At 40.3% G+C, this 60,948-nt stretch overlaps 1 protein-coding gene across 1 annotated transcript; it reads right to left on the bottom strand.

The window, feature by feature from the left end:
• Positions 1-18,211: 18,211 nt before the first annotated feature.
• Positions 18,212-56,235, bottom strand: opn5 (opsin 5). Its single transcript, XM_073493538.1, has 6 exons — positions 56,112-56,235; positions 36,577-36,696; positions 26,258-26,428; positions 25,668-26,002; positions 25,287-25,531; positions 18,212-18,278 (listed from the first exon to the last, which is right to left on the bottom strand). The coding sequence occupies exons 1-6, from the start codon at positions 56,233-56,235 to the stop codon at positions 18,212-18,214; spliced, it is 1,062 nt and encodes a 353-aa protein (XP_073349639.1).
• Between the last annotated feature and the right edge of the window lie 4,713 nt (positions 56,236-60,948).

Here is a 60,948-nt window from a genome sequence, read left to right as displayed (position 1 = left end):
CTATAAAAGCAAACTTGATGGGAGAATGTGTGCACCTGTACACAAACTCTGACCCATGCGTACGAACATTCTGGAGGCAAGGGGAACTGGCAACACAAACATGAGATGCTGAATTGAAGCAGATTGTAGAAATTAAACTTGAGAGGCATTATTTTGTGCATAATAATACATCTATCAATTGATTTCACGTCATATCAAACGTTATTTATAGATCCACATTATCATAAACATTCAAACCAGCGGTGTCATTTGACCTTGTGCATGTAGTGAAGATAAACTATCCCATAAACACCTTTTAAAGGAACTTGGGGCAGGATCAAGAAATAAAACTCAATAGTGACACGACGGTCGTTGCGGCCGTTAGGGTAACTGCAGCCATCAGCCAAGCCGGTGCGGGAGCGTGCATGAACTCTTCACAGCAGTGCAGCTGATGCCTTATCCCCTACACACACGAAGCAGCCGGGAAGCCGGCTCGCTGTGTGTAGCGACACACAAGCGCGGCGATTTACCGTTACGGTTGATGCAGTCTGACAGGCACAGGCGAAAGCAAAGACGGCATATTGGGGGACAGAAATATTGTCTCTGATAGGGATTGCTGTGTGTAAGCGGCTAATGTTACTACACAGACACAAACAAACCATTAGCCTGTGGCTAAAACCAGCTGCTAACGTCACCTCCCGGATAACAGGTTTCTAACTATTCGGTTTCAGACTAAAGGACCGTTAAAAATGCGCAGTCTGTAACTATTCAGTGTTACACAGCGGTGGACTAAGTCACATGTTTGCAGCTAACGCTACTTTGCACGTTAGGTCACTCCGAGTCCTCGGTGATCTCATATGATTTTCAAATCAAGCTCTAAACATGACCTGTAATGTTTTCTTACCTGGTTACTAGGAAATGAGCCATGTCAGCATCTGTTTTCAGTCCCAATTCAAGTTGAAGCTGCCTCCATGAGCCGAACGCGTATCCGATGTTTATTCAGGTGTCAGCCCGGCTTTGGTCGTAATTTCGTTTCAACTCACGACATGCCGCTGATAAAACCTTTGTTTTCTTCTTAGTGTGACTTTTTAGTGGACTTTGTGTGGTGGTGGGTCGTTTGCTGGCCGTAGCAGAATCCATTACTACCCAAACACTAGTTTGGGTCCACCACGCTTGTCTTCTTCCCGTATCCAAGGACACGCATTCAGCGTCATCTGACATCACGTCCGCAAGACTGCGCGGGAAATTCGGGCCCGAATTGCAGTACATTATGCAGCACACAGCCTGTTCAAGGCAATGGAGAGATACGTGGGTGGGCTCATTCTTTTTGATTTTGAACGCTTTATCACCCATTAGCATTAAAAAACTTAAAATGCATGTTTATTTTTTCACAAATCCTGCCCCAAGTTCCTTTAAATGTAAAAGATATCAGCCAACTCAAATGTGAAATCATATTTCCTTAGAGCTGGCTCACTATCACATTCCCCACAGTTGAGAGGGCTGAACTGTCTGATAACAAAATTATCATCATCGGTTGTAGAAATCCAAGATTACATCAGATAATATGATGTACAATACTGTCCACATATAACACAAGTATGATTTTAGTTTTCATAGTTGAGTAGTTGTGTGTAAAATCGCTGAAGTGAACACCACCGACACACAGAGCGCACTGGAGACAACACTGTGGCTGCCACACACACACTGCCTTCTCCAGCCAGCTCACCCGGTACATCCTCACCACCTGCACATATGGATTGTATATGTTACAGATGTCGATAGGGCATGAAATGGAGATGGTTCACGGATGTGTTTTCCTGCATTTATATTTTATTTATTTTATATATATGGGGACGGCCTTCCATTCCGAAACACCTCCATAGCGAAACACCGCTGTTCCGAATCCGACTTTCAAGTTCCAATTACTTCCCAATAGGGTTAGGGTTAGGGTCAGGGGAAAAGGCGGGGTGTAACCTATAAATATATATATATATATATATATATATATATATATATATATATATATATATATATATATATATACACACACACACACACACACACATATATATATACATATATATATATATACACACACATATATATATATATATATATATATTGCTCCTGCAGAAGACAGTAATACACAGTAATTGCCTTCTGGTCTTTTCTTCACCTCAGTTCCCCCGGTAATGCAAGGCAGCACTGTGTTATCAGTCCATTCTTTCTTTTTTTTCCCCTCAATACACATACAAATACATTAATTTAACATTACAATACATTCTCAGTGCACTGTGTACATTACTAGCACAGAGCTATTGGAATTGATAGGAAAACATTTAACCTTTTTTTAACCTCAAAACCATGAGAAACAATACACAAAAGGGGAAAACAGTGACCCCTGGTAGGCAAAATAAAATGGTGCGTGGGTGAAGGTCACTTAACAGAGGCAAGGAAAATAATGGCAAAGAAAAGCACACGCCTGCAGAAGACAGTAATACACATTCATTGCCTTCTGGTCTTTTCTGCACCTCGGTTCCTAAACAGGCAAAATAACAGAGTTTAACGCTAGGAAATGGATGCTGAGATCGCTGCAGCGCCTCTTTGTTTACAAGACACAGGGCGGCCTTCCACGTTACAAATGGCGCCCAAAAAAGTTAGATGAGAACATCTACAAAACGTATTATCAATGGTCAGAACAGCACAAAACACCTAATATGTAATAGTTTTAACAGTAACCAATATACAGTAAAGTTTACAACATAATTCAAATTCCCAAAGAAAACGATAAAATAGCGCAGCAGCATTTTTCCACACAACTTACCCCCAGCAATGCAAGACAGCACTGTGAGGGTCAGTCAGGCTACGGAAGCTTAGGAGGTACAGAAAAGATGATGTAAGGAAATAGGAAATATTAATGAAAATAATGGTAAATAAAAATATATATAATAACATATAAATGATCAAAGCCTGCAAATAAAGGCAGTAACAGCTCTCACACGTTTCACTCCATGTCCTCATAACGAGCTCTAGTCATAATGCAGACACCAGAATAAAATCAAAATATATATATTTTAAATGTTCTTTAAACGATATCCCAGGGTGGTGGATACCAGTAATGCTGCAAAATGGATGCACTGGCACTACTGAGGACCACGCAAATGGAAGGATCAGGAGGGAGAGGGTAATCAGAGACCACTGAGATTTACTGGCCCATGATGATGATGACCGGCTAATAAGCCAATTTAGATTCCCTAGAGCTGTGCTCTTGGATCTGTGTGTTGAGCTGGGTCCAGCATTAGACAGGCCAACCAGAGGCAACCATGCCATCCTTGTATAATTTCAAGTACTGACTGCTCTGGAGTTTCTGGCAACTGGCTCAAACGAGCAGGAAGAAGCCGACAGGTATGTTTGATATCATGCATACAAATTCACCTTTCTGTTTGAAGCCCACCATGGAAATAATACAATTCTGTTCAATTGTGTCCTTAGGTCGGGGATATTGCAGCCCACCCTGAGTGCGATTCTGCCTGCCCTCTTGAATGGCATTATTCATTTGACTAGTCGATACATTAGATTTCCCTACTCTGTGGGAGAACAGGCCAACAATAAAAGGCAATTTGCAGCGATGTCCGGTTTCCAAAATGTAATGGGCGCAATTGACTGCACTCATATTGCTATCAGGGCTCCATATGACAATGGATTTGTCTACGTAAACCAAAAACATGTGCATTCTATAAATAAAAGTCATATGTAACTCCAACATGCTCCTAATGAATTTGGTGGCATGATGGCCTGGCTCTACACATGACTCTTTCATCCTGGCACACAGCAGTGTGGGGAACCAACTGCAGGCAGGCGCTGTGCGTGATGTCTGGCTTCTTGGTAAGTTACCAAACACGTTGTAAAGCTCTTAACAAGTCAAACATGTATAATGACTCTTTCAATATGACCTGCAGGTGACAGTGGTTACCTCCTCAGGTGCTGGCTCCACACCCCATTCCCAGACCCCCAGAATGCAGAGGAAATGCGCTACAGTATAATGGTGCTCATGGCCATGTGCGCTCAGTGTGCCATCGGCCTACTCATACGCCGATGGCGGTGTTTAGATGCCTAAGGTGGCAGACTTTTGTACCACCCTGCCAAAGTGTGTAAAATTGTCAGGTCATGTGGTGTTCTACAGAACAAGGCACAGAGGCTTAGCCTTCCTCTTCACCCTAACCCCCTCACCCCCAGCATGAGGACCCTGACCCACAGTGAGAGCGGTGTGAGGCAATCCTCTTTTTCGCCTCCACCTTAAGGTCTGACCATTTCTTCTTAATTTCAGGCATGGTCCTCTCTGACTTGACTCACAGCAGCAGCAATGTGTTGCCACTCACTGCTTTTTCTTTTATTTCTAACCCCGCTGCTGTGGCCACCAAACAATATGTCTCTTCTCACCTCCACTTTACCAACAAGCACTTCAACTTCTATTTTGTCTTTTTCTCAGTAGTCACCATGATTCAACTATTAAAAACCACTGATCAGCAGGCTCATTTATATTCATCAGCATTCATGAGGTGACCATTGACCATTTATGGTTGAATGTAGGTGTGTAGAGGGCGGGATATGAGGGCGGTTCCATGTGTGCACATTTCAAGGTGGATTGTGATTTATAAAGGAAACATTGACAGCAGGTGTGCACATTTTTATAAATCTGAGGGGTCTTTTTGCCGCACGCCATTCTCGGCTTTTGGGCACGTACACTTTAATTATGGATCCTACGCAATGTTTTATAAATGAGACCCCTGGGAAGAACTCAGATAACAGGCCTGAGCTAATCAAACACATATAAGACAGGTGTGGGAGGAAAATTAAGGCTGGTGAGGAGCACAAGAAAAAGGGCAAAAAATACCACAAAAACCTTATAAACACACAGAACATGCATAAAGTGAAACTGAAATGACAGAACCATTAGCACAGATTCAACATGTTTCTTAAGTTGTGAATCCAGCAAAATGTTATAATGAATAAGGAAACACTTTCTGGTCAGTCACCTTTCCATTATATGAATATATTTATGAAGTACTGGCGCCAGGAGGTAACGATATTGAGTAGAATATAATCAAGCTGACGACTGTCAGTTTGGTAAAGTGGGATATGTCTTCTTTCCTAAACAACAACATTCAATAAGAACCAGTTTCCAACAAGCATATCTAAAGACATTGAAACACCTCGAGCTCTTCTGATCTGTATCACTAGACAGTGAGAATTTCCCAGGGCCAGCCCTTGGCATAGGCAGTATAGGCGAATGCTAAGGGCGCCGTCATCCACGGGGGGCGCCGCAAACAGGGGGAGAATAATAATAATAATAATAATAATAATAATACTATTTTTTACCAGCGCTATTACTAATATTATTTCGAAATATTATATAAGCCCACAGCAACATAACTTCATAGCAAAGCCTATTAAATAATGGAGAGGCCTTTTTTCTGGGTTCCTGGCTGGCTCGTTGCACTGTACCTGCCCTCTGTGAGGGTGGGGGGCGGGGTTGAGAGGCAAGCTGCCTGAATCTGACTGGACCATGACCCAAGAGAGACATTTATTGATACTGTACGGAACCACTATGTCCAAAAGACTGAAACCATCCGGCGCCCAGGGAAGGAAAAGAAGGAAAGAAGAGGAAGAAACACTTGAAAAAGAAAGAGGTACAGTAACGTCAATGTGATGAAGTGAATGAAACTAATATGCATCGTAGTTACCGTTGTTGGAGCAGAGTGTTAGCTTGCTAGCTTACTTCAGACGATAGTAGCATTGTTTAATGATCAGTAAATAGCTGAGTCGACGTAAGTTAATGTTACTCCACCTTAAATTCATCAGGGACATTTGGAAAGTTAACGTCAGGCCTGTTCAGGTGTTATTTTAACCTGTTGGCTGTGTTTTCCTGCTTGTATGTCAGTTAAAATGCTCTGAATTTTCCATCCACTTTATAAGTAACAGGGTAGTTGTAAGACTTTGGTTTATTGTGTCACAGTTTATGTTTGTTAAAGTTTACATCAGTGTTAAAGTGCAGTTAAAGTGTATTACTGTTAAAACACCATACCTTAGCTTTCCCATATCATTCATAGGCTATATATATATATATATATATATATATATATACACACATATATAGCATGTGTGTGTGTGTATGGTTAGACTGGTTAGACTGAATTGCATTGCAATGAAGATAAAGTTGAATGAATCTCATCGTATTTTCATTATTAGTCTAAATTAGTCTTATGTATAGCACACACCAAGCATCTGTTTTTTATTAAAATGTAACATCCAGTGGTCACATATACTTCTCTTCTCTCTTCAGATGCACTTTTAAAATATTTCACCACCACCGCCAGTGACACAGCATCAGGTGCTCCTGTCCTCTACCTCAGCATAGCAGAGTGACACAGCATCAGGTGCTCCTGTCCTCTACCTCAGCACAGCAGAGTGACACAGCATCAGGACTAAAGGCTGCACCAGTAGACCTGCTGACTGGCCATCTCTTCTAACTGACAAAGTAAGAAAGGAGTTAGTTCACAAAGGACCATTCAAATAAAAAAAAGTTACACATTTCCCAAAAACAAAGATGGGAGAAAGTGTCCACATGACTTTTTTACCAGAGTCTTAGTCAGTGGGGAAAAAATCAAAAGAAGCTGGCTGATGTACTCAAAAAAGAATGATAGCTTGCACTGCTTCTGCTGCAAAAGGTTTCCTCCCAAAGGATACAGACTGTTTTTATTTTGTATGTAAATAGAATATTCTTTAATATGCTTGTGCAATACCTTATTTATATTGTATTTTTAATTTATCACTTGTTTCTTTCTTCAGTTTTTATTTGGTGTGATATTTTTGACTTAAAAGAAATAAAATCATCTTGAATACATACATGTAGTTTCTGTGTGAGTGTATGAAAACTGATTGTGGAATTGACTGCAATGCAAGGGGGCGCCAGCCAAAATCTTGCCTGGGGCACCAAATTGGTCAGAGCCGGCACTGGAATTTCCTCTGACGTCAAAGGTCACAATGTTGCTTTTGATTTAGTGGAAATTCAGCAATTGACATTTACATTTCAGCAACTTTTCTACCACAATCAAAAATGAAAATTCATTATCTTCTCAACCTCATGGTCAGGTGAAGTTTCATAGTTCACAGAACATTTCTGGAGCTGAGCAGCAAAACAGCGTTGTAACATTGTCCTAAACAACTGAAATAATGTTAAAGAAAAACCTGAAAAATTATTGTAAAATGGCTCCATACAGCTCCTCCAGCATACTCGGAGTCTACTTAAGATCTCAGATTATTTGGAAAGACATTGACACCCTTGTTTTTTTTGCCTTTCATGGCTTTATTTGATAAGACAGCTTGATAGATGATAGGAAGTGGGGATGAGAGAGAGAGATGACATGCAGCAGAGGGCCATGGGTCAGACTTGGACCATGGGCCACTGCAGTGAGGATAGGGCCCCTGTACATGGGTTGCATACTTTACCAACTGTGTTACTGGGTCGCCCATTGACACCCTACTTAAAGCCAAAATCACTGTAGCTGCTCAGCTGAAAGCACATAATGAGTAGGTCCACGAGTGAAATTTTGGATGGGCTTCTGAAGACTTGGATTTCACCAAATGAGCTGTATGGAGCCATTTAATGTTTCTGTTTGTTTGTTTGTTCTAAATAATTACATGACATAGACCACAGTAAGTTACTGTAAGGGTACATTCAGATCAAATCCGGTGGTGCGCTGAAACTCTGCAGGCTCGTGCAGCGATTTGGGAGTGTCACTCCATGGTCCGTGTGTGTGACGTGTCGGGAATCCCCGCTGATCAGTTTGCCAAAAGACTAATCTGCTATGTTGTTGTGCTACTGGCATGCTGGTCCTACTAGTGATCATTTGTCCTCATCGACTGATTAAAAATAAAAGTAAACAACCAGGATGAGGCAGATCATTACTGTGTGTTTTAAACCACACAAAACCAAACCAAGTGATCACAAACATCAGCTACACAGAGAAACGTCTGTTGTGTTCCCTCTGTAGTATTTATCCATGCTAAATAACATGTCCTGCTACTGACCCGTTCTGCTCTGTTTAGGATCTCCAGTCATGCCTCTGCAACAGTATGTAACCCACTAGGTACTATAGAGTTTTGGACTAGAGACTAGGTTCGTAGAGGAGGGTTTAACGAGGAAGTCACCGACACAATAAATAAATGGAGCCACGAAGTATGTTGGACGTAACTTGACTGTATTAAACTGCATAAAAATAAAAAATAAAATAAAAATAAAATTCAGTGCAATGACATCTGATTGGTCAATATTTCACAGTCTTCTTTTAACATAGAACCAAATAAAAGTGTCCAAATGGAAACGTAATGTTCCTTTAATGTCCTTGAATGTCAGCGCGCTTCAATCAAATGTGTGTAAGTCAAGTCAGGGGGAAGTTGAAAGAGTCAGGGGTTCAGGAGTCAGGTGTGTGTGTGGTGGTCCTACCACAGACACACTCAGTTAAGGTGAAGAAGGGGCTGGATGTCCTCTTCAGGCTCAGGTTCTGGTTCTCTACTCCTTTGGGTAAGGAGAGTTTCACTAGCTCGCCATCTCCATCAACCAGGAGAATCCAGATCCACATCTAAAGGTTTCTGAAGGTTCTCAAAAAACCTAGCCTGTATAAAGACAGGGCTATCACTACACAGAATCATCAAACTTCTCTTATGGCCATATTCAATACATAAATCTCAACACACTACTGGAACACAATAGTGATTAAATGAATTAAATTTTTAACTGTACAGTTATTTTTTTTTTTTTCTCAAGGTAAGTATTTCCACACATTTTTACACAATTTTAATCAACACTAATTATTTTAACTATTTAACCATGAATTATGATAATTTTAACTCATTTTCCCACATGAAATATTGTTCATTTTAATCCTTTAACCATTTCACACATCAGAACATCAATTCAGGGCTTCAGAGTTTCTGCTTTTCTGATAAATGAACGTGTTTAGCAGTATTTAACAAGGCACAATGAATACACACACACAGGAAAATAAATAGCACACCTCATTTGTTTTCATCAGATTATCAGAGCAAAATATGCAGCTTTAACTCTTAAAACACAGTAAACAGTAGCGGCAAGTCACGTTCATGTGTCAACAAGTGTTCTGCCCTCTCACGTGCTGAATCACGATGTGGCTACTACGGTTAGCATGCGCTAGCGCTAGTTAGCTCGAGCAACTCACCAAGTCTCTGCCGAAAACAATAACTCACGGGTCCTCGACCACCTCTCTGCTTCAGGTAGGTACACTTTCCAAGGTTATTCTGTGTTGATAAGTGAGTTAACAACCGCCGTTTTCGTGACTTCTTATTGACTTTCTCTTGCATGTGTCTCATCTGCTCGTACTGCTGCTCTGACTCTCTGCTTTGACTTCGCACCGCACTAACTCTCGCTCTCTCACTCCGCACTGTAACTCTCGCGAAAAGAGGGTGGGACTACTTTCTCTTACAAATCATGCGTCTACTTTTTATAATGCAACAATTAAGGACTGAGTGTGTGCAAAATTAATATTATTGACAGAATAATAAACTAAAGAGGGTTAATTAATAAAAAATAATATTTTAAGGGAAACAACAATAGTATCTGTTATCTACTGGGTTACAAGTAGGTGAAGCATGCCGGTCCTACAGTGACCGTTGGCATCCACAGATATGTTTATAACTGGTGTACAATGCCAAACTAAGATAACTTTTTTGTCGCAGCCGGCTGTGAGATGGATAAATAACACTACAGGTAAGAGGGAAATATGCTTTTGATTTTCAGGTGAACTGTCCCTTAATAAAATACAAAACAAAAGTACAAAAGTATACGCACTTAGTTACTTTCCACCATGGCTTTTACCTCAGTGATATTAAAGTAGTCCTCTCTGTAATCAGAATGCAGTATATTAACAGAGATTATACTGTATTTGTGTTTATGTCGTCTGAATATCTAAATCAATATCAGTGAAAACATGCTCATATTTGTATACTTAGTTTCCTGCCACTGAAATGCTCCACATATTCAGAGAATTGTCTGATGTTTCGATTCAGCCACTAGGTGCTGCAGCAGGACAGGACAGAGACTGACCACAAGCTTAAAGTCCATCCTAAAGCCAAATCCACTCAGGATCTGTCAGTCCCAAGTGACATCAGGCGCTGGCTCATCCTGTTCTGTCCACATTCCTCAGTTCAGCGTTACAGCAGCTTGACCTATTTCCTTAACAGAATTTTCAATTTCTAAACAGCATTACTTGTTGGTGTCACGGGGCAGATGGTAATGGGAGAATTACATTTAATTAGCCTGCCAAGGTTCAGTCCTTGGTGGCCTAGAGGCCTATCGGGTACTGCTTGATCCCTAGTCAAGCAGTAATCCCTGGTTTCCATCAGGCGCGTGTCTATGACATTATGTGTGCGCCGCTATTTTCCTCCATCCTTCACGCGAATGCATATCCCACCGAGAGCGTTACAGAAGCTAAGCTTGCTGCTGGCTGCTTCTATAGACCTCTTGAGATTTTGCTTATTTTGTCACATTCTCCTTGATTTCACCATGGGTGACTGAGTAGGCTATGTACTTAAATGTACTTAAATGTTCATTGTAGTGAACTGAAACATGATCCCGAAACGGTAAATGGCGTTTTATTTTGAAAATTGACCGAGTGCACTATGCTGTTCCTGTGTGTGACTTCCTACCCAGCACGATCTGCTCTGTTGATGCGACTGCGCCGGCGACCTTATCGCGGCCGTGGCGGTCCCAGTGGAAACTATGGGTAAGACTGGTTTAGGAAGAGCTTTCTTTTAACTGGGAGGCTTTTCAGTCCTCACAGAGAGCAGTCTCTTGAGTGTTTTAGCTACTGAAAACACAGGAGATTAAGAACTTGTTATCAGTGCTGCTGTATTGCAAGTCAAGGCCATCCTTAAAATTATTCATACCAAAAATAGAATGTAGAGGCACAAGATAGAAATATTTTGGATGTGGTTTCTACCAAAAGTATTTCTTAGAAGTCTGGGCCTTTTCCCAGCTCAATGGCCACATTATTAGAATTTCGTCATGACACCCAAACTTCATGGCCATAAATGACTGTTGAACATGTGAGCCATGGCTTAACTGTTTTTCCCGTTAATTTTAACACGTTTCCTGAAACTACAGCTCAAATTCTCAGAACACTAAACACAAAACTGAGAACAGTTCAGCATCTTGTCAAAAAACATATAATCATATAAATTATGTATTTTTTAAACAAACTTATGTAAAAATTTAACCCACGTGCAAAAGACCCAGTAATGATCAACCATGATTATTTTAAACAAGAAAATTCATTCATTCATTTGTTTTCAACAGAATTCACACTTTTCTTTGTGAGACAGTCTCAAAAACCACCAACCTCAGGCAGAGAGAAATGCCCCTCCCATGAATTTCTGACCTGATCTAAACCTGACAACTCCCAACACCTCAGACGAAGAGGATCTCTCCTCCTCTCACATCCTGTTACGTTCTAATCCATACATTGATTTCTGAATCTAAAACTGTTTAATTCCCACAGGAATGATTCAGTGAAGAGTGAAGCAATACAAAACTTTTGCATTAACTCTTGATGCTGTGGTCAGTCAGGCTCTGGATCTTCGGCACTGCTGTATATTTCCTACTCTTTCCCTTCTTACCACTCACATTGTCAATAAACCACATATTATGATGTTTTCTGCATTTTTGTCATTTGGTTCCGCTGGTCAGCAGTTGTCCTTTGTTGTTAGGGTTCAGAATTAGCCTGGAGGAAGGTTTAAGCTTAAAAAGAAGTCATTTTTTATTTTTGTGAATCTGTCTGCATCAGAGAAAATCAAATGAGGCCAGTCTTTCACGCTGCACACTGGAGTCTGTGAAACTGGTCCTCGCTGCAGGGACTTGCACTCATGCAGCCACATGAGCATGAGCGAGGTCCAAAACTGATGTTGGTGATAAGACCTGACTCACACAGCCTGTTGTGGTCGAGGTCGGGGCTACGTGCAGGCCGGTCATGTTCTTTCATACCGAATTTGTAAAAACCTTCTCTGTTTAGATCAACTGTTGCTCCAGAGCTGGAAGCACTCAAAAATAAGATATTGAGTGCTGCAGTGTTTCCTTCACTAAAACTAAAGGGGTGAGAACAAACCATGAAAAATAACCCAGGTCAAAATTACACACGTGTGGGCAGCTGTGTCAACATATAATGTATTGCTAGTTGGTTCCTGTCACTCCACAGGAGTTCATGATTAACCAAGCACAAACATTAGCTTTACCTCAAACTGTTCTGACTTGTTTTGAAATTCAGATAAAACATTAAACCAACAAGATAAAAATGTTTTTCGTATTGAATCCTTCTTTTCATGAGGTCAGTTTTACTGATCCAATTGATCATCATGCGTTCTGGTGTATGTATAACGTTTGCCAAATTAACAAGAAGGCCCAAATTTAGTATTTGATGTCGTCAGTTTATGAAGCTCTTCCTAACTCAATAACTCACAAAACTGAGCATTTTTTTAGGGTAGTCTGGAGAAAGTGAGTTTGTTTGTTTTTCTCAGAGATTCACTTGACTGGATTGCTGGTGCTACTGTTGCGACAAATTCAGAATGGAAAGCAGATCAGTGTTAAAGCTGGTAAGTCAGTTGATTCACAGGTTTTTGACTCAAGAGAGCAGCTGTGTGATAAGAAGTGAAGAGTGTGAAAGATAAAAAGAAACACATTTCATCTGAATATATGTGCATTGTTGCACCTTTATTTGCACTTTCATACATTACATCAGTGTGAATTAGGTTAAATGAATAATGGCATGCCTTTTCATAATAATTACAAAACAGACTTAACACTGTTCAGCTGTATCGCTGAATACGACAATGAAAAACAACAGTAATTTACACTTTAAATTTTCATAACAGGATTTATGTGCAACACATTGTTGGCACAAACGTAACCCTGTGCATCTGCATCGACCAACAGACTAGAAACAGACCCAACTACCTCTAACCAATTCCTGAGATTCAGTTTGACGCCAAACAAGGACATCATTGCAGTCTCCACCATCTCACAACGGGCTGCTTCACCCTCGCTTCAGCATTTCAAATATAACTCCTGTAATGTAGTGTTATCTTAAGGCTTAAATATACAAGGTACGCAGTACAGTGTGCCTTCTAGAAAAGTAAATGTCAGTTTCCTTTTTGTAGCAGTGTCTTACAGGCCTGACTGAAATCACATGACCATCAGAATCAGAAGCAAATATACAAAAAAGTCCTTTAAAAATAAAATATTTTATCAAATAGTCCATTAATAATTGTTGACAAAGAATGCCAGCAGCAGGTCATGCGGGTCCAAGTAGATTAGAAATATTAGAAAAATGCATAACGTGCAGAAATAAAGCAAAAATGAGTTGGTGTCGCAGTGGTGTTTTAAGTTTAGTGGAACTGGATTTCTGTGTGCAGAGAACATGGAGATGTTTGATTTTACAGCATCTTCAGTGGCAGAAATAACATAAACACCAGAACATTATAATGTAATGTAATTTTGTTAAATTATAGATGGTAAAATGTTGCTTTTATGTCACATTATATCATAATAATACAAAGCAAGCCACTATTTTATACTGTATGTATAAATTGTGGCCTTATCTGAACCATTGTGGCTGTTGTAATGATAGGTAGTAACATTTGTATTATTTTATGAATGAATGAGCTGCTAAATGTCTCATTGGCTCTTACAATGATACTTTTTCCTCAATCATTCTGAATTGAAGAAACATTTTTGTATTTTTTTACTAAGCTGCCACATTTGGAGAAGAATGGATGGACAGTAGCAGACCGGTCTTTCCCTGGTTGTGACACGTTTAGACAATTTATCATGACATAGAATATTTGTAAGTGAAAATCACAGACCAAAGCACATTGACGACCTATGGTGAATTGGTATATATGGTGAAATTGGTATAAATCTGTAACATGTTAAAATGTTCTCTTGAAGCGTCACCATCTGACCACAGACTAATTGAAATTGGGAACATTTTTGGACTCATACCAGGTCCAAAAATGTGAACATCGTGTCTTTTTTTATAGCTTTTTTTTCCTTTTATTAAATACAACCAACATCTGCCAAATGTCTTTCCAATATATATAATATTTGGGTAAATAAAAAGAGAGAAGCAGGCATGTTTGTTACAATACAACAGTTGCTTCTAAAGAACTGTGTCTCCTTGTGGATACATTTAGATTAGAGGGATAGGTGGCACTAAAGGATGGCTAGAGAATCCACAAACTGTCCGACTTACTCAAGATGCAGTCATAATAGAGGTCAGTCAGGTGTTAAAGACAGTAGGGCATGTCCAAACACTTATGCTTCAGCATCAGAGTGCTGACACATGCAGGAAAACAAGAGGCTCTATGTGCCATGGTTACAAAAGACTCAGCAAGACAAACAAGGTTCAACAGGAAAGGAAAGGCGTCATCGCCTCACAAGAGAAAGCCTGCCAGAAAATGCCACAAACAGTTGGGAGAGAAGTGTCATAATGTAGGGCAACAACTGAAGAATTCTAGAAACAGAGATCTGCACTTTACTACCGTGTGTTACTGTTACTATGACTGATTGCTTTGGCATTGTCAAATATAATATTTGAGGTAGGTTCAAATATTTTCTGGTGATTGATTTCACTACTAAAACTGACATACCACCATTCTACCCTTATATTTAACTGTGGTGGGACAATTTCATTTAATAGTGCACACCATATGTGTTCAGGTGTTTCAAATACTGAAGGCATGAAGATGTGGGCACAAAAACATATTACTTTTCTCTTCTTCGTCATATTTGTATTCGTTTCAAAGTAGGATTGAGCAATGTGGATAATATATTTATTTTTGTGGTATGTATTTTTACACCACCATATCAATATATACCAGGAAATAGTAAATCTTCTTGTACATTATTTTAGATAAAATAACCATATGGAAAATCATGTTTAGTTAATGCAATAAACTTGAGACATATGCATAACAAGGGAAGTCCCCTAGTAGAAACATTCTTAATGGTTGAAAATTATTGCATTGGTTTTACCATTAGCAAAGAAAAAATCTTAAACCCACTAGCTATAGAGAATAGCGGGGATGACGTGTTTTTGTCGGCTAAATCAACGTAAGCATTGCCCTGGTTCCCTCAAAAAAGCCTTTGGGATTTTCTAATTGGATTTTGGATCATTCCGAAAAAATAATCTCTATTCGATGTTCGATGTCTCCGACAACTTCTGCAGTCTTATTTAGCCACCGCAAAAATGCTCATTCCCAGGGTTAGGTCTTATTCCTGTGGCATTCTGTAGAATTACTTAAATACTGCAATATTCAACTTCCACTGGCAATTTATGCCATTTATATCATGTTAACTAGGGATAAGTGGCAACTAATCTTATCTGTTTATGTTCAGCCACCAGAATGACCTGTATCCATATCCGTACTCCGAGTAGGCAAGGTGCAAATTGATGCAAGATGATCAGCTGTCGCTATAGTTTTGCCTCAGAATTGAGCTTCAGATCAATGTTTTCTATCTTATAGGTTTTTATAAACCTGAATGAATAACTTCAGTCAGCTACCCAGTGAGCATCTTCCTTCATCACGAGTATGGATGATTGACACATGCTCTTGCTACTCATTCTTGTAGAGAACATAATCTGTACACTATACGTGCTGGATACTCATTTCAATCAAGTGCTCGCTCAAACTTAATGTTATTCATAACCATAATCTTGCAAATCAGTGTGTAGTTGGTGTCTAGAATAATTACACAACTAAATCTGATCAAAAAAATATTGAGTGAAGAAACTTATAGAACTCAATGTGGATTCATACCCTCAGGTCTTCACTCGACATTAACTTTACCTGCTGAAGTATCTCAGGCATTATGATCACACCAGAACATTTCATCAGACACAATTAACACAAATGAACCTGAGCTTCTTTGTTCTATCTGCTGATTTGATCAGGCACAACGCTGAACTCATTTATCAGGCACTGTGCCATCACTCCTCTTTGCCTCCACAGTAGACATGTGAGCAGTGACCTTTGATTTACCCTGATGCTGCAGGCACCATCTTTCCTCAGTCAGGATTTTTCCCACTCCACCCACTTCATTCCAGCTAATCCTGCTGTTGAACCCTCTGAGCGCTCATGAGCCTCCCTGTATGTCAACAGAGAATCAATCCCCTTCATTAACTTCCTTCCTTTCTCCCACTGGATGACATTTTGAAAAGCTTCACATTAGTGCTCATTTATGATTCATGAAGTGGAGGACCGCAAGAAAAGACACAATTTTCATTGAGCAAAGCCAATTTCTTTTGAATATTGCTTATCTTCATTCCAGTAATGTGCATACATGAACAATAAACATGAATTTAAAGAACATTTTCATGAATGAGACCCCAGGTGTGTACAACAGAGGAAAATGCTTAACCAAGTAGATGTTCAAAAACAAATTCTTAGATGCTTTTTCTTGTGAAACATGCTTATTTGCTTTCTTGAGATCGGGGGACTCAAGTTAGTGCTTTATCATGCAACAGACTCATTTACTTAAACTTAAACTTTATTTATTTATATAGCACCTTTCATACATGTGAAATGCAACACAAAGTGCTTTACAAGTTAAAAGTTTATGTCTTGTTTATTCTACCTGTCAACTAACTGGAATTTCTGACAAGAAAGCGAATAAGCATGTTTCCTAAAATGTAAAACTATTAATACAAGGAAAGGAGATAACTGGTTGCTATATATAATTCAATGTAGATCAAAATGTGTTAGGTGCTCTTGGGAAATGGGGAAAAAAACAGGGTAAATCAACCAAAAAGACAATCCAGGCTCTATGAAATATAAGAAAATGCAACAAACAAGGAAGGAAATATTAAAAAGCCTTTAGTGGCTAAATCTTCAAAAATACACAACATGCTCCGACTACTGCAGGTCTTTGTCAGGGTGAAGCCCTGAAGATATTTGGAGTGCCTGCATTGCCTTTTTGTATGAGGTACTCCATTTCTTTGATGCATCATGAAAACAACACTGCTATCTGGCTGTGGCAAAAAACAGACAACAAACAAACAAACAAACAAACAATAAATAGATTCAAAATGGTCCCTGAATTAATCATAATTGTTCCTGTGCCCGTGGCCACAACTGTAGGTCTGGTATTTAGTGAAAGAGTGACATAAACTTTTCTCTTTTAATGAACATGTGAATCCACTATATGTATATATGTGTGTCACACAAAACTGTTATAAATGCATATTGAATGGTTTTCGCAAGTAAAGTGCAATTATCCTGTGTGTGTGTTTTCTTTTTAACTTCAACCCTTTCTGATAAATGCTGTAAAAAATGTCAACACCCTGTAAATGCAACGTTTAAGTCTCACTCATTATAGTCACATGAAGTCTCCTTGAGTGCAGTTTAACAGCTGATGAGAACATAAGCTGGAGTGAATCAGTGCATTCTGAAACATATCTATACAAGCCACAGGTGTAGGAGTACAAAAGACAACAGCCTGTACAAACAGTAAAAATACAACTTTGACCTGGAACATTACACTCACGCCTGATTGGACATGGCTCACATCAGGATGATTGTTCTATTTTAGAAACATTGTTGAAAATAAATTCAATATCTGGACATTGTGTAGCAATTTAACACTATAGCTCCAGTTGTCACATGACTTTGGTTGGAATCCTCCCATGTTTCAAACCTGAGTGGAGCTGTATTATGAGAACATCACTGTAAGCAGTCAGCTGGTGTCAGGTCGATGTGTGCTGTCTCTTTCATAGCAGTGACAGAAGGTGTGTCTGTAATACTGAAAAACAACAAAGTCGAGACGCTCACACAACATGTCGCTTGTATGTTATAACCACTGTAAAGACAAGGCAACTCCACACATTAAGGAAAACCTTGCTGGGAAAGATGTGTTTCCAAGGAAGAGGAGGTGGAGAGCTGCGGGAGCACACGGAGATCCAGCGTGGGTGCAAGTACAAGCAGCGAGACTCTGCAACCACCAGCAGCAAAGGTGAGCGAATGGTGATGTCAGAGCAGGTGACAGGCAGCGTGTGATTGGATAGGTGTAGGGCACAGAGGGCAGGGAACAAGGCAAACTGTCCAAGTAGAAGAGGTAAGAAGTTCACACAGTCTAAAGTGTCTTTTCTCACATCTCGATATGAGCTTCTTTGGCCGGTGGAGTGTCCCTTAACGAGCCAGAGATGGTGTAGAACCTGCGAGGGAGGAGAAAAAGACATCAGTAAGAAATGTCTGTGTTTAACACTTAAAAACACGTAAATGTACATTTAGCCACATTTAAAAAAAAATAAGTAACTGTTTAAAAGTGAAGCAATTTTAATTAATCTCGTCAGAACATATAAAAAATCCTCACACATGATGATCCACACACATTGGCATGACATTATCACATTAAGTTTGGGCTCATGTCCATAAAACGTACACTTGGGACACATTAAATGTTGGCAAGGAAATAGAGAGCACTCGTACAGCTGGGCTTTCAGCCAGACAATTGAGAATGAGACTGAAAAATCTACTTTCTTACATACTGGACCTCTGAGTAAAAGCACCAATACATTAATGGAAAAACTCTGTTACAACTTAAGGTCCTGCATAAAAAATACCTCAAGCTAAAACACTGAAACGTAAAGTATTGGTTTGTTATTTTTTTGTAAAAAATCTCTCACATCCCGACAGCAATCAAAAAATCAAATACTCTAACAAATAAAAAAAAATCTGCAATCTGTGGCTGTTGCAGGGCTCTAATTAAGCCATCCAAGTATTTCATTAAACCCATATGAAATGATTGGACGGCCCTCTTGCCTGTCTACCTTCGTACACCTTCTGCCTCTGTGAGCACAATTCCAGTGAGCTCATGATAGATCGGAGTCTTCCACAAGAATGGCAGAGAAAATGCAGTTCAAATTTCCCGGTACTAACATGCTAGTTTGACAGCGGTGAGTACTAACAATAGATGTGTTCTTTGTTTACATTCATTATAATCTTATACAAGATTAAGTTGGACATGGTGAGCAAATTCAACGATGTGCTGTGATCACAGGACACAGGAACTGGGTCACCTCTTCTGACTGAGGTACATTCGTCACAGCTATTTTGCTTGTGCTTCTGTGATTGTGCCTTTTCACAAAGTTGTTGATTTATGGATTTATGAGACATTTAGTTAAGAGAGCTTGTTGAATGTAGCAAACTAGCCATTCACACACATCTCTCAGCCGGCTAGCAAGAGCTAAAGGCAGCTGGTGTAGTCAGGAAGTGAAGTTGCTGGTTTCTCCAATCTGACCAACCCCAGCTTTAATTAAAGTGCAGAAGTACTATCACCTACATTTGGTGATGTACATTTGGTGATGTTTGATGTTTGATGTTTGATGTTATCAAAACATCAAACATCAAAACAGCAGGTTAGAGTTAAGGTTAGGTATTTGATGAGTTAAGTATTGATGAAACTTCAGTAACTGGCACTACTTCATTTTAGGTTTTATATGAACTAACAGAATAACATATTCCAGTAGTATCTACAGTGAATCAGAGTTTGCTTACCTTAAACTTCACCCAGTGGCATGATTTATTCTGTTATTAGTCTCTGGTAAAAGGCATGTCTTTGTGTCCTTTACAACACCTATTCCTTGTGATGGCTGTATCTTCAATACATAGCACAGCTTAAAGACAGTTAAATATGCAAAGTTACTTCAATAACTATAAATATGTATTGTGCATCCTCTTCAGCGCCACAGACAGCTGACATTATGGAGCTCTTAAGTGCATGCAAGTGCACTCGCTCTTAAGTGCTTCTTTGGGAAATGTGTGTAGAAATTATGTGTAAAATGTTCAAAAGGACGGACCAGTCCAATCAGCGATGATTCATGTCGCCCAAGGGTACCTACCTTTTCCGGTTTGGTTAATGTCGTTGTGTTTTCTGATTTGTTGTTGTGTTTTCTGATTTGCCGTTGTGTTTTCTGATTTGTTGTGTTTTCTGATTTGCCGTTGTGTTTTCTCTTTTGTTGTTGTGTTTTCTGATTTGCTGTTGTGTTTTCTGATTTGTTGTTGTGTTTTCTGATTTGTTGTGTTTTCTGATTTGCCGTTGTGTTTTCTGATTTGCTGTTGTGATTTGCACTTCAGGGCCACCGTAGGCATCCATATGATTATAAACAGTCAGCGGGTACATGTTAAGATTAACAGGAGGACACCGGGGGAAAGACGTTGAAAAAAACACACAGACGTCATCATCATGACGTGTACCGTCACGCCTCTTTTGGATCCGCAGCGCCCGCGTACTGTATCAGTTGACACACCGGTGCGGCTTTACGCCAGAGCTGCTTAGTTCTGTGTGAACAAATAGAGGTGGAGAATTGGCGAACCTCCGCTGTGGAGATAATGCGGTGTCTCTGTGTGAAAAGGGCTAATGAGTCTCTTACTTATAGTATTAGAATTCACATTGTAAAATTTGATGCCACTCTGATGTTTTCTTTTTTACTGCTAATTATCCTGTGTGGCCTGCCCTCTTCCAGGTCACCACGGTGGAGAGGAGGTCGTGTGGCTCGGGCACCACTTGGCGATGCTACAGCCTGCTCAGTCGTCTCCTGGATCCACACACTTTACATATATTATATCATTTGTATCAGATATTGTGTCAATGCAACTTGTAAACTGTGATTTTGTTGTTCTGTTCTGTTTTGTTGATCCCTCCTCTGTGGCTCTCCTCTTCTTTATTTTTTTCCAATTATGGCAAGTTTTTCCTCACTCGAATCGAGGGTCTAAGGACAGAGGATGTTGTTTACTGTACAGATTGTAAAGCCCACTGAGGCAATGTGATTGTGATTTTGTTTGTTTTAATGACTAACCCAACGACCACAGCTACCCACTCAGGCATCAATGTGACTATGTGTGACCTCCTGGCATTGTTAGCAAAGCCTTGTCACTGGCAGGGTTTGGACACACAGGCATTACGCTCTATAATTCAGAAAACTTGAGTGAAAATGACCTTGCCTTTGTAAGTGAAAGGCTGAAACCAAACACTGCCTGCATCAACTCCTCTGAGCACACTCCTACATTAAGAGGCTGGACAACAGACAAGTGTTGCCAAGGCAAGAAAGAAAGAAGTGATCGCCATCCTCACAGACACTCCATTCAAGCAGCTAATAAAAAAAGAAGAGAAAAGGCTGAAAAATAGTGCTGAAGGCCTTGAGAACGATCTTGGGTTCAAAGGAAAAGAAAAAATGAAATGAATCAGTCCTGTGAGGATTTCCTTGTGTGCAATGAAGATTTAGCCTCTGTCCCTGCAGAGAAATGAATGAGGTGTGTCTTCTTGGGGTACGCACATTAACTACGCACTTAGGGGCGAGTGAGTGAGTGAGTGAGTGAGTGAGTGAGTTACAGGCCTTGTTTGTCCTAGATCTGCAACACTCTTTGCCTGATTTGCTCGCACATAACCTGCATGAGTAATCGTTATGGTTGAAGAAAATTCTGAGAAATGTATTGCTGTATACTCTTTTTATATTAACCTTGTTTATCTTCATTCGCACGTGTTTATTTTACAATTTATACACAACATAAACTTGGTCTTGTTGAAATGTAATGATAATCTGTTTAAGTAAAGCCACCACTAATTTCTGTCAAGCTGCTGAAAACTCTCCAGGAACTAGAGCACTAGAGGGGCACTTCAAGAAGTGACACTAGACGGGTAACTGCGGCGTCAAACTTAGAAGTGTAGACAACTGAGGCTGCTGTATTAGACGTGAAAATCCACATACTGATTTAAACTCACCTATCTTTACAAATTGTTGTCTATTCATAGCTTTTCAACTAATTCAGCACAACCCTATAATACCATTCATTTCTATTTTAATGAGTAATTTATCATGATCAAGGGTAAAGATCTATAAATACTGCTGCATATTTCTTCAGTTATTCATTCTATTAACTCAATTTGTGACGTAGATGTTGATCTGTTTGGTCCAAATCCATGCTGACAGTAAGTCAACAATTCAACTGTCAATGGCTTGTCAATGAAATTGTGTAACCTCTCAATGAAGAGTTTTTCCAGCCTTAGAAAACTGGGAGAGTAAAGACACAGGCCTGTAATTAGTAAAGTTACATCCTTTCCTCATTTAATTGGAAATTTAACCTTTAGGAAGGATGTTTACAAATGTAAGTTAGTGGCTTTACAATACCATCAGTGATGTTCTTTACTATCATCATATCAATTTCACTCCAGCCAGTACACATTTTGTTATTACACATACTAATGATACTGATAATTTCCTTTTCTTCTACTGCTCGAAGAAAAATCTTGGACTTCTATCCCCATAAACATCAACAACCTCCCCTTCTGTTGACTGCTCCTTGCGATTTTGATCTAAAATTATCAGCCCCTTTAACCACATCCTTCATATTATTTATGGCCTTATCATTTTCAGTTGAGTACAGAGGGTAACTTGAGTTTCTAATAATGCACTCTTTATTTCCCCTTTGCTGTTTTTCTTATCCTCTAAAACTGTATTATAATATTCCTTTTCACATTTCTACATTTCTTATTTTTATGCTTTCATATTAATTTTCCACTTTCTATACTTAATTACTTCTCAATGTAGTCATTGTTTTTAAAAGACATTTTGTGGCCCAAGGACTATCTGTACATTTTAGATCGCTGCTGCATCATTTTCCGACATTTTTGTCATACAAGGATTAGAGTTTTTGTTTTTTTTAAATGTTAAATGTTTAATATGCTTTGTTGGTATCATCTTCTCCATATATTATTTCATTAGGTTCATTTCCAGCCATATTACAGTCTTTGCTGACATTGGGCATATTAGATTGCTGGTAAATAATACATATTCATCACATTCTGTACAGTTAATTGCTTTTATTCACTGTAGTCTGTCATTTCCGCAATTCATTGTATTCTGCTAATTATTACATTCATTGCTCAAGGCTAATTGCTCCTATTCCTCGTATTTGGGTTAGTGGGTTTATATCCATTGTATTCTGGTAAGTCGTGTCATATTCTATATTCTAGCTATGTCATGTAGTCTTCTTCATTGTAATTTGCGCTTGCTTCATATTCATTGTATTCTGCTTATCACTACATATGTATTCTTTGCTTTCTGCCAGTTGTGTTATGATAGGACTCTGTGGTGGCCTGTTTGTGGTCTGTTTCTGTGCTTTTTGTTTCAGCGGTGCTCGGTGAGGCTGGCCGTGGCTTTGCTGCTGGTCGGAGCTGTGCCGGTCCACACACCTGCAGCGCATTGAGTGTAATCAGCACCTGCTCTTATACCCAGACCTTCCCTCTGCAAGGTGCCAGATTATTGTTGCCAGCTCCAGTGTGTGACCAGACCATACCTGTGAACCAGCTCCTCAACCACCCAACCTCCCGCACCTCTGCCACCCCTCACAACCTCTACTGCTTGAGCCAGCCTCCTGCGTAAAGTGCCCCCCGTGAGTCTTCACCAGCACCACCCTGGGAGCCCTCGGCCTGCACTCGAGCTTACTGTCTCATCCTACGTGTGAGTGACTGTACCAAGTTATCATGTTTTATTGATATTTTACACTGCTCCCCAACTTTTTTGAAAACTGGGCTTCTAAAACAGTTTATAGTGTGTTAGATAGACTGACTTTATTGCCAATTTGCCTTTGGCTTCTCCCAAATTACAACGAAAGTACATACACTACAAGTGGCACAGCACACCATTAAAAACAGTCTTATGTACAACATAAGTGAGAATGGGCAGGTACTGTAGAAGCAAATAGGTCTCATAAATATACCAAAGAGCTGAGTAACCCCCAGATTTCACCAGTGTTGTATAGTAACGAAGTAAAAATACTTCACTACTGTACTTAAGTATATTTTGGGATACTTTGTACTTTTCTGGAGTTGATTTTTTTTTTACAACTTTCACTTTTACTTCACTATATTTCCGAGCTTAATTGCATACTTTTACTCCGATATATTTTCAAAGTCCCATTTCGTTACTCGTTACAAAAAAAAAAAAAAAAAAAAAATGAAACAAAACAAAGAAATAAAAGGAAACAGTGTTTTGGCTCCGCCCCACCCTCACTGTCTGACGCAGCGAAGTTAGTGCATGCCCGGGCTTGTTGGCAATTGCCTTAACTACGACATTGACAACACCTGCGAGTCTCGCAGTCAACAATGGAAGAAGAAGAGGAGACGCCAGACACAGCGACAGCGACAACGTCGACTACAAATGAAGGGGAACCACAACCCGACGAGCACCCGTGGCCTTATTTGAGCCGTTTGTTTTCATTTTCCGATGTCAGGGATTCATCGTACCGGATGAAGTGCCTGCTATGCCTTCCAACTTGACCAAGTAAATCATAATAAAAAAAAAAGGAACTTCAGACTGCCTTTGCTTGTTATTTACTTTTACTTGTACTTTTAATTACATTACTTGAGTACATTTATTTTTACAGTACTTGTAATACTTAAGTGCAAGAAATTTCAGATACTTTAAGACTTTAACTCAAGTAATATTTCAGTCAGTGACTTTGACTTTTACCAAAGTCATTTTTTGGAGAGCTACCGATACTTTTACTTGAGTGTGATTGTTAAGTACTTTATACAACACTGGATTTCACTAGGACCGTCTCAGTAGTGTTACGGCTGCGATACGGGCGACAGAGCTGATCATTGCCATTCTAGACCAAGCTCGTGTTTCCACTGGCTGTGCCACGGCATATTTCAGCAGCGTCCCAGTGTCTGCTCCGCGGAGAATACGCACGGAGTCTATCTTTGATGGGAGCGGACAGCACAGAGCAGATCGAGCCAGACAGGAAGTCACACAGCGGAACGGCATAGTGCATCCAGTCAGTTTTCAAATAAAACACTGTGTGCCAACTCAGGCTCCACAGCACAACAAAGTCCGAAAATATTAACAATAAACACACTTAATTAAGACGTATAACGAAACAGTTTAACTACGTAGCCTAATCAATCACAGTAGAAGTACAAAAACCGTGGAGAAATTATGAAATAAACACAGTCTGAGCAGTCAGTAACATTAGTTTAGTTAGGTTATAATGAATATGTTGATGGATCTGGTCAGCTGGTAGCCACACAAGTGGTGCATCAGCCAATGATTTTGAAGCATTAAAGAAACGGCTGGTGCCAACAGTGCTCTGCTCGAAGCGCTGCTATGCGTCAACAGTTTCACAGGAATACAGACTCTTAACATTAACTCCCTCTGTCTTACCTCGACTTTCTGAAGTGCCTGCGCTCCTTCAGGGCCTTAAAACAGGAGTATTTGGCACAGGAATTTTTCAGGTCCAAGACCTGGTAGATGATGGGGTTGTACATGGCTGCGGACTTGGCAAGCAACGTGGGAATGACAGACACGGGGATGGGCACCGAGTCGGGCTCACCAAACGCTGACACCACTGACACCACTGCATAAGGGATCCACGCTATCAAGAAACCTGCACAGATCAGCATTGCCACCTGGGAGAGGATACAAAGAAATATTCAGATCACAGATTTGTCCCTGACATGTTTCTTCTCTGAGCACGACTGAAATGTCTTTTCTCTGCTCCCTTTCTCGAGCAGATGTACTCTTTCTCTCCCATCTCTCACCCACCTTTGTGAGTTTCATCTCGAGGTTGTGGCTGTTTCTGATGCGGGCATCGAAGTGGGAAATCTCCTTTGCGGACGACTTGACCTTGAAGATGATCATGACATAGGAAAAGACGATGATGCCTGTGGGGAGGACCAGACAAAAGAACAGGATGGCCATGACGAAGGTCTGGCCGGAGATGGAGGCCTGCGCTAGCCACCAGTCCAATGTGCAGGAGGTGCCGAAGGGCTCCGGGGCATAGCTCCCCCAGCCGACCAGAGGCATGGTGGCCCAGAAACCTGCATACACCCACACAAAGGCCAGGCACAGGAAGGCGTGGTGGCGCTTTAGCCATGTGCCTAGGAATGAAGTATGATAGACTAGTGGTGAGAGAGACAAAAGACTTTAAATGTTACTTTCTTGAATGGAGTGTATATATAAGTATATACAATATATGATATTCTAGGAATGGATCTTGGTCTGCATCGTGGAAAGTTACTGATTTTTGCTCAAATCAAAACTCACTCCACAGTCAGTGGCCTAATTTATCTGTATAGGTGAAAAATTAATGACTGTATGGAGTTTCAATGACATTAAAGGAGCTCCTGACTTACCGTATCTAAGATGGCAGATCTTGAGGTACCGGTCCAGACTGACCACAGTCATCGTGATGAGGCTCCCGCAGCCAAAAAAGAAGCCAGCCCAGCCGTAGAAACGACAACCCTCCCAGCCGAACAACCAGCGGTGGGAGAAACTAGATACAACGAAAAATGGCTTTCCTGTCACTGCAAGACAACCGAATGGAAAAGAGAAAGTGGGGTAGGAGAAAAAGAGGAAGGGAGAGGGGAAAATAAACAGTAAAAAGAGAAAGGGGTGAAATATAAAATTAGTGTCAAATTCTTAAGTTTAGGTTTTTTCAGAAAACTCAAATTTCCTAAGCAGGAAACACTGTCAGAAATCATATAACATCAGCTACATGAAAGTGGCTATTGAGTCACACCAGACAGAAGAAAAGAGAATAAACTACAATTTATAACACTACTAATATCTATTATAAGTTTAAAATGTACTATTGAACTGGTAAACTAATTGCTTTGTACAACACATATGCATATTTTCTACCTCTCAGAACCTCAACAACCATTTTTACACCACAGATTACACACACAATTGACATTTACTTTGCTATGGCATTTGGCAGCCAGTAAGCCAGCTTTGCATCACGTCAATGTTGTTATGCAAATGAACAATCACCTTCTCTCCATTTTGCCTGCCAAACCCAGAAGCCCCCCACTCTTCTGCCATCAAAGTGTGCAGTGCATTCTGGTTGTTGTAGGTTTTCTACCTTTTTGAGCAAAAGGAGTACCACAGCCCTTTCTCTCTGGTCATGTAGCACTGATTTCAACAGCCCAGTATTAGGCAAGGGCCATCTTTCCAGCAGTGTCATCCCTCTTTTAGAATGAGTAAATACATTTTTTGTATCATTCAAGTGTCATTTATAGAAGTATAACCAGCCCTTAGAAGACAGCACACATTAATACAAGCTATATGCAGAATAGTGCATATATTACATAAAGTAAAAAAGAAAAGAAAATCAACATCACAAAAAACGTTCAGGGATGGCCCAAGACACACACAGAGCCCAAGGTGCTGACCTGGCCCCCAAACTCCCAGATCTCAATACCATCAAGCACTCTTGGGACATGCCAGAGCAATTCACCACCTCGCTTTATAAAGATCATGTAAAATTTAAATTTTAAGAGAGTTAAAAGTGTAAAGCATTGCGTGATTTCCTCTTTTTTTATTAGATATTTATTGTGTGTGCTGCGAGCTTCAGCCACACATAAAAGCTAAACTTGGTGCGCTCGCCTTGTGACTAAATGAACAGCAAAAATCCCAGTCAATGTCCTTTAGAGTTGATGACAAAAGCCCCTTTCTCTTTTTCTGATTCAAAAGATTAAAGACAGGAATCCATATGACAGTTCTCGTGACAACTTGTGACAAGTGCCTCATTACTGAAAAGCATAAAAGGAGAGTGACAAAGGAGAGAAAAGCGACCAATTATGCTGATAGCAACACAAAGCAATATGAAGCTTGCTTGAAAGGTAACACTCTTGTGAATGTGTGAATGCTACGGTAGCTTACCCCTTAACTGTTCACGCACAACAAGGGTTGACGAGGTGGACAAAAGGCTCAAGTATACTCCTTTTTAGAAAACCACAGTGACTCACTGATTAATGTGTGTGTTTCAGATGTTGGCCCCTTTTCCTGGAGAGCAGGACAGGCCAAGAGCCATGTGGCATGCCAAGCCCAGGCAGCATAATGGGGATAAAAAGCAAAATCTCCTGAGGCCAGATTGCATGAGACAGGATGGGCCAAACATTTTCTTGGAAACACTGAAAACCCAGAGGGTCATGCACAAATGCTTGCAAACAGTTGCTCACATGATCAATGGCTTAATAGCATTTACACATCTACTCTGAGTCACAGCAGAAAACGGCAAAGACACTTTTTGGCAAAACTTGTGTTTACCCCTTGCTTTGTCTTTCTTGGTAATGACGACTGTTATTCGTGGAAGGGATTCATAAATGGAGAATATTTACAGAGATGTCTTCTGACTTCAGACCCTGTCACAGTTCGCCTCTTCCCAATCTCCACCAATTTAACACATTAAAGTGTGGTTACAGGTTTTGGGGTGTACTACTGTACAGTATATGTGAAAAAGTAGTATAGAACCTTTTGTGGCTCTAGAGGAAGCTACAAGTAATCTGAATTGCCTAAAGTGATGCCAGTCAGTGCTAAGTTGCATTGTGGGTAATATAGTCGACAGGTTTTGAAAAGGAAGAAGAATATGCGTAATAAAAAAGATGATATCTCTGGTTCTGAGGTATCAATTTTGAACATAAGTTTTTGAACTGTCCATAATGAGTCCACTAGTGTTATCGGAGGGCAATGTTAGACACAGTTTCAACACCTAGTGCCTACATTACCCACAATGCACCTTAGCTCCTAAATAACATCATATATGATGATATCTATAGAGTGCTACAGGAATAAATCCTAAAACCCAGAGAATAAGTTAGCATTTTCTGGGCAATGCTGACTCTTGGGTTAGCCTATAAAAACACATCACATTTCACAGTAATCTGGCGGGTGGAGGTCATAATGACTTGCTCCAGACTGAAGCGTTAGATGGACAGGCCGACCAAATCAATCAGCTGATGACCTCATCATCTTTAGGTCCAACGGGGCAAAACTCGTTGCAATAATGGATTATATTCATAATGTTAATGTATGTGGCCTCTCTTGATCCATAGAGTGTCTGTTCTGGATTGTTCTTTGCACTTCCGGACACAATTATGTTATTCTTGGCTATAACTTAGCAGTGTTTTCGTCTTGAAATGGTAAAAAACTGCATTTCATTTGTGAGATATAAGACAGTTTTGGGCACCCTAAGGGATTAGTTTCTTCTAATATATTGTGTGTTACATGATGGTGAGGAGGCGCACATCATGTACTTATAAACCAAACAAAAAGGCTTAATGAAAGAATAGGTCGACCCGTGGGTGGATTAGTGAGGATTAAAGTACTGAGGATGACATCAAGTATTATGCAAGGAGAAAAATAAGTAATTACACAATTTCAGTTGCATAACATCAACATACTTAAGCTAATTTTTAAACTTGAAAAATAGTCCCTAGCACTTTCTATGATGACAGCATCTTTAGTGCATTATGGGGACAGACGTAATGAATCATAATGCATTTACAATGCTTAATGACTACACTCAGAAACATAAACAATGCTTTCTGATGCACTATATCAACAGCCAGAAAACAATATAGACGTGAACTTATAATGAATAATAACTTCAGGTGACTTATGGATGATCTTGACTAGTTGTACGGGTTGACAGATGGGGTTTATACATCATGATCATGGAATATATATAGAGGACTTCACTTAACACCAACCATGATGTTATGATAAATGTTAGGATGATTTTTTTTTTCTTTGTGAATGTATGTTTGTTAGGTTTTTCAAAGAGAAATTACGATGAGCTTACATCATCACCCTATGCTCATTTTCATAAGGGGTTATGGCGGGTGGAGTTAATGACAGAACACACCTTACATCACAGCCCACCATTATTGTAAGTGCACTACCTAACATGTCTGTCCATTAATTTGTTTCTCCCTCTTCATCTCATCCAGGCCAGCACTCTGTGATTAACTTATATTTACGTAACCTGAACCTTTGTTCGTCTGTCATGCATTACATGTTCAAGAGAAAAGAAATTCCCTTCCATGGGGCAAATGCTTTTGTCGTAATCAGTAATTTTCAATAACTTCTATATGCTTATAATTGTAGAATTTCAGGCATGGCTAAGCGTGAGTCACATACATACATACATATCATAAAAAATGTTGAACTATACCTTCCTCTCTGTTTTAATTCAGTGCCCCCAACTGTATCCATCGTCACTAAATATAAATGGACAAGACTATGCTAGAAGCTCTGCATGGCTGTATTTAGGCAATGGTGCGTTGAGCAAATCATTAAAATATCATTATGCTCACAATGGCAATGCTAACATTCTGATGTTAACCAGGTAATGCTACTGTTTGCCATGTTTGTTTAGTTTAGCACGTTAGCATGCAAACTTTTGCTAATTAGCAATAAACACAAAGTACAGCTAAGGTTGATGGGATAGTCATTATTTTATCCAGACATTTCAGTCGGGACCAAAGTGGACCAACTGACCAACCAACACTGCCATTTCTAAAACTTGCTAGTCCTTATCAGAAAAACAATAGGTTGACTGTGAAAGCAGCTTATTACGACCCATATTTACGTTTCTTGCTAAGCAATGACCAAGTCAGCTTAGGGGAAGGGTCAGATGGACAGTCGAATCGAGTTACTCTCACCCAGGAGACTGCCGTTCATGTCCAGTGTGGAACCAGAAGTAAATGGTGAGTCATTTTATCTTACTGAGGTAGTTAAGTCACTTACATAACAATGGTAAGCTCCTAACTGAAGTTATATAAGTAATATGGTTAATTTAATCCAACCACAATGTTTTCCTGAACCTAACCAGTTAATTTTCTTGCCCACACAACCACACTGCAAGAGTACAATGAAGGTCGGGGCAATGATCATGGTGTTTTGGGAGTCACTAGCAGTCCTATGCCTAATACCTAAATGACTAGGTGTGAGGTTGTGTTGCAAAAACCATGCTGCTATGGCTAAAAAAGAACACTTTAAATGCCTGTAACAGCCAGATCTTCTACCCCAAAAGTTATTTGCTCCTGACAGGATTTCTCAAGGATTACTCCAAACTGGCACTGACACTGATTCTCAGTCATCCAGGTCATGGTATATCTGTGCTATATGGAGGCAACTGGACTTGCTTGAGTTTCTTAAAGACATTTCACCTCTCATCCAAGAGGCTTCTTCAGTTCTTCAGTTCAGAAGAAGAAGAATCGCAAGCAAGTCCAGTTGCCTCGGTGTAGCAACTAATAGCTAATGTAGATATACATTAAAATTAGCATCAGTGCCACAGACCAACAAAAAACTGGTCTGAGGTCAAAGGTGCAGTCTGTTTCCTGCTATTTAAAGGATGCATTAGATGTGCCTACACAGTTGGGTTCAGACAATTCATACACTCTGATTTTATGATTTGAGAGGCTGCTTTCAGTTATTGCATTTCCATGCACACAGTCATGTCACTGCAACAAATATCGTGGCACATTTATCAGCAAAACTAAAAGCTGTCGTTATAAACTCTCCAAAGGAAACAAGAATTAAACTTTTAGCTTCTGAAATAAATATTTTTAACCAGGATCTCAGGATTTATCAGGACAGCTGCTTCACTCCAAACTGTTTTACTGTATGAATCTGAACTGTGTGTGACCTTTCTGTGTGTAGAAGAACACAGAACATTCATTAACATGAAATACTTACTGATCCTGTCGGCAAGTCAGGAGTTTTAAATAATCAGTGAAGTTCCTCGTGTGCAAATGTGCATGTTACTGTAGAGATACACATATGGTTTCTGCTGCTGGAGGATCACTGCAGGTGATGTCGTTAATATTTTCCTCATTAAGGACGTATTTCACCCTCTAATCCCATCGTTATTGGTCAGGATGATACTATTTATGACCCGTCTCACCTGATCCACGGACTGAGATCTGCACACATGGAAGAACATGCAGCAGCGCTCCTCCTCCTCATCCTCATCCTCAGTTTATTTTTTCATATGCAGTCAAACAGAGTTGTTGATGGGACAGATGATTGTGAAATGGGGGTGCAGAGGGTCCAGCAGCCGAGGACCACATCCTTTCCCTCACTGAAGACGAGTACCACTGGTTAATATGGTCCAAAGCGCAGCGCACTAGTGCGTTTAGGGCATGTCCAAGTCCATTTTGCTAGTTAAACAGCAGGAAATCTGGGCGCAAAGTGCTGCGCCCGGCGCAAAGAGGTGCCATTTAGACTCTGAATTAGTGATGGGGTTTTTTTGGGCAGAGCATTATTCAAACCAATCCAAATGTCGTCTCCCATTCCCTTTAATAGCCGGGTGAGCTAGGACCTGACACATATTAAACACTGAAGACAAGTGGCACTTGTCTTCAGTGAGGGAAAGGATGTGGTCCTCGGCTGCTGGTGCTCTGCCCCGTTATTTCACAATCATCTGTCCCATCAACAACTACTGTTTGATTGTTTTAATTATTACTTCATTGATTAATCGATTAATCATTTGGTCAATAAGATGTCAAAAACATTTCCAAGGGCCCTTAGTGACGTCCTGAAATTGTTTCCCTTGTCCAACCAAAAGTCTAAAGCTCTTAATGACTTAATTTATTGTAGAAATAATTTTTCCTAAGTATCTCTAGTAACTGCTGAATTACTACTGTGCCTGCTGCAAGTTGTTACTGCTATATAAAAGTTAATTCATCTGCTCAGAGGATAAAACAAACTACACGAAAAAAGAAAAAAAACCACATCAAACGTGCATCTTAAATTAATATTATAGCATATGCCAGCAACATATTATTTCCATCATCTCCACTGGTTAATTTATGGGTGTAATTATGTTATGATGCTACCTGAAGCCCTATAAAGGTTGTGTACAAGTAGTAGTCATGCTTATACACTTCCTAAGACAATATCCAGCATTTGGTCTGAAAATCTATAGCATACTGTATGTAGCATACATATAGCATATAGCATACTGTAACAATGCTGTTCTAGGATGAAGGGCTCCTTATCCAACACACCATTCATACTGCATTGCCCATTCATAATTCAACTTCAAGCTAGGTACTTGCAAGTCTATGGTGTAAACAACATGGTGCAAGGGATGGCAATGTCAGCCTGTTATCTGGCTGGTCTATTACTTTGGCAGAGACTTGACAACTACTGAAATTAGATTGGCCTGAAAACTTTTTAAGACCAGGTCCCCAGATGATAGATTCTGTTTTTGTTTATTCTATTGGTGATCTCTATGAGGTGGACATGTTTATTTTGTAGGGAAATGACATTCATATTCCCATCATGAAATCTTTTATTAGCTAGGGTGATCTCCTGAGTGCCATCAGATAATCAAAATTTCCATTTTGTCCTGGTATTTGCTTTATGAACGGATGCCTTCAAAACTAAGGTCAACTGCACATGCTAAACTAAGATGAAAAGACAAAAGAATATACAGAAATAATTAAGTCTGTGGAAATAAATAGGGTAAATGCAAAAGGGAAAATAATACAGAAATAACACAAAATAAATTCATACATTGAAAAAAAAGAAATTAAAGAATAAAATTGAAAATGAAATTTAAAAAATTATCATTGAGGGAATGAATATAAAGATACCCTTGACTGCTCCTTAACTGAAGACTCTGGTATGGGTTCATAAACACCGAGGACTGATTTGAATTGTGGCATTTCAACCAATAGTACAAAGCAGTAGGTTTTGGGCTGTGTTGGCATCTCCAAGGAAACCATGCTATTTTGGTCCATGCAGGTGCAGCACTGCAAATTGCAAAAGGACTGGGTGAAGCTGGATGTCAGAGGTTGATTATTAAACCAATCTCAGTTGGTCACATCACTGGTATTATAGCTCTGAAACAGCTGAGCCAATTACAGTCAAGTACGACAACTATACTGTAGTTTACATGGATAATCAGCCTCTCCAGGAAATCATCAATATCATCATGGCTCTGAGTGTAATCAGCACTGCCTAGTGTAGACAGGTTGGGTTTGGTAGGTCGCCCCTCATTTAATCCATGACAAAGAGAGAGAGACAGACAGAGAGAGAGACAGACACAGAGAGAGAGACAGAGAGAGAGAGACAGACACAGAGAGACACAGACAGACCCAGAGAGAGACAGACACAGAGAGAGAGAGACAGACACAGAGAGACACAGACAGACCCAGAGAGAGACAGACACAGAGAGAGAGAGAGAGAGACAGACAGACCCAGAGAGAGACAGACACAGAGAGAGAGAGACAGAGAGAGAGAGACAGACCGACCCAGAGAGAGACAGACACAGAGAGAGAGAGACAGAGAGAGAGAGAGAGACACAGAGAGACAGACAGACCCAGAGAGAGACAGACAGAGAGAGAGAGACAGAGAGACTTTTGACTTTTAAAACAATGTTTATTTACATCATGTTATAAGAAAACATCCTGTTCCATCCTCATCAACTTGTAAACTAACAATAAACAACAACAGTTAATGATCAGGCATCATAACTATGATTTTATCATTCATTTTACACACACACACACACACACACACACACACACACACACACACACACGCTATAATAGGTTAAAAATGAAGGAGCAGTGAACCATCTTCCCTCAGTGTACATAAAGCCTGTCTGATCCCCCACAGAACCCTGAAAGTGTCCAGATTGCTGGTCAGGGTAAAGAAAGTGTGTTCTATTTTCAGCAGGCTGCCACCAGACCCTTCAGACTCTGCACTACATCAGTCCAGCCCTGACCTAACATCTGATTCTTCCTGGTCTTCCAGATGGCTAGCTTTGCAGTTCCAAACAGGAAATTAATTAGAACCAAAATCGATCTTTTTCTTAATACATATCTCAACCCAAAAACAAACAAGAGGACAGAGAATTTCTCTCTCACAGCTTCCACCCATTCCAAGGACAAGTAACCACTTAATGCTCTAGTGTTTCCCTCTGTGCACAGAACAGACATCCCTCTCCAGTGCTTGGGTCCAGGTGAGCTCTGTGTCTGTTCATGGCTATTGCTCCATGTATAATTCTCCACTGGAGGTCAGCCACCCTTTTCTCAACAGGAGGCTTATATAGGACACTCCACCTGCCTTTAGGAGTACAGTCTGAAGCAAAAACTTCATTCCACCTTGACTCCTTGACTTCAGCCAGACAGCGAAGATGCAACACTTTCACACAACTGTGATACAGCTGCTTCTTCCCACAAGAGGTGAAATTACCCAGCACTGGTGTTTTCACAGAAAGAAGCCTTCCACTCTCCTCTCGCCACTCCCCAACAGCAGGACTGACAATCAGGGAGGGAAAAATGTACTTGTCATCATTCCATCGGCCAACCAGAGCACGATTCTCAGCAAACACTCTTAGTGGCACATCCACATCAGAGGATCTGATGTCAGTGACACCACCAAGTGTTTCCATGGATGCTTTTGTGAGATGGCCCAGTTTAATGATGCCAGCCTCAACAAACTTAGTCCTTAAGGTAGCGGAATAAAACATTGTGTTTGCAAGGAAGTCATTATACAATTTGTCCCATGGCTGAGGACATGCTGCCCTGCCCACCCTAAGCCCCAGTCTATATCATTCATACTATCACTGTGTGTAAACCCTGCATATAAAAAGAGGAGAGACAGACCAATAAAGAACCAGACAGAAAAAGACAGTAGAGAAGAGACATGATCATGGTACTTTTATCTTGAAAGTTTAATTTTCTGAACCCCTTTGGCATTATCCTTTAAACTTTCCTTAGACCAGTGACATTTTCCTGAGATGATAAGGTTTCCTGCCCTCCAGTAAATCTAACCCAACAACCTTCTTAAGAGAAGTCACTGATTTAATGAATTTTCCAGCATAAGGAAAATAATCCTTGACATTAACTGATTTACAAAATATTTCATCCAAAAAAACATTAATCTCCTCTAAAGAATACAAGTCTACATTCTGAGAGACACTGTCAGCTACAGAAACACTATCGGATTCAGACTCACAACCACGTCAGCCTCATTATAATCAGACTCCATCACCTGCTCCTCTGCCTCACTGTCCAGTCTGAGCTGCAGCAGCTCGGCCTCCTTTACAGCAAAACCCTGCACATCTTTACTCTGCCCTGTTTGGACCACAGGGTCAGCCTCCACCTCCCCCGCTGAGTTTTCTTTAGACACAGAGCCACCAGCACCGCTGACCCCGACCAGGGTTTCGCAGACACATCGGCCTGCTACGACCATCATCTCAGTACACTTCCAAAGAACAGCTTGTCATCAACAACACAGCAGAGCACATGTTTATAACACCACGCACTGGAAAACTTGTCCAGATTTCTGATCATTCTGTAATAATTAAAATCTATTTTTAAACGAGCAAGAGGAGCTGCATTGTCCATGTTTGCACCTGTGAGCTGAACTACATGTCCCAGAGTCACCACATTAAGACACACAGAACTGCTTGAGCAGAGTCGACCCCACCTGACAAACTGCACTGAAACGGGTCCCATAGATAACTGGTTCCTGGAGCAGCCAGTACACTGAGCTGTGGAGACCCTCTCTCTCTCTCTCTCTGTCTCTCCCCGTCCCTTCCAGTTTGCCTCGTGGGACCTTATTTGAGATTGGGTATGTTTTTGTGTAACAGTGTCCAATCAACAAACCACACTGGTTGACTGCAGTAACTCTACACACAATGTCGTACCTGATATGCCAAAGTCGAAGATGGCTAGATTAACAGTCATGAGCTCAGGAGGCTTCAACTTGGTCTTGCGTTTGATGGTCATAAAAATGACGTAGCCATTCCCTGTAGCAGACATGATTCCTGTAAGACAGAGAGCCAGTGTGAGATAAATGCACTTCTGAGACGTCAGTCACAATTACATACATTTCAATGCACTGTGGGTCCTTCACTCTTAGAATGGATGCGTTAAATAATGAAACAACAATGTGTTGTCCCTGAGCTGATGTGTATAGAACAGATGTGTTTCATTTTTTTGATGCATCCCACATAAAAGCATTGAACTGTGTGGTTCAAGTCCATTGTAGCTGGCAAAGCAAAAAGAATCAACTGACTCTTCTTGCCTGGTCTGTTTTCACCTCGTATCAACATGTGTCTTGGTTTATCTGCTTGCAATTGAAGCGTACTGATCACTCAGACCACATTCGGAAGTGGTCCTGGCTTCTGTTTCAACTGATCTCACCACAGATGAAGCCACAATATCCCCAGACTAACTTAAAAATTCAATTTTGTGAGTTTCTGAGTTACAAGAAACTTTATAAACATTGAAAACACTGTCTATGACACATTTGTACACATTTTTGTCTGCTTGTAAATTCAGTATTAAATGCAATACATTAAGTTGTTCATTGTAAAAAGTACACACAAAGAGTAAACGGTAGCTAATATAGGCTTGTCACTGTAAACAAAGTCCCTGGGCTCACTCAAATATACTACACATAATCATGTTATACATACAGTTATTTCTATCTTGTCCCAGAGCACACAACTTTGTATTTTTCTACAAATTTCACATTTGGCTTTTGCTGGAGTGAAAGAAAGGTGAAGTTATTGTATCCAAACACAATTCACACAAAATGCACAGATATCAGTGAAAGGTGCAGGTAGAATACAAACACAGGTGTGTTTCATGAAGTGGCCAATTGAACTAACTAGGTCGTGTAGATAAAAGTGTGGGCTGGGAATCTGAAAGTCAAAGCTGAGAAAGAACACAGAGGGGGAAAGAGGCACAGACATGGTACACACAGAGTATATCACTTTCAGTCACAGTGTAGATAAGGCTTACCTTGAGGAAAGGTTTCTGATAAGAAAAGCCCAGTAAACACAAAATGAGACTATAATCTTACAGTATAGCTGCCCTGCAGACACAGGTGCATTTTATCAAGATGCCAAAGAGAAGCATTCAAATGCCTGCTTATGTTTAACCTGTATATACAACATATTCATATTTTCCTTAAGGCACATTAGACAAGGTTATTATAATAATATTATATATATATTATTATATAAGCTGATTATATGGTTTCATGCAGAAACCAATACACATACTTTACAGATGGGGGCGGTGAAGTCTTGTTTACATGTCAAAGCTTTAATTAAAATGGATTGAGACATGTTTGACAAAAAAGATCACAATGAAGTGAAGATAAATGAAGAGCCGGTTGATTTACACAATACAGAGAAAGCACAGGAAGCATACCGTCATGGTCACCCAACTGGCAGTACAAAATGTAAGACTCAAATGAATTGGCTGAGCCCCATCTCCTGGATAATGTCTTGTAGGAACAGTTCACTCAGAGCAAAACAATCAAGTCATTATCTCCTCCCCTAGTGCTCATGCACAAAACATTTCTGGAGCTTCACAGCAAAACAGCGTTGCAGCATTCTCCTAAACAACTGAAGTAGCTGGGGACTTGTTTTAAAATGTACAGAAACAGCAACAAAAAACAAACATCAAATGGCTCCATACAGCTTGTTCGATGTAATCTAATTTTAAAGATACCAAATTGATTTGTTAAGATGTTATTTACACACTTTTTAAAGTTGAAATCTTCACTGTAGCTGCTAAGATAAAAGTGTTAGCACCAACCTGTCTGTAAATAACATCTTTTCAAATCGATTTGGGATCTCTGGGCTTTCAGAAAATGAGATTACGTTGGACAAGCTGTATGGAGCCATTTTATGTCTACTTCTACTGTTCAGGAGAATGTTCCAACGCTGAAATTATTTTGTTACCTACACAATTTCACCTGACTTTGCATCAGCATGGGGTTGAATGGATAATGACTGAATTTTTAGTTCTGGGTGGACTATTCCTTTAAGACATTATCCAAAAGATAGAGCTTAGCCAATTCATTGCATAACCTAGGGCAACTAACAGTCAGTAATTAATGAAACTAAGCAAAAATACAGCTTTTGGTCTGGCTGGATTTGAGTCTTACATTTTCACCAGATGGGTGGTTTAAAGATGGTAGAACTGTTCCTCCCAGTCCTGCACTATCAGTAGTCTAATGTCTAGCATGGGTAGCCATTTGGCTGTGTGAAGAGTGAAGCCAGAGGCCAACATCTTTCGAATAATTTCTGATTCAGACCTGTCATTAGGACTCCAGTGAGAAAATCATGTTTTATTCAACTAAGACACGCTGCTCAGAATGGTTGGTTTCTTTGATTTACACAGACACGGGGAGGGTCAGTGGTGCTTTTATCTCTGCCAGGCTTCATCATTGTAACACACTGTACGCTGGTCCTATAAGAGAGGTATGAACTGAATACAGCCACTGTTGCCAGCCATCTAACAGGCCTAAAAGACGGGAGCGCGCTACCATAATCCATGAAGCCCCACCTCTCAATCTGTGAAGTGATTCTCAGATTTTCCTGATATCTAAAGCTTTAAAGCTCATTTCTTTGATCTGTTACCCTCTTGATGATCTTGATCGCTGTTTGAAATCCTCAGGCTAGGGGTTGAATCTCACCTCATCATTAGGGTAGATGGATCTCAGACACACCGAGTCAGGGTCTAAACACTAATTCCTATCTGAAAGTATTTGTTTGATATTGTTTCAAAGGTGCAATATGTAAGAAATGGCCACCTGGAATTCATACTCAACTCATCACCAGAGTAACTGCCAACTGTATTCTTTTAATACATCCATGACTGTAGCTACTGTTAGCTTGTTAGCTCAGCCCCAACACAGGAGCTTTGGACTGCTGGGAGAAAGGTTTTCAGACTCTGGGCTAGCTGCTTAGCCTGCTAACTTCAGTAGCTCTTCTACACAATACATAGACGTCTTTGACATAATGGCAAACTGTTATTTCTTCACATTCTGTTGAAAATTGTAGTTATTTTTTTAATGTTTTGTACTAAAATTCGTATATATTGCATCTTTAAAAGATCATTTCATTAATGCATTTCAGTTCATCACATTGACCGTTCAGTCAGACAACTCACGTCAGACAACTTTGGCGTCTAGGTTCCGACCTCATCACTCTCCGCAGACATGTTTACATAAAGATGTTGGGGAGTGATGAGCAAAACATATTGAACTCCCCAGTCGGAGCCTACAGGAACGAGCAGCGAGACTGACGCACGGCAGCGGTGGCAGTGACAGGAGGAGGGACACTTGGGAGATTTTTGCCGCTTAAATAGACTGCCAGATTGACAGGGTGCGTTTGGTAGGTGATTATGGACAGTGGAGCATGTCATGTGTATAGCATTTTAGCTTGAGTTGTCTACCTCAACTAGCTAGTTTTACAGCACTCTAACATTGAAAAGGGATATATAGTTATTTTCATCATGCATCCTGTTTTTAACTGAGCTACATGCCGAAGTATCCTTGAGCAAGATACTGAACCCCAAAACTGCTCCTGGCGCGCAGTTGGCACCTTGTGTGGAAGCCTCTGCCGTCAGAGGGCCCTGCGATGAGCTGGCGACTCATCCAGGGATATACCCTGGCCTCCGCCCTATGTGAACTGGATTTGGCCCCAGTAACCCGCAACCCGCAATCCCCTGAAAGGGGCGATAAAGCGGCAACATCTCCGCGACCCTCACGGAAAAAGCGGTAGATAATGAACTGAACTGAACTGAACCCTGTTTTTCTACCTACACCACTAACAGAGACAGAGTGCTCGTGAGACGGCAACAACATTAATTTAATGAGTAAACTGGTGCTTTCATCTCCCAAGATCTCAGCAACAAAAGATATTGATTCAAAGGCCTGAACGCTCACAATCTGTAACCATGGAAATCTTCCCACCACTGTTTCTTTGCTGTCAACATTGTTTTTACATCACATGAAACGCAACATGAATTGAATACAGCATTGTCTGCAGCATTATTGCGTTTGACCATCTGTCTTAAAGTAAGCAGCGTTACATTTTTATCGTTTTGTTTGTGTCTTATATATATATTGACATGTCTATGACAGAAAAGCAAAATCACCAAAACCACTCCGTACTGACCTGTGAGAACTGCAGCTGAAATGAAATAATATTACTGATGGTCACAGTGTCGTCACTGCCCCACACACATCTGATGTTTTTGTCTGCCACTATATTCTGTCTCTTAAGTGGAGCGGAGGCTTTGGCGGATGCTAAACTCACATGTCTCAAGTCCACCACTAAGTTTATATTGCACTTTGTTGCATTTTCTTTTAACTGATTGAATTAATTAAACCTTTTCACCTAAACTAGGCATAAAATGTTTTCCCAATAATGTATTTATTATCTTATTGAAATAATTATTATATATTATTCTAGTTTTTAACCTATTAAGTCGATGTAGGTACTTACTGTAAAGACATCCACTCGACGGCTATTTAAGCATCGATAAAAATAACTATAATATAATTTTTCATTCCATTGTGGGCACTACAGTAAAGCAGACACTACAATGGCTCAGTAAATATAGTGCACTTAATAGTTAAAAGGGAGTGAATACTTTCACGGGGACACAGCATCTGTCTCAAAAAAGCCACAAAGCCTGGTGTTTTTGCCACTTGACCTGGCACAGAGGTACATATATGTGGCTCGTAACTTAAGGTGCAGTCATTCTCATTACAAGGCTCTTGGATTCACGAGTGTAAATGCAGTGTAGGCCCTCTGACTGTCTAATTCCTTTTTTGTGTGTGCACATTTTAAGGTAAAATTAAGAAATTACATCTTTATCATTCTTAAGTCCTGTGACATCATGAACCTGAACAACTTGAGCATCCGTTTGGCTGAAAACAGCTGTGCAGGTGTGCAGTTCCTTTAATTTTACCTCGATTTTTGCTTTTTAACTTTTTTCCTCCTGCTAAGGCAACCTGACTGCCTCTTATTCCTATCAAACTGGATGCAACTGTGACATCTGAAATTGCCATTTCCATAGTTTGCCTTTTAAAAGCAAACATATGTTGAATGCAGCAGCTGTTTTTCTGTCACTATGAGAATACTGTGAATGCAACATAACAAGTAAAAGCTTCAGGCTAGAGCATGTACATCAGGCAGTCAACTCCCACTGGCAGCAACACATTCATGCCACCGTCCCTAATTGTCTGACAACATTACATACAGTGTACAATGTATAGAAATCGATATAAAAAGATACTTTTGCCCTAGAGACTTCATTTAGCCGTAATGAGGGAGAAAAAGGAGAGTGGTGAGGGAGACAGATATGACAGTATGGTTATAAACCCCTCTACTCTACCCCCATTCTGCTTCCACAGTGTCAGCACAGGAGCACAGGGGCCACCGTCTAATGACCTGACAACTACATTTTTTTCATGGCTTATTGTGTGTTGATTAGCTTCAGCATGAAAACAGATTTGGTTTACTGTGGCCAGAGAGACAAGAATGTAGCAGTGTGGAGAGACAAAGCCATTTTCTGTTTACATTGACACTTCAGCACATGTTTACATCATGTACTGAAGTGTCTCTCAGTACATGATGTATAATGTGGCCTGACACAATGAACCCTGACAGGGTTCAGCTCATTCTTGAACTGTTAAATTGTGCAGATTGTAACTATGTTGACCAACTTTATGCTACTGTATATACAACACATAACGGTTTATCATAACAGTGTGAGAGGGAACATTTTTCTTTCTGTCTTCTAAGAGCAACTAATACATAAAATGGCCAACAATGTGAAAGGGATCATTCACATTCACACACCCACAGAGAACTGTCATCACTGTAGTTTATGGGGCTGATTTTTTTCTGCCTAAACAAACTAAATAAACAAACTGTCTTTGTTTTCATGACTGAATAAACTGACTAAACAAACGGACCTTAAAGGACAACACAATTTATACTGTTTTACTTTGTTTATATGTGGCGGACCCTGCCACCTTTCTAGCTTCTAACAGTGTTCTGGGACTTTATTTTCCTCTGACAACAGCTTGTTTATTCATTTATGGAAAAGTTTGTATCATTACCTCATTAATATTGTAAATAATTAAATTTCAGCATCCACGCTGCATTTTCAGCATTAGATGCATTTTCTAGTTGGACTTACATTTGTCAGGTTAGAAAGTCAACTCTAAATTAATGCTAATTGCCCCAATTAATTCTGTTGTATGCGTAATAGCCAATTGTTTGCTAACAGGTTAGCGATAACTTTATAAGGCAACAAATTGTATTTTGGTATTTTTATTATATTTTTATGATATTTAATATTTTTTCTTTCCTGACAATGCTGATAAGCTACATGGTCTGCCATTATTATATTGACAGCAATGACATACAGTCTATAGTGGAATCTGAAGCTCTTATCACACAGAGACACCGCATTATCGCCACAACGAAGGCTCACCTTTACGCGCCTTTGTTGACCCTGTACCAAGCAGTCTGAACCAAAAGAGGTGTGGCGGTACACATAATGACATTGACATCTGTGTGGTTTTTTTTAAGTGTTCCCCCAGTTTCCACCTGTTAATCCGAACATGTGTCCATCAACTGTTTATAATCATGTGGATGCAGTTATAATGTGTTGTGATTGAGATCCTGACCCACCATGCATTGTGAAAAGTGACAAAGTTATATTTTTTGCTCTAAATTACATAATTACATAATCACCATCAGTAAACAGCAGACCCTGTCTGACTGTCACTCGCAGGGAGGGAGGCTGTTTTCTGGGGGAAAGTTCACTGAAGTCTCGGTCAGGAGGGCTGACCGTCACAGTGATTTTTTTCGATGAAAGTTGCCATAGACAGCAACTACAACAACACAATAATGGAAGGAGACAAAGACATGGTGAGTTTAAGTGTTTTGCTGACTAGAGGGGGGCTTTGGCAGCTTTAAAAGGCAACATTGTAAAGTTCTTCTGATTCAAGTCAGTAAAAATGAAGGAAATCAAAAACTGCTGCTTTATAGGTGTAATCTATGTTCAAACGTTCAAGGGAAGAGCATAGTATAGGGTTAAAAGTAAAACCACTATCCCTGATTTAAAAAAAGGAAATGTTTTGAGGGTCAACGGGTCAATGTGTTGAATTTCCCACTCCACAGAATGTGACAATCCACAGAGAGAAGGCAGGAAATTAAAGGCACTAATTGAGGCTTTAAAGTAGCTATAATTGATACTTTTGTGATAACAATGTATCAAATGACGTGAAAATAATGTGATAACATAAAGAGGTTTAGCTGTCAGGCTACAACTCTACTGCTCTGGTTCACTGCACTGCTCTCGAAAAAGCTCTAAAACCCGTTGTGTACTACCTGCTCAGCACCAACATAATGAAGATATGTCCTCAGACGCTGGTAGAGACCAAAACCAGAGCTAAAATCAGTGAATGTTGGACTCATACTTGCCAGGTGCACTGACACATGACTTCAAATTAATAATAATGTTGCACTGAAAGCAATGCAATTTGTTACTTGGAAAACAAATTGCATGGAAGAATCATAACTGCTCTTCCACATGTGACTTTTTGAACTTCCCCCCTTTAATTGATTTCTTTTTGTCATCCAAACAAACTTTGCCCAGTGCATCATATGGTGATCCATTGTAGGGGTGGGGTGTGACATTGGCAGTAGTTTTGTTTTTCTTTTCTTCCCTCTCTCATTCAGTGTGGATGATTGTCTGCAGGTGTCAAGTCTGTGAGAGCGTGAGACTTCAAGGCTAACATAAGCTGCTGATAGACAGGTCTAAAGACCATGATAATAACATGCACTTTGGTTACCTCACCAGACTTAACCTCTACATATTTCTGTATCATGATGTGGTTGAATATTATGTCACATTTCAAGTGATGTTTTACAAATGTAAGTATTATTTTAGTGGGTAATCAAATCAGTGAAGTCCAGTTAAGTCCAGATAAGTCGGCACCCCGAGCAGATTCTCTGAAGGTCTGCAGGAACTGCACCTGAGGGCCCTTGAGGACTGGATATATCGTGGGTTTGGACAGCCCAAGGCAATCGCAGACTTCCCATCAAGTCTGCAAGAGTGTTGAAGTCCAAACATTTGGATGCAAATGTACTCGTATACTCTGCTCTGCCATCTCCCCCCTGACAGTTCCTCCTTTCATCCAAGAAACCTTAAAAAGAAGGAAGGGTCATTACGTCACTGAATCTTGCTTTGGGGCCAGACTGTGGTGACAGTTGTATTGAAGTTAATATGAAATGCACGGAGAAATACACTCAAACCCAACATATCTACGTCCCAAGACTTCAGTTGAAATGCATCCAGAAAATGAAAGAACACACTTCAGAGAGTAGGTTAGTGACTGATGCTTTTCCCAAATGATTGATAGGGCTGAAAATACTGTGATCAAATGGGGCAGGTCCAATTGATTTCCGCTGATGAGACTGCACCTACACTGCGAAATCAGTGCGAACAGGAGCCTTTCCTACTCAAATTCGAGGAATGAAAAACGTGTTAATATAAAAATCAGTTGTCAACCTGCTCTCTGAAGTGTGATCTTTCATTTTCTTGAGGCATTTCTTCATCAGCAGTCATACAACGTGGATACTGCATGCTGGGTTTTTCCCCTTGCATCGTCCATTGACTTCAATACAACTGTCACCACAGTCTGACACCAAAGCTAGATTCTTGACGTAATGACCCTTCCATCTTTTTTAGGTTCCTTGATTTCATCCTGCTTCTCCTCTTCACCTGTTCAAGTCTGCAGCTCATCCATAATAGACCCTTTTCGTGGCAGACAGTTTGAATTGCCAAAGCAGACAATGCACAGATTTGACCAATAACTTTTATTATAGCTCCACTCTATTCAGTGTCCCAGTAAGCCATGTCAGTGAGTGAGCATGGACAATACCAGAGCCCTGGAACTAGCTCACCTGAACAGAATGCAAGCATCCTTAAATTAAATTCCACCTGCACTTTTCCTGCTCTGAACAGTCAAAATGTCTGCTGTGAAAAGGGTAGTTACCTGCAACTCTGCCCTGCATACACACTCACCCAAGTACCCCAGGAAAACTGTGTGGACCAGCACCTCTCAGCTCTGTTCAGCCTCTCATCAGCTCTACACCCTGGTCCCTTCCCTCAGTATCTTTCCAGCTTTGCAAAAAACCCTTAAAGGTGCAATTTGTAAGAATGAGGCACCTGTTCAATTCACACTCAATACAAATAGGGGCAGTACACTAAAATTATTTAGAGTAACTGCTAATGGCTGTTAACCATAGCTGTTCGCTAGTCAATTCAGTTAGCCATGCCACTAGCAGTCAAAACTTGGACCTCAGAGAAATGTGTTAGCGTAGGAGCTTTGGACCGGGACGAGGGTAGCTGGTTGGCATGCTAACTTCAAGAGATACCTCAGCAACACAATACACATAAGTCATAATGTCAAAACTGTTATATATATATATATTTCACATCCTTTCAATATATTTTTTTTTATTTTGAATATTTTCACCAATTCTAACATATCGTGCCTTTAACTGCGTCTCTTGTTCTCTGGTTTTGTCTACATTTGGGTTAATTAGTCATAACCCCCTTAGCAATTTGTGTTTCTAGTTATCAATGCATAGCTTGACCTTCAATAAAAAGTTTTTCACAATAAAATAGTCTAAAAAAAATCTAAAAAATAACCCCAAAATAGCCCTGGACATATAGAATGTATGACTACCACTTTTGCTAACCTTGAAATTTAGGTGCAGAGAATATAAAACCGTGCATACATTTAGGCTGCACCACTATTTTATACACAAAATTATTCAATAGTAAGCAGCACAACAGACATGTTCCACTGCATCTTACACATACATGTCGTTTTTCTGCACAACTACTCTATACTGGAGCAGAAGACTGAAAATATTGCCCCCATCTATTCACTCAATAAGTAATCCATTTTCAATTGAGAATCGCTTTGAATCGAAGATTTCAAACTGAATCGAATCATGAGATTGCCAAAGATTTACAGCCATAACAGCTACACAGAAATGAACACAGGTCCAGTCTCTTATCTGACAGTCCATACAGCATCACAGCCACTACAACAATCTGACCTCTGAGCAGCTCAGAAACAGACTGAAGAAAAGCTCCCTTCTCTTTCTGTTACTCTCCAGTTTGCTCAAAACAAACAAAGTCTTGGCCCGGGGTGACCAACATTTATACCTCTAGTCATAAACCTGCTGGCTTGTCAGCTGCTCTCCATTCACCCTGTTTGAGCTGTTTAAACATTTTCTTCACTTCTGAATAAAACTCATTCATTCCAATTATTTATTGGTGCACTTGAAGCAAAATGACATATTAAATATATAAATGACACAATGAGTGTACTGTGCCTCTCCTCATTTCCATGCACTCATATGACGCACTGGACCAGGAAAATTAAATAGAAATAGAGGCTCTCAGTTGAGGTTGGGCTGTTGGAGCGTTCCCACATGAAGCAATGTGCGAAAATGGATCTTACAATTTTGGCAATAACAATAATAAAAACAGCTTGGATTTATATAGCGCCTTTCATGAGACCCAAGAACGCTTTACACAGTAGGATCAATGCTACACAAACAGACTAATAAACAAATAGAAACAAGTAACAAGGATTAGAGTCTACAGCTAAGACAGGTTGTAGGCTGTAGTGAACAGGTGGTGTTTGATGAGTTTTTTAAAGATGTCCAGAGATGAAGCGTTACAGATGTCAGCAGGGAGAGCAGAGGGTCAGGGCCACGACCCTGAAGGCTCTGTCTCCGAAGTTACGGAGTCTGGTATGGTGAATGGAGAGCAGGCCCAATGTCTGAGGACCTAAGGTTCCGGGATAGGGTGTATGGATGAAGGAGGTCGAAGAGGTACTGAGAGGCATGAAGGTCTTTGTAGGTGAGGAGGAGGGTTTTGTAGTGGATACGGAACTTAATTGGAAGCCAGTGAAGGTGGAGGATTGTTGGAGTGATGTGCTGCCAGGGCTTGGCAGGGATGAGAACCCTGGCAGCTGAGTTTTGGACGTACTGGAGATTGTCCAGGGCTTTGCTGGGTACCCCAGACAGGACTCCATTGCAGTAGTCCAAATGGGAGGTTATAAAAGCGTGGATGAGGGTACCAGGTACCAGGTGTTGCTCATAGATTGAGATGACTTTGGCCTGGAAGAAATGCAGGAACTTAGAGCAACGGTCAGGCTCACCTGGAGGTTGGTGAGGGTCAATGGGGCAGAGTAGGCGGTTAATGGTTGAGAATAATATTCTGGGGTGGTTTTGCTGGTTGCTGATGAGAGTGGAGTAGTATTGTGTCTTGGTTTTAGAGAGAGCCCCCTTTTAGGAGCTCAGGTGATCTTTGTAGGCCTCCAGGTGGACAGTGAGTCCAGATCTCTCCAGTTGACGAGCAGAGGCCTTCATGGAGAGTTCAGTGGTGTACCATGGGGCTGGACACCCGTCCAGCCCCATGGAGACAGAGCGACAGAAGGAGACAGAAGGAGACAGAGCGGTTTTTCAGGGGTGAGAGAGAGTCCAGGCTGATGTGCTCACTGACTTGATGCTCTGGAATGTAATAGTACGTTTAGTACACTGCCTAGGGAGGCAGGCAGGAGTAGTGGTTGTCAGCTCATCCTCTGCAACTCTCAAACACTTTCATCTGGAGATGTGTTCAGCTGTGCCTCACGTAAGTTTATCATCAGGAGGATGAGAGCCTGCTTTTACTTTTTCTGGGCCCATAATAATCAAGTGTCTCAGAGTAGGAAACCAGCCCTAACTGGGCAGAATTCTGAGGGTGACCCATTTCTGTTCCTGTTTACTAGGATTAAAAGCATTTCATCAATTTTCAAAGGTGTCGTTACCTGTTATGAGATGGGATATTTCCTGAGGAGCAGGATGGTTTTTTGTGATTGTCATTTTTGTGATTGTGTTTGTGCAGGGTGCGGAGGAGAGTGCATGCTGTCACTGCTGAAACCAGTGTACTCATGACTTCACACTGTTTTGCAAAAAGAAAAACCCAGCTGTGGAATATTGATGACTTTTTCTGCAGTAGTAAATTGACTTTGCTTTGACAGAGCCTCAAAAAGATCATGTGCATGACGAGGGTAGTCAGCATTCAGGTCAACATCCAAATGTACCACAAACTCGAATTCAAATTTAAATACAAAATAGAGAAAAGGGGTCGACCAATACGGCTTTCTCGGGGTCGATACCGATACCGATGATGGTAGCACTTTACATTACTGCACTGTAATAGCATGGTAATAGTGTGGTAATAATGAGGTAACAGTTAGGTAACACCATGTAATTACCAAAGTAATAACCAGATAATAACAATGGGTATATCTGGGTACTATTGGGTTGAAATCACCTTCAAAATCACAAGAAAATCCTAGATGTCAAAATTGGTAATTACCATATCATAAAGCTGAAATTCATCCTCCCTTATGTTCCAAACATTCCCTCTTGTTTCAAGGTAATACTGCACAAATTAAATGTTTAATACTGTGACTTGTTACTTGGAAACACTGGTGGTAGTTTCTGTCTAATAATCATGATCATGCCCTGATAGCCAGGGCCGATAATCATGCTGCCCCTACTAGAGACATTCTTGTGATGGGATCACACCAGTTGCGACACCCGTATACATTTTCACGCTCTGACCCATGACTACGAAAGGTGTCACCAGGCTATGATGTTTTCCACTCAGCCAAATGAAATAATTCCTGAGAATGTGTGTCTGTGTGGGACCAACACACAGATTAAGATGTCCTTCTCAGGCCTTTTTAATGATGCCTCTTTTGGATTATCCTGTTTCTGACAGGAGGTTGGGAGGGAGAGGGAGAGGGAGAGAGTCTGTGTTGATGTGATATTGTATGCAGTGAAAAAAATTATACTTTCAAATGATGCCTGTTATACTGCAGCAGCACTGAGATCTAAAACTACTGATGATGCTCCAATGCAATAAAAAGTGCTTTAGTTAGAAATTCAAAATCAGAATTTTAATATTTACAATATTAATAAAGTAATAATTAGGGATGGCTCGATACCAGTTTTTAATGTCTGATACCAATAAGACAACACTGAATATCTGCCGATACTGATATCAATCCGAAACAGGCTTTCCCCTTCTCTTAAACAACAAAGCTTTGGATAATACATCTGTATGGAAGCACTCTGCTTAACCTAGCCATTTAAAAACATGCTTAAATTGTAGAACAAATAGTCCACTTCTCTAAAGAACAAATACATAGACAACATCATGAATCAGTTTTGCAGTAGTGCTGCTTCTTTTTATTTTGTATTCTTTACACGCAGAACTTTTAGCATTTTCCCCACAGTACTATCAAAGAATCACCACTAACAATGTGGCTCCGCTAATTCATTTACAAACATGTTTCATATTCTATAACTTCTTCACAATAAAAGCCCCCCATCAATAAGTAATTTAAAAGCTTTTATTATGAAGCAGCATTACAGGAAACGTTGTGTTTTCAGCAGCAGTAACTAAACATGCTCCGGAGCAGGTCCATCGCCAGCGCGGCTCAACACAGCACACAAACACTGGTGATGGTAAAGCAAATCCGTGGGGCTCGGTTTGACTCGGCACAGCCAAACATGCTAGTGGAAAAACGGCATTGGTTGTTGCATTGCACTTTTCTTCTTGGCACTTGTTGGCTGTAAAAAATGCAGCCACAGTGTTTCTGCAAGTGTTTTATCAAGTTTGTGGTGCTGAAGTTTCCAACGGTGCTGCCAACCCTTGAAACACTTGCATTGCATGAACTCAGCTGTTTTGCTTTTTCTTCTGTTAGGTTAAAGTAATTCCACACAGCTGACAGGATGAGAGTCTCACTCAAGCTCTCTCCAGATAGTCACGTGACACATGCAGGCTCTCTTTACAGCATGTCACACAGTTTAAGCATTTATGGCTAAAGTTTAGGCTAATAAATGGGATCGGATTATACGTTTTCCCTCTCAGATATCGGATCCAGTGATTTTGGCTAATATCGGACCCACGTCCCTAGTAATAATACAAACTCAGAAATATGTATTTTATAAAGAAGCTGTTTTCAGAGGAAACTTTGGGCCCAGAACACTGTTTGAAGATAGAAAGGTGGCAGTGTCCGCCACATATAAACAAAGTAAAACAGTATAAATTGTGTTGTCCTTTAAGGTCAGTTTAATTATTCAGTTTTTCAGTTTATTTATATTTGTCTGTTTTAAAGGTGATTTTTGAGTCTCATTCCCAACTCGTCAAAAACTGACGCTTTGGGACTGTAGGACGGGTCGACTGCCATCCCAAAGCGTCGATTTTTTAGCAAATAATGATGCTCTGGGTTTTCCAACTCATCAAAAATTAACTTTTCTTACACCTTTAATGTGATTTCCTGTTTTATTTTGAAGTTTTGCCCTCTTGTGTCATGTGTTGCTTTTCATTTCCTCCTGTTTTGTGATTTCCCCTCCTGTTCTCTTGCGGTCCTCACCATGTCTGCTTTCCCTCCACACCTGCTCTGCATCTCCCTCTTTAGCCTTTCCTTCCTTCCAGTGTCTTCATCTTTTCCAGCCCATCAGCCTCTTCCCTGTTTCTGGTGTTTTTACATTTATTTCCCTCACCTGTGTCCAGAGGAGGATTAAGGTAGTCATGGGCCCCTAGGCTATTTTTTATATGGGCCCCCCCTTATGCATCATGCTCTCCTAGAAAAAAATGTAATTTTGCACCATGTGTAACAGTGCAGGAGAATATTTGGCAAACATGATCCACACACACTCCAGTTAACACACATTTATTGTAACAGCCTTATTGTAACAAAAATACAACAGAAGGCAAGCTTTACAAGCTTCAAGGTTTCAGACAACATCTGCTGCAACAGCACAGACTACCCTGTTCTATAGCAAAGGCACAAATCAAACAGTGGGGCCAAGAAACAAATTCAACAGAAGTATTAACACAGCAGCAGAGAACCTAGAGGTACATGTGTGTGTGTGTGTGTGTGTGTGTGTGTGTGTGTGGTGACCTCTCACAGATCTGAAAATTCCTTCACAATAAGTGTCTTATCCTAATCGTATATACAAATTTACAACACATTTCTGTTTCACGAGACTCCATTTGTCCTGAAGCAAAGATAATCTGAACAAAAAGATTAAAAATTTAATTCCAATTTTCTTCATATTTCTTGCAGAAATAAGCCTTTACTCGTGTGGAAGAATTGTTTTGGTGCTTAGCAAAGTCTTAGCATCACAATATCAGTGGAATATTTGAATGAATTATTAGATAAATGTAAAACAAATATCTCAAATGAAATGGTTTTGGAGTAGAATTGAAAAAAGCGTCTTCAAACTCTGCTTGGTAAAACTATTCATGCACCAAAAGCTGTGGTGGTTGCCCAGTGAAACCATGATTATCTTCAGATAAACTAAGGGTTTGTGATTAATTTACCTTCACAGGGCTGTCTTCCTTGCTTTCCTAGCTGAGAAGTCTTTGATGAGGCTGGTAAATTCCAGTTTTCTGAGAACATCACTCTCAATGGACATCAGAGACAGATGATTGAGTCTGTTTTGGCCCATTGTGGATCTCAGTTTATTTTTCACAAGTCCAAGTTTTGAGAACGAACACTCCCCACTGGCATTGGTAACAGGTAAAGTCAAAAAGAGTCTCAGTGTTATATCAACATTTGGAAACACAGCCTGTAGTCTCCTTCCTCTTACAAGACTCAGCAGTGACCTAGCTGAGGTGCCCTCCTGCAGCAACAGGTGATGCACTCATGGAGGGATTAGCAGAGGCTAGCATATTGTGGCTAACTCCCGGGACACTGGAGGTCAAAGCCGATGTGTCCGCTGGCTCTGTAGTGGATGTGCCCGCTGTCTCACCCTCCTCACTAGCTTGAGAAGATGGCGAGCCGTGGTGGTCGCGGTCAACGTCCTCCACCTCCGCATCTTCTTGACCCCGACAACCAGCAGCCTTAAAATATCCCGTTAATTTGGGAATCTTCGCTAATAGTTCTCTGCCCCTTTTTTCTTTCTCCCGCTGCACTTTTCGCTTCTGTGCCCCGCTAGGTTTTTTGTCAGACATTTTGCTGCTGCAAAATTTTGTTTGACAGGTAACGGCCGGTGATGTAGGTAGGTCAAATCGAATTGATGAGCTTGATTGAATGAGGTGACCCATGTCTGCACAATCAGTGCTGTTTTTGTTTGTTTATTACCCCACGGACCAATAGAGTTCAATGAATTTTTCCATTAAAGTGTATTTAAATTTCTAAAAAATAATCTGACCAATTCAAGGACCCCTCCACACATCGGGCCCCAAGGCTGCAGCCTAGGGAAGCCTGTGCATTAATCCGCATGTGCCTGTGTCGGTCCAAATCACTCCACCTGCACCTCACCCCTCGTTAGTTGTGTGTGTATAAAGTCTTTGTGTCCTTCTTGTCTTTGTCAGTTTGTCATGTGTTTCTCACTCCATTTCCAGTGTCTCCCTGTGGTATGTTTTCTGGCTTTACTGTATGTTTCTGCTTAGCTCTTGTGATTGCTGGTTTGTACTTTGTATTTAGGCGTTTTTGCACTTCTTGGTTTTCTTGGATTCTTGATTTTTTTGGATTATTTCAGCTTTAGTTAATAAAGCTTGCCTTTTGTTTCTTAATCCTGCCTGCCTCCCAAGTGTTTCTGCGTTTGGGTCCTCACCTTTCCACAAATTGCAACATTTAACAGGGTACCTCCCAGGGTTTTCCAGGTTAAACTTAAGACTTTTTAAAGACCTTTTTAAATACCACTTGCGCTGAAATTTAAAGCCAACTTCACGGCCATACTGGCAAAGGTATGAAGGATATAATGGGAAAAAAGGTGGGGATTTTAAGCAATAGAAAAAAAATATTTACCAAGTCCTTGTACTTATGAGGATATTTTATTTTAATGCTCATGTATATTAAATTTACAGTAACTTTGAGTATTTTGTGTGAACTGAAAAAATATGCGCATGGCCTCACATGGTGCCTTTTGGTCATAAACGCTTCTATATGAACTGAAACGAACTCGAGCTTATTAGAAAAAAGATAACAGGCATAGTGTACAAAAATATTAGAAATAAAGAAATACATGAGAATATGTGTCCAAACTTTTGACTTGTACTGTGTATTTTTAGCCTAGAGTGTGATTTAAAAGCACTTCTGAATGATACTTTTACACAGCTTTTGCATGCCCCATAAACTGTGACCCAAAACATCGGACTGCACTGGCCACTGATCCAGTGGCCCAAAAGAAGGTCCAGCTGCTTAGTCTTAGACAACCTAACTACAGAAAGAAATCAACCAATCAGCCCTGTTGGCTTTATGCCTGTATTATTAGCTGGATAGAAGTGTGACACAGGGGTTAGTCGAGAAACTCAATAGCTGTTTAAAAATGTAACTGAGCCTAAGTTCATGCCCCCCAGAGTACATTCAGTTGTAATCTCCTCTATCAGTGCTCACAGATTAAATACTGAAGCAGGTCACCTTTATTTTACCTCAAAGTTAATGTTTTCCTTCTGTTTTGTTGCTCTGTATGAACCCCATTTCCCATAAATCCTCTTAACTCCCTTTAAAAACACAATGTGTGCTTCCCCTTGCCTGTTAGCTTTAATAGAATTTGGTCATGATTCATAAATTGGGATGTAGTGAAGTAGGCTTGCCAGTCAGGTCTGAACTTACACTGTAACCAAACGTGATCCCAACAATGACCCCTTTCTACTCCTGCCGGCCTGACTGCAGCATGATTTTATTACCAGGAAAGGTCAGTCATTTGATCGGCTGTTGAACGGTTGGAATTGCACTCATTCATCTGCACTTGTGATTTGGGATCATACATATGAAAACGGCATTAAGTACAACAGGATACAATTATCAGTCTGCATTCTTGACTGCTTACAAGAATGCATCATGACCGTTTATATAATATACTGAATGCCAACCTTTAATATAAAGTCCAAAGGCAGTTTTCAGTGGGCCTTGTCTACAAATACAACAAAATGGCTTTTGTGGACTAGAGAAAGCAATTTCGCAAGTATGAAGAAGCTTCTTCTTGTTGTAATTGCTGTTGGTCTGTAACCAGTTAAAGATTCAAACACTTTCTCTTTTTTATGAACCCAGTCAGTGTCATGGATGACGTTAAACAATACTGAATCATATGTTTAAAGGAGGTCAAAGATAACACTGTTGTCTAACTGTGGAACATGTCTCTGTGTCTCTGTCCAAAATAAAAAGAGAAACTAAATTGAATCCACTTTTTTATACAGTTGAGACGTTACGTTGAACTTTGCTTCAGCAGCATATTATGCTCTTTGTCATGTGTATCTATATGTATCTTTGTCATTTTATTTTGCTAATTTAAGGGTCTGCCTCTGAAGCAGGAGTGAGAGAGGCAGCAGGGAAAAACAGCGTGTAGAGCTCAAACATTTTCAAATCTAACGCAGCGAATTAAGGGCTTATTTCGACCAAACCAGAGTTGGTGATTCTTGTAAGAGTGGAAAAACTTACTGTCCCAGACATCAGGAGAACTCTATTGTGAAGTAGTTGGGGTGACACCACCATCATTGGCCGCACTGTTACGATGACAGGACATCAGGAGGAACTCAACAATCTTGCAGAGTGGTGCACAGAAAACAATCTACTGCTCAACGTCAGCAAAACCAAGGAGCTGATTGTTGGTTTTACAAAGAAGGAGGCAAAGACACACACCCCTGTCTACATCAGTGGAGCTGAGGTGGAGCAGGTGAACTGTTGGAGGTACCTTGGAATTACCATCACTGAGAACCTGTCATGATCATTGCAAGGCACCACCCTGGTGAAAAGGCTCTACTTCTACTGAAACTTAAGAAGGCTGAATTCCAATGGCATCTTCTAACCAGCCAACTACCATACTTGATATCTTTGTCGCCTCTTTTGCTCTTTATTCATGTATTGCCTCCATCTGAAAATGATGTGCTGCAGGACACGTTATTTTCTAATCAAGCCCATCACATCCACAGGGGGCTTCAAGGTGTTGGAATTTCCTATTTGCCTAGTAACCACTGTGTCTTTCCTCCACATCCAGCCAAAGTAAACTCAAACCTTATAGACAGCTTCCTGTGTGTCCTGCACACCAACATGTGCAAAGTCCAATCAACCAACATGAGAAATGACACACTGAAGTGAACTGCTTCTCAATGGGAGGATACAATTGTACATCTTTTCAGCTTAAGCATTCATTGCATGCCAGACATGATCATTTTCCTTTACATTTTTGTCTCTCAGTGAGATGTTGATGCAAGGACACACTGGCTTTGAGCCTGATTGAAGTGACACTTGTTGCCATTTTCAATTCAAAAGAATAAAGAAGAAGAGATGAACACAAAGAATTATTTGCAATCATAGACTGACCTATGATACAGATGTAAAAAGCTGCAACGATGTCCGCCTCTTTGGAGAGTCTCGAGGCGAAGGGGTCACCATGGAGGAGATAATGGGGGACGTATGAGGGGTGCGGCCACGTCTCGTTCTCCATCACTGCCTTGAGTGGGGAATGTCCTGTGAAATGGAGGAAAAGGCTGAAACAATGGAGCTCCTTCCTCAGATTGAAAACACTTCACACACACACACACACACACACACATTGGATAAACAGGACACATAGCTGCACAGATGTACCCGTACCTGTAGTGTATGAAATGTAAACAGACACATGCATGGAATAATTCATGAGCCCATATCGACAAACTCTATGACACTCTCAACCATGACCATGACTCCTTTGCCAGCAATCAAAAGCAGATGCCACAAGTGTCAAGAGAGAGAGATTGTCTGACGTCAGTCTGCTCGTGAGGAGAGACCAACTGCACATTCCTGACAGACAAGATAATGAATGTGAAGATTTATTCTCAGAGATGAGGTTTGTCTCAGTTGTGCAGGTTCAAGAAAACAGAAAATGAAAACCATTTTGACAGAAGTCATTTTGAAATGTTGCAGTTCGAAAGACACAGGTACAAATAATTTTAAAAAACATGGCTGAATTCCATTTAGCTGCTTTAGTTTCAAGGTCCTGGTGTAAGCTAGCACACTGCCATGGCTTCATAGGACACTTGAATAGTATGCGATAGAATTGCCTGCTATGACAAGTCAAATGTGTGTTAAAAAAGGTCCACATTCCAGTAACTGACCAAAACATGGGAAATAATAATTATGAACCTATAACATGAATGAAGTGAAGAGCCAGTGTTATGAGTGTTAGCTAACTCCTATCAAAATGTGGCTCTCTGAATTAACCAGCTAATGTTAGCCATCTCTTTACTAAGATGCTAAGCGATAAACCAAGCTCACAACCCTGCGCTGTCGGCTATAACCAATTCCAAATAAGTTGGGACGCTGTGTAAAAGGGAAGTAAAAACAGAATGCAATCATTTGCAAACCTATACATGTGCAAAATGGAGTTACAGTAAGAAACAAGAAAAGATTAAGGTGTGAATGAAGGGTTCCGTATTTGTAGTTTATAGTATATTGTTGGTTTTTGCAATATTTCTCAACTGACAAAAGCAAGAAGCAAGCAAAAAAAGTTAGGACCTAGGCTGTGACGCTCCTGAACTCATCCTCACTGTTTACAAGACTCTATTCAAATAACTGACAGTGGTATGTACTCAGTAGTCACTGATGCAGAGTGGAAAGTAGGGATAGATGGAAACAAGATTATCGAGATTCAATTCAATTATTGTGCCACATTCTGTTCTTGTTTTGTCTTGAGTTATAAATCAAGCGCACTGCTTCACTGCCTTATAAGTTAACAAGTTAACACGACAGGTAACTAATTCAGCTGTTTTCACAGGGAGATCACACACGCTCATACATAATGAACTTATTGGGAGAGCAAGCAGGGAGAGCAGTTACGCACTGTGGCAATCCCAAAACCTCATACAAGTAAGTAAAGTCAGAGCCCGAGCATATGACAGCTTACAGCACATGTCTCGGCTCTACAGTGAAGTGTGTGACATGCTCAGAGCTGACAGCATGTTCAGAACTGAATGACTGAGAAAACTCAGACAGAAAAAAACGTAATCAAAGGGCACGTTGAAGCCCATGATGCCGCTGTACACATTTATTCTTTAATACTTTTTTTAGTTCAGTTATAACTAAAGTTCAGGGAAAACCACTGTTTAGAAAAGTTGTTTTAAAAGTTAAATATATGCATGATTTTCAAAGGTCACTGAGTAATCATGCTATATAACAAGCAGTTAAAAAGCACAAAAAAGACTCTACTTCCAATGGAAACTTAAATTCTGGAGCAACATTCTGGTCAACTTCTATAGAGGAGCAATAGAAATCATCCTGACTGGAAACATCACAAACTGGCATGGTTCATCACGGCCCAGGACAGGAACATCACTGGTACCATCTACAGAGCATCAGTGACATCAGTGAAGTGAGATGTCTGCACAGAGCCCAAAGATACTACAAGACAACAGCCACCCAGCCACAGTCTGTTCACCCTGCTGCCATCTGACAACAGATACAGAAGTATCTTCTGCCGAACCACCAGACTACAGAGCAGCTTCAATCCCCAGGCTTTAGAATGTTGTTTCTTTTTTTAAACCCATGTGAATTAAAAAATGACAATAAATTTACCTTGTACATTTAAATACTCTTGATTATGATGTTTGCCACAATCAAGTAGCACTTGTGTAAAGAGGACTGAAATACTGCATCCAAAATGTCCAAACTGTGTGCATCAAGATCCGAAGTCAGAATCCATGCAACACCTCCTTCCTTTGAACACTGATTCAGATGTCGATTATCATTGCAACTGTAGGAGCTTCAAAGCATTTGGGTCAGCCCTAATTAGTACAGGTTTTAATTATAATAATTGTGGTTCCGAGATCAGCCAAAGACTTCACAATCATATTTTGTTCCTCAGTCTGTTAGGAATCTGACACTGTGTGGGCACTAGTTAGAGGGACAGTAGAAGACTTTGTAACAGCATCCTTCTTGATAGAGTTAAAGGTTTATTGATCAAGTGTCACCTATCGAGCTGTAAAACCCTGTGCCTCAGGACTAAACTGAGAGATCACACGACCAACACACATTTTTCACAGTTTAAATGTGTGCAGTCCATGTCAGTTCAGTTCATGGCTCCAGTCTTATCTCAAATGACATTCAAACCACAGATTGACACCAATTGATTCAACAGTTGAGCGAACCTTCTGGTGACCTCTGCCCTTTATAATCAGCATGGTTGATGGTTTTCCCTAAATCAAGTGAGTTATATCTGCTGTTTGAACAAAGATTCTCATTATCTCATATGACCTCAAGCAGATACAGGGAGCTCTTAGTGTCCTCACCCTCTTTCTGTCATATGTTAAGTAAGCACAGTGTATACTGTATCTGATTCTCTCTTTCCTATAAAGCACCAGCTTCTGGCTTGAATGCCTTCTCTGCTGTTTCCCATGCCGAGCAAAGAAGGCACGTACTGTGTATTTGCTTCCCTGATTTCAAAACAAAAGCTGTTTCAGCTCAAAACTACTCCACAGATTCCATAATAGCCTCTATTTTCTGCCTCTGCAGTTAACATGAATAACCATATGTTCTCCGGTTATATCACTCTTTGTGCATGTGAATTCTCATCGTATTGAATAACGCTTTGCAAGCTTGTCCAGTGAGTGAAAAACATTGAACTGAATGCGTGTTTTTCCCTCATGCTGCTCATGGTGAGAAGTCAAAGCAACACTTATAGTACTGTTTCCTGTACACAAACACAGAACAGGAGATTATTTGACCTTGGAGTACAACAAGGTCACATATACCTTTTCGCCACTGGAGGGCATGGCTGCCTATTAGGGGTGTCACTATTCTCCAAATCCACAATTTGATTTGGCCTTCAATGTAATTTTTTTTTTTTTATCACTCTGCCATTGTTAAATTATCAAGTATTGATGTGTTAAGATGAACAGATCATTGGTTTTGTGCTATTTACATTTAATCTTCAAACTGTACAATAAGTAAGAATTGTCAAGAATTTCAAATTCATACTCAGCTAGTTAGCTCAGTTAGCCATGCAGCTAGAGGTGCTGACTGGAAGCTCAAGGACCAGGGGAGTGTTATATTTTTCCTTTACATCTGGGCAGGGTTTTGCATTTCCACCACAACTGGGCTAGCTGCTTAAAGGTGTGTCTTAAACCGGTGATGAGCTTGTCTTGATCCCCTTAGTACTAGTTAACAAAGTGGCTCTGCTAATTCAGTTATAGATTGTTTAATTTCTTATAACTTCTTCACAATAAAAGCCCCCCTTTGTTTAGTCATTTAAAAGCTTTTATTATGAAGCAGCATTACAGGAAACATTAACTAAACATGACTCCTGAAACATCTGAAAAAGATTCAGTTAGAAGCTGCAAAGGTACTGAGAGCTGAATACACTGACTTTTAAAAACGTCTCTCTCTCAGGTTTCCTGCAAAGACATGAGTGCAGTATTGATTTGCTACACACACTTATTTGCTGGGGAGACGGGTGCTTGTTAAGGTTGGCCGTAGTCACGAGACATCACCGCCTGTTAGGAGGCGGGGCGGGCACGACTTGGCCCTCCTCCAGAGAAGGTCCATTGCTGGCGCAGCAACTCAGCACGGCCAATTAGTGTATAAACGTTTACAAGTTGTGTTTTTTTTTTAATGGATGTATTTGGAGCATCATTTAACTGCATTAGTTGTTTTTTTGATCGGGTAACCCAGTGATACAAGCAATAGTATCACCTTCAAAAAGTTGTTTTTGCTGAAGTGTTAGAAAACAATTGCTTATTTAAACACATAGCGTACACAGGGTAACAGCATTGATTTGGAATCATGTTTCTGGCCATCTATGTCAGCAACATAACCACTCTCCTTTTAGTTTTTTAGTTGTTTTCTTTGTCGGTCTGTTTTTTGATTCTGGACAGGTAGTGGGCAGCTTTTTATCAGAGCATTTTTGCAGAAAACAGCTGCCTGCTGCTGCTGGAGATGAGGTTAATGGGAGAGTAAACCAAAACACTGATCCAGGACAGACTAAAAGACTTTGTATAGCTGAGAAAAACTGCAGAGTCTTATGACCAATTATAGATATAAAAATACTAATTAGCGTTAAAAACAACCTGTGGCAATCGTTTTCCAATTGCAAACAGTTGATTTTTTGATTCAATGTGTCCTCCTTCCTTCCAGCCATTCACAGTTGTTTTCTCCATGACAGCACAGATTCAAAATAAACATC

Source organism: Pagrus major, chromosome 22 (assembly GCF_040436345.1).
Source record: "Pagrus major chromosome 22, Pma_NU_1.0".
Taxonomy (NCBI): domain Eukaryota; kingdom Metazoa; phylum Chordata; class Actinopteri; order Spariformes; family Sparidae; genus Pagrus; species Pagrus major.
Note: the sequence above shows the minus strand (reverse complement) of the source record. Positions and strands in the feature narration are given on the sequence as shown.

Coding starts and splice junctions, on each gene's coding strand:
- opn5 (XM_073493538.1), bottom strand. CDS start 56,235: ATGGAGAACGAGACGTGGCCGCACCCCTCATACGTCCCCCATTATCTC. Junction 26,003..26,257: donor GATCTGCCATCTTAGATACG/GTAAGTCAGGAG, acceptor CTTCATTCCTAG/GCACATGGCTAAAGCGCCAC. Junction 18,279..25,286: donor AGGCACTTCAGAAAGTCGAG/GTAAGACAGAGG, acceptor CCTCCCTCGCAG/GTTCTACACCATCTCTGGCT.